At 36.3% G+C, this 72089-nt stretch overlaps 5 protein-coding genes across 14 annotated transcripts in view; all 5 read left to right on the top strand.

Annotated features, from left to right (window-relative positions):
• LOC114361431 (uncharacterized) overlaps window positions 1-1079 on the top strand; it is a 1535-nt gene extending 456 nt beyond the window's left edge. Inside the window, exons 1-2 of one of the 2 annotated variants that reach the window (XM_028316437.1) lie at window positions 1-803; window positions 835-1079. The exon at window positions 1-803 is cut by the window's left edge and continues 456 nt beyond it. In XM_028316437.1, coding sequence (XP_028172238.1) covers window positions 1-803; window positions 835-902 — 871 coding nt within the window. In that variant the 3' untranslated portion in view covers window positions 903-1079. Of the gene's footprint in view, window positions 804-830 lie in introns of both variants that reach the window. The other variant, XM_028316439.1, reaches the window with a different exon arrangement.
• Window positions 1080-1169: 90 nt separating this feature from the next.
• On the top strand, window positions 1170-2168 carry LOC114361435 (tRNA methyltransferase 7-32). The gene has a single exon (XM_028316453.1). It carries the CDS (start codon window positions 1297-1299, stop codon window positions 2158-2160), a length of 864 nt encoding a protein of 287 aa, XP_028172254.1. The 5' UTR covers window positions 1170-1296; the 3' UTR covers window positions 2161-2168.
• Window positions 2169-9071: 6903 nt separating this feature from the next.
• On the top strand, window positions 9072-15019 carry LOC114361432 (uncharacterized). Of its 3 annotated transcripts, none has more exons than XM_028316440.1 (15): window positions 9072-9209; window positions 10569-10713; window positions 11528-11818; window positions 11989-12111; window positions 12193-12341; window positions 12567-12599; window positions 12682-12769; window positions 12848-13000; window positions 13235-13385; window positions 13460-13676; window positions 13760-13819; window positions 13979-14105; window positions 14197-14336; window positions 14419-14531; window positions 14748-15019. In XM_028316440.1, exons 1-15 carry the CDS (start codon window positions 9162-9164, stop codon window positions 14854-14856), a joined length of 1947 nt encoding a protein of 648 aa, XP_028172241.1. In that variant the 5' UTR covers window positions 9072-9161; the 3' UTR covers window positions 14857-15019. The 3 variants fall into 3 exon arrangements, with proteins under 3 accessions (XP_028172241.1, XP_028172242.1, XP_028172243.1); XM_028316442.1 differs by lacking the exon at window positions 9072-9209 and adding an exon at window positions 9230-9351; XM_028316441.1 differs by lacking the exon at window positions 13760-13819 and having other exon boundaries at window positions 14748-15001.
• A 9851-nt stretch (window positions 15020-24870) lies between these two features.
• LOC114361429 (transcription factor hamlet-like) lies at window positions 24871-38810 on the top strand. The gene is made up of 5 exons (XM_028316435.1): window positions 24871-25072; window positions 31865-31976; window positions 36799-36955; window positions 38466-38636; window positions 38715-38810. The coding sequence occupies exons 1-5, from the start codon at window positions 24871-24873 to the stop codon at window positions 38808-38810; spliced, it is 738 nt and encodes a 245-aa protein (XP_028172236.1).
• Window positions 31868-40974, top strand: LOC114361434 (MDS1 and EVI1 complex locus protein EVI1-A-like). Of its 7 annotated transcripts, XM_028316446.1 has the most exons (4): window positions 31868-31976; window positions 36799-36955; window positions 38493-38636; window positions 38967-40974. In XM_028316446.1, the coding sequence occupies exon 4, from the start codon at window positions 39006-39008 to the stop codon at window positions 40686-40688; it is 1683 nt and encodes a 560-aa protein (XP_028172247.1). In that variant the 5' UTR covers window positions 31868-31976; window positions 36799-36955; window positions 38493-38636; window positions 38967-39005; the 3' UTR covers window positions 40689-40974. The 7 variants fall into 7 exon arrangements, with proteins under 7 accessions (XP_028172247.1, XP_028172250.1, XP_028172251.1 ...); XM_028316449.1 differs by lacking the exons at window positions 31868-31976; window positions 36799-36955 and adding an exon at window positions 37032-37139 and having other exon boundaries at window positions 38466-38636; XM_028316450.1 differs by lacking the exons at window positions 31868-31976; window positions 36799-36955 and adding an exon at window positions 37032-37139.
• Window positions 40975-72089: the final 31115 nt, after the last annotated feature.

The raw sequence follows: 72089 nt of genomic DNA on the forward strand, positions 1-72089 counted from the left end.
TCACCAAGATGTTCCACAGACACAGCAAAAGGTCATTGCACCTGCAACTAGTATCTCTGACTTGCCTCCGTCCAACCCTACTCCAATTGCTCGTAATCTGTATAATGAATCAGACAGTGCGCCCTACGTAGTCCATGTTCAGAAGATCGAAACTAGCCCAAATGAAGGTCCGTCAATGCACGCACTCTCATTTGGGAAATTCCTGAAACAGAATTCCTTTCAATGTATAGTTAATGGTAGTGTAAAGCAAATTGGCCGGAACAAAATTTCGATTTCATTCTCGAACTTCAACCATGCGAACCTGTTTTTAACTCACAATAGTTTAGTGACCAAAAACTACAAAGCCTTCATTCCCTCCTTTAATGTTACAAGGATGGGCCTTGTGAGAAGTATACCAGCGGATTGGTCACCGGAGGAAATAATTGAAAACATTACAGTACCAGATGATTGTGGTAAAATTATAAAAGTTAGGCGGCTGAATTACAAAGTCTTTGTGGATGGTGCTCCTATTTGGAAACCATCTCAATCCATTGTATTAACTTTTGATGGACAAGTATTACCTAAGCGCATATTTATGTGTTATAATGCCTTACCTGTAGAGCTTTACATTTTTCCCACTATCCAGTGTTATAATTGTTGCCGTTTTGGACACACAAAAGTTCAATGTCGTTCCAAAGCAAGATGCTTCAAGTGTAGCCAAGGTCATGCTGGCGACACATGCCAAACTGACGAAATTAAAGCATCATGCTGTTTGTGTTCTGGGTTCCACTATGCCACAAGTAAATCCTGCCCTGAATTTCTAAGACAGAAAAACATAAAAACTTCTATGGCTAATAACTCCATGTCATATGCAGAAGCCTCAAAAATTCATCCACCAGTATCCAAGTCTTATGCAGACATAGTTACAGCAAAATCGAATTCCCAAATAGTACAGGATAAGTCTCCTAATCTTGTTTCATCCTACAAAAAAACGGTATACAAAACTCCTCGTTCCACTCCCACATTAGGCAAAAGCTATGACCGTGAAGCACATGAGGCTATCATTAGGGAAAACTTAATTCCTTCCCCATCTAATGGTTGTGCTANATGATCCACAGCCTAAATCTTTAGACATACTCTCTAATCTGTGGCCTAAATCCCACCTTTGATCCCTCTATGTTTGATCCCACCATCCATTCATGCATCCCTGAGTAAAGATTCGTAAAAAAATCATCAACATCAAGCAATAGCTAGAAACAACCACTTTATTGGATTGCTGAACCAGCCTAAAGATTTTGCAGAGCTTAGGAATACAAAATGGGTAAAACTTCTAAAGACAAACGTGATATCTACTACAGGTTAGCTAAAGAAGAAGGGTGGCGCGCCAGAAGCGCATTTAAATTATTGCAAATTAATGAAGAGTACAATATATTCGACGGAGTCTTACGAGCAGTAGACCTTTGTGCAGCTCCTGGAAGTTGGAGTCAGGTGCTAACGAAAAAACTGCGACAAAACGCTGAAAATGACGAGGACGTTAAAATAGTGGCAGTAGACTTGCAGGCAATGGCTGCTTTACCCGGAGTGATTCAAATCCAAGGCGATATCACGAAGCTTTCTACAGCTAATGAAATAATCAAAGAGTTCAAAGGACTGAAATCTGATTTGGTGGTCTGTGATGGGGCACCTGATGTGACAGGATTACATGATATTGATGAATATGTTCAGTCCCAACTTTTACTTGCTGCATTGAACATTACTACACATGTATTAAAACCAGGCGGTGTGTTTGTAGCCAAAATATTTAGAGGAAAAGATGTAACTTTGCTGTATTCTCAATTAAAACAGTTTTTCAAATTTGTTACTGTTTCCAAACCTCGGAGTTCCAGGAATTCAAGCATTGAAGCTTTTGTTATATGTCAAAGCTATGAACCACCTGAGGGTTATGTGCCCACTATGGTAAATCCCTTACTTGATCATAAATATTGTGATTTTAATCAGTTCACAGGACCAAACAGATTTATTGTTCCGTTCAATGCTTGTGGAGACTTGAGCGCTTATGACTCTGATACATCATACCCATTATTACTTGAAGGCCAAAGTTCTTATGAATACAAAGAACCCGTACAAGGACCTATTAACCCACCTTATAAAGAAGTATTGGATAAAATTAAAGGACCTTAAAAATTTTATTTCAGGTAGTTTTAATTAAAAAGAAACTTCTAAAATCTCTGTATATTGTTACATTAATCTACAATGTTATCATCATTTTGTAGAATTAAATAGGGCATTAAACATCTGAATTTGAAATACATAAAAAATATGTATTGTTCAATATTTTGTTTCAAAGCTTTGAATGTATTTAATCAATTATTATATTTAAATGTAATAAAAAATATGTTGGATTCATGTTAGTGTTATTTTTACTCAAATATCCATTAAATCTGTTGGGATATTGATCACAAAATTCATTGGGGAATTTTGACATTTTGTGATAGGCTTTCTATTGGTGACCCCAATTCGTGCCCCAAATGGCCCCAATGCCCCAAGGCCCGGTTTTCACCAAGGTGGAGTGGAGAAGACGTCGGGCCGTTATTTTTTTTTATAGAAGTTGACAGCGGCGCCGCACAGTGGTCTGAAAATGAAGCTCCCATACCATAGAATTAGAAACTTAATGTCAGAAATTAATCAATAAAAATATGTATTATGTTTAGTATACCTCCCTTTGTGTTACTAATATAGTATGAAGGGTATATGTAGCTCCATGTGTGAGAAAAAAAATATTTTCATTTTTTTTGTATGGAAAAAAACACTTAAAGTGGATTTTTTTTAAACTGAATAGAACTGAAGGGCTGGTACTCACATGAGCTATTGCACCATACACGGCGATCAAGATGACATACAATTCTTGTGCCTTTGGGTGCCGCTTTGCATATACCAAGCTTTGGAAATTTTGAATTTTCGGTAGGTGATCTTTCAAGTCTTTGATGTTATTTTATGAAGTTATTAACCGCTTTCAATACGAGAATAGTATGTAAATTAATACTCATATAACTAGGAATATCCTTGGGGATATTTTTAAATAATTTTTATTTTGAAAATATAAAAAAAAAATGTTTAATCATTGAATGAAGTAACCAACCAGTTGGTAACTGACATTGTTATTAGTTACTAACCTGCTAATGACGTTTTAATGAAAATAATAGAAATCAATATTGATTAAATAAACAACTTAAAAAATCGAACTGCCTAATAGGCCAGTAGAATTTTAAAATCGGAAATAATTCCTACAAAAGATTTTATTGTTTCAATGGCTTCATTTGTTACCCATTAAGACTATCCTAAATTTTTGACTTCGACGGAGTTGTGCTAAAGTGGTGGGGGCCCCCGAAAGGGGCGTTTTTTCGGTTTTACGGTTATATCGCGTAAAAGACTTGCCCTATCGAAAACTGGTTTTCATGACGGTTGAAGAGCATTTAATTTTAATCCTGCATTGAATAAGACCAAATTCATATGTTTTGGAAAAACCGTTCTCGTGCTTATCTCCGAAAAAGTAGGTACAAAATGTAGGTACGTATAATTAATCCACGTCCAATGGCTCGATACCCGCAGGATTCCAAGTTTTGAAAAGGACCGCCTCAACCAGTGTAACCCTGTCAAGGCTTACGAGCTGGATGCGCCTATATCTTGTTCGTCCCCAGCCATTCGATACGTTGTATAATCGATGCCTGGTATGGTCACACAGAGTCGTTCAGGAGAGTGCAAGAAAGAGGTGCAGTAACCGCAGTTAAGGAACGGCTGGGACGAACAAGGATAGGTGCATCCATCTCTTAAGCCTTGGCAGGGTTAAACTGGTTGAGTCGGCCCTTTACAAGGCTTGTGACGAGCCATTGGACGTAGAGAGGGTCAATAATTATACGTAGGGTAAGGTGGGGCACAATGTTACACGGGGTACAATGTTACAATGCATATTTCTCCGTCCCTTTTTATAGTTGTAAGATGTTCAGCGGCTCAGTTCAGCAGCTCTTATGAGCTTGACAAACGTGTATACCAACATCATACAACTAATAGAAAGCTGAACATCTTACAACTATAAAAAGGGACGGAGAAATATGCATTGTAACATTGTACCCCGTGTAACATTGTGCCCCACCTTACCCTACGTATAATTATTGACCCTCTCTACGTCCAATGGCTCGTCACAAGCCTTGTAAAGGGCCGACTCAACCAGTTTAACCCTGTCAAGGCTTAAGAGATGGATGCACCTATCCTTGTTTGTCCCAGCCGTTCCTTAACTGCGGTTACTGCACCTCTTTCTTGCACTCTCCTGAACGACTCTGTGTGACCATACCAGGCATCGATTATACAACGTATCGAATGGCTGGGGACGAACAAGATATAGGCGCATCCAGCTCGTAAGCCTTGACAGGGTTACACTGGTTAAGGCGGTCCTTTTCAAAACTTGGAATCCTGCGGGTATCGAGCCATTGGACGTGGATTAATTATACGTACCTACATTTTGTACCTACTTTTTCGGAGATAAGCACGAGAACGGTTTTTCCAAAACATATGAATTTGGTCTTATTCAATGCAGGATTAAAATTAAATGCTCTTCAACCGTCATGAAAACCAGTTTTCGATAGGGCAAGTCTTTTACGCGATATAACCGTAAAACCGAAAAAACGCCCCTTTCGGGGGCCCCCACCACTTTAGCACAACTCCGTCGAAGTCAAAAATTTAGGATAGTCTTAATGGGTAACAAATGAAGCCATTGAAACAATAAAATCTTTTGTAGGAATTATTTCCGATTTTAAAATTCTACTGGCCTATTAGGCAGTTCGATTTTTTAAGTTGTTTATTTAATCAATATTGATTTCTATTATTTTCATTAAAACGTCATTAGCAGGTTAGTAACTAATAACAATGTCAGTTACCAACTGGTTGGTTACTTCATTCAATGATTAAACATTTTTTTTTTATATTTTCAAAATAAAAATTATTTAAAAATATCCCCAAGGATATTCCTAGTTATATGAGTATTAATTTACATACTATTCTCGTATTGAAAGCGGTTAATAACTTCATAAAATAACATCAAAGACTTGAAAGATCACCTACCGAAAATTCAAAATTTCCAAAGCTTGGTATATGCAAAGCGGCACCCAAAGGCACAAGAATTGTATGTCATCTTGATCGCCGTGTATGGTGCAATAGCTCATGTGAGTACCAGCCCTTCAGTTCTATTCAGTTTAAAAAAAATCCACTTTAAGTGTTTTTTTCCATACAAAAAAAATGAAAATATTTTTTTTCTCACACATGGAGCTACATATACCCTTCATACTATATTAGTAACACAAAGGGAGGTATACTAAACATAATACATATTTTTATTGATTAATTTCTGACATTAAGTTTCTATGGTATGGGAGCTTCATTTTCAGACCACCGTGCGCCGGCTTGACACGGAGCGAACGAAGCGGAGAAGTGGAAATAATGAAATCCGATTGGTTATTCAATCATGAGTTTTGAGATTATGACCAATTATAGTTATTTTTAAAGTATTCTTGTTCGATGCGTCCGCGTCACCACTACCACTACCTCGCGGTGTCAGTGTGGACGGACGTGGAAACCCTTTAGGCAGGATTCCCATTGACCAGCGCGAGTTGGCGCGCAGCGCAGCGTCCGTTCAACCCACAATGTGGTGGAAGTGGAATGCGCGCGCGTATCCGCTGGAATACGCTCGGAGCCAACCGGCTTCCGGTTCCGAGGCATGCTCGCGCATCCGTCCGGATTAAAATGTCAGTTAATCAGTTCTAAGCAATTACGACTCGAACTGTTAATAAAATATGGTTAAAGATATTTATTTCTCAAAAAGATTACAATTAGTCCAGTCAATAAAGCATTATAGATGGAAAACTGTAGAACACAATTTCTGAGTCGGGACTTTATTTAGCCTAGTTAGGTGGTGAACATAGCAAAAGTCCCCGCCCTTAACCCTTGAGCCGGCGGGGAGAGGGGGGTTTAAAGGTGCCACTTTTCGGTTTTTCGCTTAATCCTCGGAAACTATGCGTCCTAGTGACATGACTACTTTGAACCAAAAAAAGCATATTCAATTTGCTACAGGTGAGATAAACAAGTTTTTCTATAAATTGTATAGTTTTCGCGGCATCTGCTCTAGAAGGTCTGTAATATTGGAAATTTTATTTTTGTCTTACATGTTTCCATCAGGAGAAAATCGACTAAATCAACATTGAGCAATCATTCTAGACATGCGGGAGCATGTTAAGCCTAGTTCCAGGGAGGGGACTGCACCGTGCGTATATTTAGACGAACCACTTTGAGCCACTTTTGACTCCTCATCACTCAAAAACTACTGTGCATTAACACTTCAAATTTGGCTCATGTGTTGAGACTTAATAGTGTTTGCTCAATGTTGATTTAGTCGATTTTCTCCTGAAAGGAACATGTAAGACAACAATAAAATTTCCAATTTTACAGACCTTCTAGAGCAGATGCCGCAAAAACTATACAAGATATAGAAAAACTTGACGGTCTCACCTGTAGTAAATTGAATAAGCTTTTTTTGGTTCATAGTAGTCATGTCACTAGGACGCATAGTTTCCGAGGATTAAGCGAAAAACCGAAAAGTGGTACCTTTAAACCCCCCTCTCCCCGCCGGCTCAAGGGTTAAGGGCGGGGACTTTTGCTATGTTCACCACCTAACTAGGCTAAATAAAGTCCCGACTCAGAATACGGAACAAACCAGAAACCGTCAACGGGCGTAAATGTGTATTCATATAAATTACTCCAAATCGCACTAATTTGACTTTAGAGCAATTAGTCAATGGCCGGCGCGCGCATTGTTTACATATCCGTCAGATTGACACTTTATAATTAAATTATGCCGTCTTGTGCCGTTCCAACATGTAAGAATGCTACTGGAATTACGAAGAAAGTGCATAGGATCATGTTTTATCCGTAAGTAGCACATTTCCAATTCATTTTAATTTAATAATAATTTTCAAAAAAAATCACGGTTGTATTTTGTAAGTGTTGCCACAGGTCAACGGAATATTTTACCCTACTTTTTTATACTGAATTACATTTGTCTATAAAAAATTCACGCGTTAATGGCAATGCCAGATTTTGTATGGAAAGTGGCGTCTTTTTTTTTTCGCGCGGCCATTTTTGATTTTTTTTTTTTGATGATTTTCATACTAGATTTGCTTTTTGTGCGCAAGTTTTGTAAGAAATTGCAACAAAATATTGCGCTATTTTTTTATTGCGCTGATTCTGCTCCATACTGATGTCTGGAGCCTTTAATGGATGGTATTGTTTGTTTACACATACAATCTCGCTAGTTTGTTGCAATTTCTTACAAAACTTAAGAGCGAGAGCAAAAACGGAAATGGATAGTTAACACTGTGGCCGTGTGTACTTATTTCACTTACTTATTTTTTACTTGTTTAACATCTCTTTAAAAAATTACATAATTTTACCCCAAAAATCGGGGTGTCACACGGCGCTAGTAACACTAAAGGGGGTAGAGGGGCGCGGGAGGGGAAGTATTTTGGACACAAGTTGCCGCGTAGAAATGTTATCGAACACTCCTTCTGAGCCCCGATTACGGTAACTTTTAACGTCAACAATCCAGACACGCTTCTCGATTCTGCGATACGATTGGTCGTTCAACAGCGTACGTCAGCTGTTTTGACCAATCGTATCGCACAATCGAGAAGCGTGTCTGGATTGTTGACGTTAAAAGTTACCGTAATCGGGGCTCTGGTTTGTTCTGTATTCTGAGAGTCCCGAGGTCAGAAATTGTGTTCCACGGATTTCTCTCTACCAGAGCCCCGATTATGGTAATTTTTAACGTCAACAATCCAGACACGCTTCTCGATTCTGCGATACGATTGGTCGTCCAACAGCGTACGTCAGCTGTTTTGACCAATCGTATTGCAGAATCAGAAACGCGTCTGGATTGTAGACGTTAAAAGTTACCGTAATCGGGGCTCAGGCCTGTTCATCTCCGCGAGTTTACATCGAAAACAAAACACGCACGATGGCCCACCTACAGGATACTATTCGACAAGGCCTCACATACGAGCGAACATTGACTCACGCACGCGTATTCTTGTGTATGATGGAAGAAAATAAAGAAAATGGTGTACTAAATACTGTGTAGTATTTAACTGCCTAAATAATAATAAAAACACAGAATGTACTTTTTTATGTTGCCTCAAGACACTGAGAGGTAAATAAGTAGTTAATATTATTAATGATAATTCATGCTAAATCATGTATTTCCTCCGCCATTTTCCGCAGTTTGGCACCTCACGTCACATCATTTTACCGAAGTCAGCCCTATAGCTTCGGCCACAGATATGGATATCTGTGGCTTCGGCGCAGTGCCGATCACTGACGTTTGTCAACAAAATGGTGCTTGACTCTTGAGACAGGCTAAATTACACCATATTGTTAATGACATTGAGCATACATTTTTTTAAATACCTTCACGAAGTAAAACTTCTGTACGTAGTACTTATTATTATTCTGTGTCTCTACACCGTCGTTAAGGCATTCATTGACTGGACTAAATGCAATCACTTACAGAGAAACATTAATTGTCTTAATAATAATAAACAATACAAAAACGATTTAGCGTAGCAGTTCTATTAAAAGTGATTTTTTATTTTTATAAAGTAGGTAACTAGGGGCAAATAAAATACAAGCCATCCAGTAAGTCACTGCGCGGCACATGTTTTGTACGGGATAGGACACATTTAACATTTGAGCGAGTGGCTTATAGGCTGTTTTCATAATATATAATTAGACAAATTTGATATTTTATAATGATTTTATGATAAATGATAGGTGGTTTTAAAAAGTTTAAGTTAAAAATACTATTTTCTTTACGGCCGTGTAAACTAAGTGCGCTCCGACGCGCTCCGCCGCGCGCCAGTCAATGGGCATCGTCGTACCTTACAGGCTGTTCTGTACCTACCCTACCATAATAAACTCTTTTGATGATTGAAATAGGACAACTGGCAATGTAGAGACGATATTTTTTATTTTTCTGTTGTTTCATTAGGCAGTCAAAATTTGATGGTTCTGGTATTAGGTTGATTTTATAAAATTCCTGTTTTTATTGTGAATTAAAATTCTTAAGTGTACCTACATCAACAATGGGGAAGTATAAAATGCCTACTGTGCAACAATTTCTACAAAAAAAAGTAAGTACCTACCTGTGGGTTCAATATTACAGACGCACTTGTTCCTGGATCACCTACTACCTACTACCCTATTCCCTGGGCCACACACATCGCGTCGCGATTGATGTGAATCTTCGAATCTTCGGGTTACCGCGATAAGTAGGTAAGTATGGCCTAGCGAGGGGGTAGTTAGTATCTCTACCTATCTACGTTTGCGCTTAAATCAAACTACTATGATTAGCCTCATGTATACTCAATATCTAATTAATTCCACTCCCACGAAACAGTGAATTTTTTTTCTGTGTGTGCCGTTTGGTGTAGTGGTTCAGAACGGACTACTATGCCGAGAGGTCCCGGGTTCGATTCCCGGCAGGGCAGAAATTGAAATGATGAATTTTAATTTCTGTGACGGGTCTGGGTGTGACTATGTATATGCACCGCCGTCTTAAACTAAGCTGGGGCCCTTGGGCATACCAGAATTAGAGGCCCTTTTGGAAAGTAAAAAACGCTAATCATAGATAGATAGAATATTCTTTATTGCACACAAAACAAAGATTACAGAATTTAATGAAACAAAATGCAATGGTACAACACAGGCGGTCTTATCGCTAAGAGCGATCTCTTCCAGACAACCTTTGGGGAGAGGAAAGTGTACATAGAAATGGGTACGGACAAAACAGTGCAAATAAGGAAAAATAAAGAGAGAGAAAAAAAAACAACATAATAGATGTATATGTTACGGTCAAAGTGATAAATGTGAAAATTATGAATAATCGCCGGTTATTATGAATAATTACCGCATGATTTGGTAAATGTGATTAAATATGGGGTCATTTATGTGTGTATAAAACTAAATGGGCGGCTTGGGGGGGGCCCAAGGGCCCCCCCCCGCCGCACCTTAACCTATTTTTTACTTTAAATCAAAACATTATGTTATAGGCATCATGGAAAAGTAATATTATGCAAGAAACATTCCAAACTCATTATGCCAAATTATATTAATATTATGATATCAAAACGTTCAAAAGTTTGGCTGTACACGAGCATGTACACAAGATGTTGTTCTCTTTTATGAAATTTGTTAGTACTAAAGTTGAATTATCAAATAATCACTGTTAAATGTGATTAATTTATCACTTTTACCGCGATTGTCGGTAATTATTCATAATAACCGGTTATTATTAATAATTTTCAATTTATCACATTAACCGTAACATATATAATATTTATGTATTTGAAAAAAAAAGTATATAAGTAGTATACCCGTTAAGCTAGCACCCATAACACAAGCATTAAGTTGCTTACTTTGGGGCTAGCTGGCGCTGTGTGAAATTGTCCAAAGATTTATTTATTCTTCGGTTTTTTATTTGCTGTTTTCAGACCATTTATGGGCCCAAGAAAGATCCAGTGTGGATTTATCTGGAAAAGGAAATGATAGAAAATTTAGCAAAAAAACCGTATAACGAGAAAGTTGGAAAATGGCTGAAATATTTAAGAGATTTAAAATACTATTTTTACTGTGAAGGTAATTGTAGTGCATTTTTTAATTCGTAAAGCGCATTTAAATCTCGTTAGCTTATTGGGATTTTATTTAGATACATTTTTGGTTTCCAATTGGTATTGGTATCAAATATCAATCAATCAACATTCAGAAGGCACGATGCCACGATAGCCGAACAGTGATGAGTCTGACTGGCCGATTCTTCATCCAAGAAACGACGCGGGTTCGAACCCCGCCGCCGCGCTGTAATGTGATGTATGATGCTCACTCATAATACAAGCATAATAAAATTTAGAGTAGTACGAGGGGTAACGGGACTATTACTTACTAATTAAATTATTTATGCAACGTGAAAGTTTAAAAATAATTATTATACTAAGTAATTAATTTGCAAATTGCTATAAGATTGTTTTTTTGTATTTAATTCTTCGCTGCTACTAGTAGGTACAATATCATCAGCATGCAAAATAAACGTCTCAGTTGTACTTTGTTGCAAATCATTTATGTAATTTAAAAACAAAATGCATCCCAAGACAGTATGAGATCGTTTCGGAGCAGGCAGGGTGGGTTAGCTACCTATAATATATTGTACGCGTGGCGACTCAGAGATCGCAGGTTCAATCCCCTACCACCCCCTACTACGATTCAAGCATAGATAATAATAATAATATGTGTGCGTGCATGAACACAGTATGCTAATAGATTATAAGTAGGTACAGTTCTTAGGTCTGGGTGTTTTCATTCAGTAGAAGTACTTGCTTAGCCCACAATTATTTATCGACTAACGATAGGTTACCATGATGATGCCTTACTTACCTACCTACTTGCATATTTTTAGCAAAAAGGAAAGAAAGAAGATTGAATACAGAAGTAGGCCCGGCTTGGTATTGTGAGTTGTCAAGTGAACAAAGAGAAGTATTGAACCATTTAAAAGAAAACATACATCAAGATCTTTTAGAAGATTTGCCGATACGTATTCGACAGTCTCTGTCGGATCTTGGACTTACACTGAAAATACCTAAACCTTTGCTGATGCAGGCTATGAATGACTGCGTTCATGATCCCGGCGTTTTCATATGGAATCTGTACTCTGCCTACTATAAAAAACCACCTAGTGAGTTAAGACCAAGTAAGTAACTACGTCGATACTGAGATCTTAACCCATAATCGGATAATAAGCCAGTTTTATGGATTTCTAAATAAGTTTTGCGTCCCAAAGAAGTGTAGGTATGTGCACTTTACCTACATATGTAGTTAGGTGACAATAAAGCAGAAAAATAGTCTCCCTTTCTATTACAGAATACGATATAAATGCAATGATCCTCATGTCGTGTCTAGTATTTATAGATCTAGAAGAATGCATTGAGAGATTAGAGAAGTTAACGTATGTGAAAAAAATTCCACCACAAGAGGTGCCGAAGAGTAAGTTAATACTAGGTACCAACAAATACTTGGTTACTTATTATGTAGGTAGTAGGTATTAAAAAAACTGCGTTTTTACAGAAAAAAAGAAGTATTACCAACCTGATATACGATACGGGGAATATCAACAACAAATGTACGTCCCTCTCTACAGTACTCATAGTTCGGGTCAACAGAGGAAACCCAAATCTCAACCTCTTGGGTACAAGTTTCGGCTCAGGAGCGAAGAGGTAATGTACCGTGTTCATACTGAAACCTCCTTCTCCAGGTTCACTCACACCAAAATGGTGTCAAGTTGGGATCAGAGCATTGAGGAGGTAGGTATCTCCACTGTAAATAGGTAGAGATGATTTTTTGTAAGTATTTATCGTGCGAAAACTGATTTCTGGACAGCTTTATCTCGGACACTATTCAAATGTTTATTTTAAAATGAATAATATGTCACTTTTTTATAGAGCTATGAAAGACTGTGCAAGGATCATACTTTCGTAAGTTTATATTTTTATTTTGTTATTAAAAATATTGAGTAGGTATTGTAGAGAGCATGATAGTGATTGGTTACCATTGCAGTTAGACAAACGCAAAGAAAGAAATAAGAAAGAAAAGCAAAGTGAACGAATCTGCAACTACAAATTTTGGGAGCCACCGAGCACGCTGCGTAAGGATAAAATAAAATGCACAAAATCAATTTATTTATTTATTGATTGAAATTTAACTATGGTAAATATCTGTGCAGGCAATACGGACCCGAAGATGGTAGCTTACGTGAACAAATTGAAGATGCTGAAGAAGAAAGCGAAGCCGAAACATAAATCCCCTTACAAGAACGTTCAATACCTCGTTACCGGAGTGTCTTTCACCGGAGGATCTCCGCATTACCTTTTGTCAAGTAATTAAAAGTGTCTTCATTCTTCCTTTTGTTTATTTTGACAAAGCAATACTTATTAAGTACTTAGTATGCTGTCTCTACTAACTCTATCTACACTAAGGAGACGAGTCTAAAGTTACTGACACAACCAACCAAATCTTTATTCGTTTTATAAATCGGAAAAGTTGAATGTACTTAATTCATATCTCTAATGTATGCTGCTATTAACCCTTAATATTTATTTTTATTTTAAAGATGTTGCACTACTTCCAACTGGATACATCCCGATAAATGGTGGAACTGTCGCCTATGGAGGCGAATTCATTACAGTCTTGCAGGGCTTTTGGAAATTCCCACGCGAAGTTAAAGAAAAATGTGACGACGCTTGTGACTGTATTACCAAATGGTCAGTATTTTACAATTTTGGTGGAACCTTTTAAAAAAATAACGAATTAATCGACAATATTTTGACTTTTGCAGGGAGGATACTGTTATGGATTACCTGAAGGAATCAAAATGTAAATGCGGTCATCTCTACGATTTTTACCACGAGGGAAAAGCGACTGAAAAGTATTTCTATCCGCCTACGAAGCATGGCAAATTTTGGGTGGATAAAGCGAAGATATACCAAATGAATCCGATACCGGATTTTATTAGAGACACTGTTAGAGAAGCTATGCAGTCTGTAGAGCCTACGGTAATCTACATTTTCCTTTTTTGAAGATGTATAACTAAGAATCTCAGAACTAGGAAACTCATATTATTCTTATAATTTTCTAGCCAGAGCCGTCAATGCCAACGATATCTGCGTCGGGACTGAAGGAAAAAGAACTTTTAGCGGTATGATCAAAATTATTGTAAATTTACTTACTTAATACTTCCTTGTTACTTTATTTCCGCACTTAGTAAAAATTGGCTAGGTCTACATACACATAACTATCTCTTGGACTTTACTTACTATAATATAGGTACTTAACTCTCATCCTGTTGGTCATACAGGCTCTTTTAGCTGATCTCTCTGACACGCCGCTTCTAATACCTCATTTGCCACAAGCCAATCTTCTGAATAACCTTCAAGAATGGGTCAGGAAACGAGTAAAGGGTAAAATAAACCCTAAAGAACACAGTAAGTCGATATTTCAAACCTAACTCAATCAGTAAGTAAGTAGGTATGTAAGAAATAGATCTCTAAATATTTACGTTGTCTTATTTTTCAGAACAACTTATTTTACAATCACAACGCAGATGGCTCGACTTGAAGCACATGGACTTCAGAGCACGTGCTTATAGGATTCCGTTCACTTTGAAACAATTGGAGCACTTCAATTGGTCTCATCGACATTTAGTTCAGAACTTGGTATGATCTTGAATTTTCTGTTTGCCATGATCCATAGTAGGTTCAATTCCGACTTAAAATTAATAACTTTTTACTTTTACAGTTTAAAATATTGTTGGATGACTTTGTGTCGAGAAATAGAATGAACCAACTGCAACAAACGCGACTTTGGTGGTCTACCATGAAGTACGATCCATATCCTAGCAAAGCATTCTTGTAAGTTAAATTCTTTTTAGCTCTAATTTCAATATTGTTGACGTTAATATTATGTAGTCAAAGTCAAACCCAACCATATTCACCATCACCACCCTGCGAGTGCGCACACTTTGCTTAGGTATTACTCAAAATCTCGCCTTCTGTTCATTCATATTTTGGGATCAAGAGGCGCAACAAAAACGACCAGAGAATTTACCTCTAGATTTTCTTTTTCAGAGATATTTATTTCACCTACATGCCAGGAAGAATGAAGGATACGTTCCTGATCAACCCGTATAGTTCGGAACTCACTCCCAAGCATGGGGCTAAGACTTGTCCTTTGTGAATCCAATCTACTTTGTCAAACAATCTACCTAGGAAAATTTAAATACAGAACTAAAAGACATCTACATCATTTTTATTAACATAGATAGGTAAAAGTAAAAATATAGAATCAGTATTTATTTCGCTACAAGTCATTATTGCAAGAAGACGATTAAGTTTATAAATTAAAATTGTAATTTTTGTTGTTCAAAATTGTCATTATGTATATGTAGTGACCGTGGTTATTAGTATTGTAAGAATGTAATTGTTATGAACTGTTAATTTCTGTTAGAGAGTAATTAACTATGTAATAAGAAAATAAATGTTTGAGATTTTAATAATTATTTTTATCCTAACTACTAATATATGCGAAAGTTTGTATGGATGTCTGGATGTTAACATGTACTTTGTTACTCTACGGATTTTGATGAAACTGCAATATTATACTTTATAAACCAACGTATAGGCTAAATAGGTTAATCAAACTCCCTGATAATATCCCTATCCCTACTATGAAAAAAAAATAGAGCGCATAAGGAAACAAAAAAAAATATTTTGAAAAAGTGAAAAATAAAACAATAAAACAATAAAACAGCTTTGCCTAAGGTGTACGTTACTCCAGCTGGAAAGTAGCTCCTAGAGTGATATGAGTAGAACGTATAATTAGTTCCCAACATGGTGTAAATGTGCGCCGAATTAGAGATTAGTGCGTGCTGTCGTTTTGGTACAAAACGAAAAAAACGATTCCTGCTGGAGTAACGTTTTTCTAGCAGGAAAATTCTAAACGAATGATCGGAAAGAGAAAAACTGTGTACGAGCAGATAGCTTATATTTGTTCTATTATGTGAGCTGAAAATGTGATTTGAGCGTCTTCAGGTTTTCGAGATATTGCATTTCCTGCCAGGGTAACGTTTTGCAGAAATGTGCGTTCCCTTCGAGAGGCCACTGTGGAAAACGAAGGTTTCGTATACATAAAGATTTAGCAGAACCTCTAAAACAAATGTAGCCAGAACGATAAATTTGTAGGTGTTGTAAGTTGGACGCTACAACCCGCCGAATGTGGTCCCTCAGATGAACTATGTCAAATACCAAATTACTGAATCTGACCAAATAAGATGATTTTGATGAATGGTAATATTTAGGAGGTAAATCGTAGGGCTACATACGAAAATAAGAGCTCTGGATAGTTACTGCAAATAAAGAAAATCCAATCAGACGATGGGCCCTCAGTTCACCAATGCACAAAATTTACTTTAAAGCTACAAATTGGAACTTGAGACTAAGTTTCTTTGGTAAGGTTTAAATTTTAGCAGAAGTAGCCACAATGCTACCCTGAGAGTACAGGGTTTAAATATTCTACTAGTACAGAATAAAACCTCTAGTAAAGTGAGCCCTCGGGCCACACGCTAAAAATCAATTCCATGAGAAATATCTCGCCCAACGCATTGTTTGATAAAAATAGTTTACAGCATTTTATGTACGAAATTTGCAGTTTAAAATTGTATTCAAATATCATTGCTATATAAAGTATTTAAAGAAATATCTTGCTTCTTAAATTCTCCGTAATAATTTTGTGTATGTTAACCACATTTTAAATTTTTTTAGGATACTCAAAACAAAACTATTTGATTTTGAGAAAAAAATAAGCTTAAAAATTGTTAATATAAACAATGATTAGGAATGAAATGATCAGCCGTAATAACAGGACACGTCAGGACGCTGGCGTGCGTTGTAGTAGGTAATTCTATGATCGAAGATAATATAGAGAATATTATTTAAAAATGAACATAAAGAGAAAGAAATATTGTGCGGCGTTCGGGTGTTTAAATTCGAAAAGAAATCTACCGGATTTATCTTTTTTTCGCTTCCCAAAAATGCTGAAAGGTATGTTGGCCATGTAGGTATTTTTAGGATAGTATAGGAACCTAACCTACCATGACTACTGCTCAGAATGCGTTCGTTCGTTTCAGCCAAATTACGTCCACTGCTGGACAAAGGCCTCTCCCAAGGTNGCGGCTTTATTCCAGGCACCCATCGATATATTAAATATAATTTGGCATAATGAGTTTGGAATGTTTCTTGCATAATATTACTTTTCCATGATGCCTATAACATAATGTTTTGATTTAAAGTGAAAAATAGGTTAAGGTGCGGCGGGGGGGGGCCCTTGGGCCACCCCTAAGCCGCCTATTTAGTTATATACACACATAAATGACCTCATATTAATCACATTTACCAAATCACGCGGTAATTATTCATAATAACCGGCGATTTTTCATAATTTTCACATTTATCACTTTGACCGTAACATATATAGCGCAATGTTTACTAAATTATGTTGCAATCCATTATGCCAGTCCGGGAATACGAGTATAACAAAAAAATATAGTTTTCTCAGCTTAAACATAGATCTGATTAATGTATTTGACATAGGTGTTTTGGAAGAGGCTCTTCTCATTCGAGAAGAGGAAAAAAAATGTTTATTGTGTAATAATCAGGTTACTTANACCAGAAACCCATTTTTATCAGGTTTGTTAACGAGATTTGAAAGTAATAGAAATAGGCCCGTTTTACGGCTTCAGTGATTGGTCTCTTATTTTTTGACAATATAATTTGACCACTAACTTAGCAAAAGTTATTTGAGCTTAATTTACACTGCCTTGGTGTCATTTTAAAACAAGTGAAAATGTTAAAATAATACTTAAATTAAAATAAAGTAGAAACACCGACACGGCTCACAAGACAGCTTACTTAGGTTAATGTGGATATCTCAAAAACTTGACGTGATAAAAATTTGAGACATATATTTTTGTAATAAGGGGGCTGGTAGAAAACATACCCAATATGAATTATCTTTGGGTAAAAGAAAAACTTTTTGTTTGTAAACTAGTGTAATGTCTTAAAATAATTTATACTTTAATAAGATAAACCTTTATCTGCCCTACATCTTTGCAAAAAACGTATCAAAGACAGAGTTCATTGATAAAGTACGCCAATAAAGTCTTTTCATTCGCGATACTTTGACTTAATTAGGAAAACAATATTTATTTAATGAGACATGCTCCATAAGAAGAGCAAAACATTTACCAAAGATAATTAAGAAGGTTTGAGTGTTCATTTCATCAGTTTTTTTATGTAAGTTTTTTCGTACCTATAATGTGTATTGACACAATCATTGGAATCCAGTTCAATACTTCAATTTAAGCTTTGCAAAGCTGTTAGTTAGCATTCGATTTTAGCTTTAATTTCGGTAAATTTTAGTCTACACAGTCTCAAAGTGTTTACCATTCATTTAACTGTACCTACATCCACACTTCATTTTCCCACAAACAACTTACCAAAAAGTCCGTCATTCGCCATACGTTCTTCAAACAACAGGTGCTGTCGTTACGTCGCAAAGATCGGTAAGGCACCGTCACGGTGCGCGCGCGCCGCCACACAGTGGTCCCGATTTAATAAAACATGGACATTGATGCTAGAGGCACGAAAATTTTTTTGATGGTTACTGCTATGATAACTAATAAGGCAAAAAAATATTACAATCCTACGACGTCTATTTCGTAGTAAAAAAAATATATACATATTTTTTGTATGGAAGAAATTACGTTTCTGTCAATTTTTCGAAATTCTTTAACGATGTCAAGATGCCGATCACACATGTTATAAAACAAGTGATTCTGTGTATTTCATGCGAAGATACTTGTCACTTATCTCTGCGTACTTTTGAGTTATCGAGGGTTGAAAAATCGATTTTTTTATATTAAATATTTCCACGAAAAATTGCCAGAATTACAATATGGTGTATAAGGGACACTTTTGATGACACATAACAACGACTCGCACTCGCGCGCGCTCGTATGCATCAACTTTTACTAAAATAAAAAAAATAATAAATTAGCGACTACCTATAATCAAAGAACTGTTCCAAAACGAAAAACAGTGTGAAATAGTAGACAATCTTTTAACTTAAAACTGTGTCTACCTGAAGATAAACGTTAGCGCTAGTTACATCATGTAATTTGTCAAAATGGCAATATCGCAATTTGAGATTCATTCTCACTTCAGAGAGTATTTATGAGCTTCCATCCTATCAAAAGCTTCTGGAAACAAAAAAAACTTGTTATCCTTCAGAGAGAGATGATATTTGTGTGAGTTATCAATGATGGACATATTGTAAATTGGGTAACCTCTCGTATACGCTACTTTTTGACGGCCAGCGGACCTATACATACAACGTTGTATTAAGTATTTCCCTTAATTTTTTATTTTATTTTATTAAAAGCTGATGCATACGAGCGCGCGCGAGTGCGAGTCGTTGTTATGTGTCATCAAAGGTGTCCCTTATACACCATATTGTAATTTTGGCAATTTTTCGTGGAAATATTTAATATAAAAAAAATCGATTTTTCAACCCTCGATAACTCAAAAGTACGCAGAGATAAGTGACAAGTATCTTCGCATGAAATACTCAGAATCACTTGTTTTATAACATGTGTGATCGGCATCTTGACATCGTTTAAGAATTTCGAAAAATTTACAGAAACGTAATTTCTTCCATACAAAAAATATCTATATATTTTTTTTTACTACGAAATAGACGTCGTAGGATTGTAATATTTTTTTGCCTTATTAGTTATCATAGCAGTAACCATCAAAAAAAATTTCGTGCTTCTAGCATCAATGTCCATGTTTTATTAAATCGGGACCACCGTGCGCCATCTGGCTCGTGGGAAAACCTAACGAACGCGCGTCGCGTACGCTACGCGAAATGTAGGGTTCTAATAATTAATTTAGGAAAGACATGTTTAAATGTGACTTTGGGGTCAGTATGATTAAATCAACTGTGTATATCGTAGCACATCAAGATTGTACATTTTTATTGAAAAATCACACTATTAAAACTGCATTACTGAAAATTTTGTGAAAATCCATACTTTCTGGTTTTATAATTGACAAGGCCCAAAATCTCGTAGCGAGGGAATTAAATAATGAATGGATATGGGTATAAAAATTTTTAGTGATAAAATTGAGTTAGTAGTTGCGATATGTCGCATGTACAAAAAAAAACATACACAGTTTTCTGTAGACGCGTCTCTACGTTTTTCTAGAAGTTCTTTTAGTATTTTTATGTGACATTAATACGCAAAAACAATAACGCATTTTTTTGCTACCTATGTTACTGGTTTAACAACATTAGTTACTTTACTAAAACCTAAATTGAAACTATGCATAGTAACACTTCGCTGTAGAATCTAGTACACATTAGTGAGCACTGATTGATTAGGGCCATTCTGTGAATCAACAAACAATCAGCATTTAATTGTCAGTGTGCGTGTTAGCAGAGCTTCAGGCCCGTGGAAGTTTTATTGCTGAAATAGTTATTTTCAGAACCTGCAAAATGTAAAAAAAATCGTGAAGAAGTGACTCTTTATGAAATTTTCAGTAAATAGAAAGTATATGACAATATGAACTACGAAGCCAGTTTATTAATTTCCCATTACATTTTGATTTTGAAACGGTTGAGTGTGTATAGTTCACTTAAAATACGAATAGTAGCATGAATGAAGATCACATCAAGCTACCATGAACTTTAAAAAATGTATATCCTATGAGAATTACCCAAAACTGGCCACATTTGCCATGCGAACTTTACAAATCACAACATCTGTCCAAAGTCAACCCTCAAATGAATCATTAACGTTTTAAACCGCAGCATTCAATCGACACGGTCAGATGCTTTCCAGTTTTCCGACACGTTGCGGGTCAAGTGAGCATGTTAACCCTCGCAGGTGGGGTGGGGGTGACCTGCCCCCATGATAATTTGTAACAAACACTTCAGTACAATACTGACACCATATACCGTTCGGTTGACCTGTGGAGTGCTCCGATTGAGCATCCCGGTGCATCGCGTATCTTCGAGTTACCATTGACATAGAGCCGCGGTTTTGCAGGTACGTTTTAGAATAGGAGTATTGGCACACTTCAGGGCAATCTTATTTTAAAAATCAATGTTGTTTTATTTCTAAATCACCATATTTTCCAATGGTAGTTTTTCCTAAATAACGCCATAAATAACTTATTAGATTTCATTTTAATTTTTAATGCATTACGATTTTTAGTTGTGTTTAATTTTGAATTTAATGTTAAATCGGAAATATTTTAACAGATTTTTAAACATCGTGTAAAATTATTTCAATTACAAAAAAAAATAGGTACTTCGTAGTTTTCCGTAGAATTTTCCGCGTGCGGTCTTGTCAACGCACGGATGACGTCCTGTTCAAAACGTCTAATTTAGAAATGCCCTTAGTTGTCCATAGCAATACATTGATAACTTTGCTAGATTCAACCCCTAGGTGCTAGATTAGCTAGTTTTGTAACATCATGACCATCTGACGTAAACTTGCTCTGAATTCGCAACGAAATCAGATGTCAAACAATAGTTTATCGGTGATATCATTACATCCGCACTATCACGGTCTCGTTAGACAATGGCAAAGGCGGGGTCTCTTCGTGACCAAATTATTCAACGTGTCAAAGGCAAATGCAACGTTTGGGTCGTTTGGTCCTTCCGAGGTTCTGACGTGTGGTCGTAAAGTGCCCGTGCGCATTTCATGTGCGTTCCCTTCGAGAGGCCACTGTGGAAAACGAAGGTTTCGTATACATAAAGATTTAGCAGAACCTCTAAAACAAATGTAGCCAGAACGATAAATTTGTAGGTGTTGTAAGTTGGACGCTACAACCCGCCGAATGTGGTCCCTCAGATGAACTATGTCAAATACCAAATTACTGAATCTGACCAAATAAGATGATTTTGATGAATGGTAATATTTAGGAGGTAAATCGTAGGGCTACATACGAAAATAAGAGCTCTGGATAGTTACTGCAAATAAAGAAAATCCAATCAGACGATGGGCCCTCAGTTCACCAATGCACAAAATTTACTTTAAAGCTACAAATTGGAACTTGAGACTAAGTTTCTTTGGTAAGGTTTAAATTTTAGCAGAAGTAGCCACAATGCTACCCTGAGAGTACAGGGTTTAAATATTCTACTAGTACAGAATAAAACCTCTAGTAAAGTGAGCCCTCGGGCCACACGCTAAAAATCAATTCCATGAGAAATATCTCGCCCAACGCATTGTTTGATAAAAATAGTTTACAGCATTTTATGTACGAAATTTGCAGTTTAAAATTGTATTCAAATATCATTGCTATATAAAGTATTTAAAGAAATATCTTGCTTCTTAAATTCTCCGTAATAATTTTGTGTATGTTAACCACATTTTAAATTTTTTTAGGATACTCAAAACAAAACTATTTGATTTTGAGAAAAAAATAAGCTTAAAAATTGTTAATATAAACAATGATTAGGAATGAAATGATCAGCCGTAATAACAGGACACGTCAGGACGCTGGCGTGCGTTGTAGTAGGTAATTCTATGATCGAAGATAATATAGAGAATATTATTTAAAAATGAACATAAAGAGAAAGAAATATTGTGCGGCGTTCGGGTGTTTAAATTCGAAAAGAAATCTACCGGATTTATCTTTTTTTCGCTTCCCAAAAATGCTGAAAGGTATGTTGGCCATGTAGGTATTTTTAGGATAGTATAGGAACCTAACCTACCATGACTACTGCTCAGAATGCGTTCGTTCGTTTCAGCCAAATTACGTCCACTGCTGGACAAAGGCCTCTCCCAAGGTTTTCCATAATGAATGCGTACTTACCTACATACGTACCTCATTACAAATAAGTAGATTAATTATTTTTTCACTAGACAGCAACCCTAACAGCGTAAGAAGAGTTCAGAGGCACGCGATAGAAAGAGATAAAACTTGTAGGTGAATAAAATTGTAGGTACGTAGTGCTGTGCGAGCTGAATTCCACTGTATCGCGTCGTAGGAAGACTCGCATTTATTTAAATCGTCTTGCGGAGTAATCCTTCTGTACCTGTACTATTACTTATTCTGTGCTATGGTTTAGTTATGGGACGTCTCTATAACTTTCAAACTCGAATGTGAAAAAGACTTTTTATGAAATAAGTACACTGAACTGTCCCACCAAACTCATTGACAGGGAGGCGCCACTATCGATCAACTATATAGTTTCCAACATGGCAAAAATCGGAACCAGCGATCCGGTATTGACGGTGGCGCCCCCCAATGTCAATGTCAGTAACGGTTCTTTGAAGTTGTTGTTGAAAATCAAACGCGCGATGGCAAATATTTTTAAAAGTGTGATTTTATTTCTTTGAACAGTGATCAGTATCTTGCATTGCACACAAGATGCATTTGTTATCAACGTTGTTTATTTTACTGTTGACCATGTAAGTACCTACCAATACTTACGCTTATAGGTATACAGGGTGACTTTGTTATCCGTATAATATTTTTTTTATTATGCTCTATAGAACAATTTAACAATATTTTATCTTGAATTTTTTTATAGGTTGTGTAGGTACACTTTTTTCGTAGCATTTGTACCTAGACTCAATATCTAATGCCGCAATATTTATCTTGTTTTTCCAGTGTTAGTGGCCATGGAGGCAGGGGTCGTAAACCATTGTTAAGTCACGAAGAAATAAGAGATTTATTTCAACGAAACTCAGCTTATTTTGACCAATCGAAAAATCGACCGATTCGTTCTTCAGACAGAATTTTTTCTATCATGTCGCGAGAAATAGAACACAAAATGTCACCATTAGCCTTATATTCGGCATATAAACGGCACCATTCGAAATTACTTTTTACTGATATGGAGAGAGAAGCCTATTCAAATGATGAAATTAATACAATAAGCTGTACATATTCCGATACTGATAATTCATTCACCAAAGAATTAGAAAGTGAATTTAAACAACAACAAGAATTTTCGTTCTATTTAGACACATATGACTTGAAAAAAATTGAGCCATTATATGCATATAAGAGAAGGTCTGATAGTTGTTCATATCAAAAGTATAAAACTTTACCAAAATTTAAATGGAGTTCCATGATCAAAGAAAAAATATGGATGAGAACAAAGTTACCTTGTACGTGGTCATTGAGAAAAAGTAGTATTCGGGACGACAGTTTCAATTTAATCGGAAAGTGTTCACAATGTAATGCTGGAATCAGAATCACAAGTTCCAAAAGAACTGATAAATATATTACATGTAACTGTATAGTTCGTAATTTTCATGAATCCTTCAAACATAATCCGAAAATCAAGTCCAGATTAACAACATACAGAAGACAACAGTTGGCTAAAGAATTACGTTATAAACCAGCGGTTGTGGTAAATAAAGAATTAACATCTAAATTTGTGTCGGGAGATGAGAAAGTCAGTTGCCCTGTTGTACCAAGTATGAGTGCTCTTAGAAAAATTAGATATGAGAATAGAATGGGACAATTACGTGACACAAACCCTATTATGTCTTTGTTATGTATGGCAAAAACCCCAAGCGAAGATAATTTAGCAGACGTGATACGTGAGCTTTGTGTGCACCCAAGCTTTCGTTTATGTTATTGGAGTAATCAGCAAATTGAATATTATAATTGTTATTTTCAGAAATTCCGTAAAATCACTATAACAGTAGATGCAACAGGTTCTTTCTTTAAAAAAATCACCTTACCTGACGGTACAATAGCCACAAAAAGGTTATTTTTATATGTAGGACTAATTACCGCTAATGAAAAACTTAAATCGGTGCCGACATTTCAAATGATCACAGACGCACATGATCAACAATCCATATCAAAGTGTTTGAAAAACTGGTTAAGTTTCATATCATGTCCACCACATGAAATTATAACCGACGATTCTTCGGCAATAATTTTAGCTTGTGTTCATGCTTTTACAGCGTTCAGTTCTACAAAAGATTATTTAAAAAAAATGTTCCGTGTATTGGTAAGCCCCTCTTCAAATAAACCCAATACTTTTATTAGACTGGATACGAGTCATTTTATTAAAACATTGCACAATCTGACATGTTTTAAGAAAGGTATAGATAGCAAAATCAAATATTTCTACATCCGGTGCATCGTACTAATTAAAGAAATGGAGAACTTTGAAGCTACAAAAAAATTAATTCTTGATATAATTGAAGTTAGTCTTAGCGTAACCGATGACGATAATGACAGCGAATACATAGCAGCTAAAAGAAGCATCGAAAGGTTGTTCGAAAAACTGAAGGACCAAGATATGCCTGCAGACGAAGCTGAAAATGACTGTTGCGAATTAGACGAGTTTAATGATGATAGTACAGAGGATTTAGAATTTATTGCCTGGTTTGATAAAGCTGTCGAAAATACAAAATTGAAGAGTCAAGGCCAAAACATACAAACGAACAAAAATTTATTATACTATCCAGCATTTATCCCTACATTTAGAAGATTGTTAGTTAAATTACCGCTGTTGTCAAATTTGCTCTGTGCTATTTATAATTCAGAAAACAAAGCTCCATCTTCTTCGGGTGTTGAAAGCTATTTTAAAACTTTGAAGAACCTTGTTTTTAAATCAAAAGTTCAAAGGTATAGAGTTGACGAATTTTTTAAAGTACATTCAGAATTTTTGAACGGGGAAATAAAATCAGCATTCAGTGACATGAATTTAAACGAAAAAAACAAAGCAACACTTTCACGTGGACCAAAGCATACCAAGACGCGGAAAATTGTTTGCAATCGGACACACCGTAAAATGGTAAAAAAACCAAAGGTGTCTCTGGAATCAAGTCAAATGTTTTCAAGGGATTCTATTTTTGCAGATAACCCATCTTACATTGAAAATTGGAGAGACCAAGGTAGAGAAAGTTCTTCACAAAGTTTCAACAAAATAAAGTTTATTAAAAATGGTAACTTAAGTCAACCTTTAAAGATTGCGGACAAAATTATTAGTGTGATAAATACTTGCGCCTTTGATTCGGCAATGTTTCTTTTATGTGTAGGATATACTGAGAATGAAAATATTCGAAGTTTAATACTGCCTGATGGCCATGAGGATAATATAATTTCAAAGTATATAAAATGCTTGATTGATACCAAAGACGTAAGTACCAATCCTTACATTCTGCGAGCCGAAATAGTTTTACAATATTGTGGAGACGGAGTGACTGAAAATCTTATGTCTTTAAATTTCCAGTGTAATGTTACTAACATATTTGAGAAAATATTTTTTGATTATAATATATATGTTACGGTTAATGTGATAAAATGAAAATTATTAATAATAACCGGTTATTATGAATAATTCCCGGCAGTCGCGGTGAAAGTGATAAATTAATCACATTTAACAGTGATTATTTAATAATTCAACCTTAGTACTAACAAATTTCATAAAAGAGAACAACATCTTGTGNTTACAAATATCACATTTCAAAATTAATTTCTTTTGATTTGAATCAGACAGAGAAACAAAAGTTAGGCAACATTCCACGAACAATTAAAGTTAAAACAACATTTTATAAGATCATTGGTGCAATTGAATTTATTCCAGGAGCTACTCCTAATTGCCTAGGTCACTATAGATCTCACGCATTCATAAATGACCGTGTAATTACTTATGACGATTTAAAATTAAAATTTGTTGACATTACACTCGACCAATCCATTTTTATACATTCATTAAGCTATGCCTCCATTGAAATTTAATTTATTACAATCAATAGTAAAAAAATCTAAAAACACGCTTTTAATTACTGCACTAAATCATCTAGCACTAAAGTGATCGAAAAAACAAATCCAATGAACCCCAACTCGATGCGATTCCGCCGTTTCGTTTAGGAGTTCCTATGGCCACCTTCCATCATCAGACCAGTTCGATGGTACCATAATACTGTAGTTCAGTATTCTGAAAATCTTGTTTTATACTTTTTCATCGTCGTTTTTTGTCGTAGTTGGGTTTTAGTTTTTTTACTTTTTATTTATTACTAGCTGACCCGGCGAACTTCGTACCGCCTTAGCGTAGAGATTTTCTTTATATTTTTTTCCGTAAAAACCTTGTACAGAGTATTAGAAAACTACAAAAAAAAATCAGCCAAATCGGTCAAGCCGTTTTCATGTTATGTCGTGACAACGGAAAACGGGTTTCATTTTTATATATATAGATATATATAGATAGAATTGTACTATTTCGGTGTTATAAGAATACAAGTTCGTCCATTTGACCCTAAGTGAGCTACTTTTTTTTATTATTTTCTTCCGAAATTTGACCTCAAAACTGCTTCAATTTTTTTTTGTCGCGTGTTTTCAACTGTTTTTTTTTATCTGATATTGTAATATTGAAATGTGTCTTTGTTCAAATAAAATAAATTTCAGATCCAGATAATGATTGGATAGCGACTTATTTTTTCATACGAAATTATTTAAAAGCTTAATTTTTCACTGAAATAATTCATAATTTACATACACTTATCAATAAAAAGTCTGCACAAAAAGACTAGATGACAATTTTGAAAAAAATAAGGAAATAGATTGATGATACTATAATCTAAATCAACTAGGTATCTTCTAAATCTAGAATCCACAATATCTTCAAAAATATGCTTTTAGAAACAAATATTCCTAAGACTCTTTAACTAGTTTTTATTTATAGAATACTAGCTTTCCGCCCGCGGCTTCGCCCGCGTGAAATTTTGTCTGTCACAGAAAAACTTTATCGCGCGCGTCCCTGTTTCAAAAACCGGGATAAAAACTATCCTATGTTCTTTCCCGGGACTCAAACTATCTCTATGCCAAATTTCATCAAAATCGGTTGCGAGGTTTAAGCGGGAAAGCGTAACAGACAGACAGACAGACAGAGTTACTTTCGCATTTATAATATTAGTTGGGATACCCCTAAAATTTCCGGAAAACAAAAATAGCACGTTGTATTGTAAATTATATTCGATTTAAATTTTTAACTTTACCTTAGTTTATTTCATGTAAAAATGTTTCAGTCTTGTCATAGCTCCAAGTTTTCAGCAAAGTCGTAAGATTCATTTTGCAAGCATAGTTCATAAGCTTGTTAAATTTATTATACAAGTGTGCAGATCGTACCACATAGTGTTTTGATTCTAGGAGAAACTCATAAAACTCATTTATTTCTGTAAATAGGCTAAAAAAGCACTATTACACGTCCCAGTATTAANGCGTGGAATTTTGTCTGTCATAGAAAAACTTTATCGCGCGGGTCCCTGTTTCAAAAACCGGGATAAAAACTATCCTATGTTCTTTCCCGGGACTCAAACTATCTCTATGCCAAATTTCATCAAAATCGGTTGCGAGGTTTAAGCGGGAAAGCGTAACAGACAGACAGACAGACAGAGTTACTTTCGCATTTATAATATTAGTTGGGATACCCCTAAAATTTCCGGAAAACAAAAGGAGCACGTTGTATTGTAAATTATATTCGATTTAAATTTTTAACTTTACCTTAGGCCCAGTTTTTTGATTCTTAGTTAAAATAACTAATTGTTAAATTTTGCCACTAATGGTTAAATATTAACAAAATGTAAACAAATAATTTAAAAATGTACTAAAAGTCGAGCTAACCATTGTACGAAAAACATTTTTTTCTGAAATTTAACCACTTGTCATTTGACATCTGTCAAATTTGACCGTTGGCTATTTTAACCACGAATCAAAAAACCGGGCCTTAGTTTATTTCATGTAAAAATGTTTCAGTCTTGTCATAGCTCAAAGTTTTCAGCAAAGTCGTAAGATTCATTTTGCAAGCTTAGTTCATAAGCTTGTTAAATTTATTATACAAGTGTGCAGATCGTACCACATAGTGTTTTGATTCTAGGAGAAACTCATAAAACTCATTTATTTCTGTAAATAGGCTAAAAAAGCACTTTTACACGTCCCAGTATTAACCCTACCACTGCTTCAGGACAATAAATGGGCCAGTCCTGAGAAGAAGCAGCGCACACTATTGCCAGCCTCTTTTGCAAAGGTTTACATGCTTTAAAATGTACAAAGTTATAAATATTTATGCGAGAAAGAGCTACGTTATGTTTACGTGTTTTTATAAAAGGTAACGTTCTATGTTCTAATAAATAAATAATTTATAAAATAAATGTGTACTTATTTATTTTTTCCATCACTTTCCGTTAATTTTCTGATGTGTGGTTACCCTAATACGAATATTTTGTTCACGTATAAATGAATCAGTTTTATTTCAAGAAAGTAAATATTTACACACCACACAGATACTTAAGTTTGTACTACGAAATAACTACGTTTTTATATTATTATGTGTAAATTAATACACCTTCCACCTTGTCTCTAAATATGATAACTTTTTTCTGAAACGTGTGGCCCGAGGGCTCACTTTACTAGAGGTTTTATTCTGTACTAGTAGAATATATAAACCCTGTACTCTCAGGGTAGCATTGTGGCTACTTCTGCTAAAATTAAAACCTTTCCAAAGAAACTTAGTCTCAAGTTCCAATTTGTAGCATTAAAGTAAATTTTGTGCACTGGGGAACTGAGGGCCCATCGTCAGATTGAATTTTCTTCATTTGCAGTAACTATCCAGAGCTCTTATTTTCGTATGTTGCCCTACGATTTACCTCCTAAATATTACCATTCATCAAAATCATCTTATTTGGTCAGATTCAGTAATTTGGTATTTGACATAGTTCATCTGAGGGACCACATTCGGCGAGTTGTAGCGTCCAACTTACAACACCTACAAATTTATAATTCTGGCTACATTTGTTTTAGAGGTTCTGCTAAATCTTTATGTATACGAAACCTTCGTTTTCCACAGTGGCCTCTCGAAGGGAACGCACATCTCATTTCAATGTTCAAATGTCAGATTTTATTCGATGTTGAATTGATTTTTGCCATTTAGGTATTGATCTACGAGTAGGTCTTTGTGCAGGCCGACTTCGTATGCCTTCGGATAATTAGAGGGTTGTGTTCTACTAGGGGCAGTGGAGACTAAATAAGTTACCTAAAGATCGAATGAAATCAAATCATTTTAATTCAGTACTAAGGCCTTTTCCAGGCGCTTATACACGTCCCTATAGCTGAGTTCGTTTTATGAAGATACTTTAAATTGGTGTTACCTAATTTATATTGATTCAACACATTGTACCATAATTATTCATTCGTTCATAATTTTCTAATTAAAATAGTCAAAATCGATACGCGAGTTTGAGCTCATTTTGTTAAAAGTAAGTAATTCTTAACCGGTCTACTTTATATTGACAAAATATTTTCCACCAAAAATCAACAGCTCAATCAATGACTGTCCAAAAATACCTGTATCATTTTACATGTGTAGTCAAGAGTTATGACATCTGATGAAGATAAAACTGATTGTTTCCTGATCACAATTGCTAAGTGATCGTGACGCGTACCGGATTTGCGCCGTTAGCCGATGATGCCAGCAACACTCGTGAAATATTTCAAACACCGCCCTAGGCAGAGTGTGAAACAAGCGATGTATTTGAATAGCGAATTAAATTGTATTGCTACTTTTCTAGAACCAGTACGCGTATAATGTAGCGCCCATTGCGTTGTCTTGAGAGCTTTGGTGCTAGAGGAAGTCATAGATTTTGAATTGTTTCTGAGGTGGATAGAGATGAAAATGCTAATTCTATTTTACTGGTTCTAAAAATGTTAACCAGCACGTTTTCATAATGCTTAATGAATTTTCTCATGGAGAGAGCAGAATACTGACTGTATAAGCTTTAATTTGTAAAAGCTCATTTGAATGTAGCAATGCAATGTAATTAGAACTAAATAAAAAATGACAAAACTAGGGTTTCTTTTTAGGACTACAGAACCGTAAAAATGCAATGATGAATTTCCCGATAAAATAATCCTGATTTTCAACTGTTTCATGATCTGTTTTATTCAGATCATGAAACAGTTGAAAAGGTATTAAAGGTACTTGTTAAGTTTTTGCTAGTTCTTCACCACCCTATATTTATTGTTCTTTATTCATAGAAGACAATGGCCATAACCAAGTTACCGCCCTAGCTGAATAAATAACAAATTACGCGTGTCTATGCTCCATAGCTTTGAGCATCGCGATGAGTTATGTATCCGAGTGCGCGCGCTTAATTGCAGCCTTCCTATGATTTACATACCGCCTCGCGAATAAAGAAGCCAATGATCAATCCTCGTCTTCGGGAGGAAAGTAGACCTTTATGAACTTACCCTTGGCAAATACAATAAACAAGCTGTGCCTGCGACTCCGTATGCGTAAAAATCGTTTGAATATTTTTTTCCGGCAACTTTTTTCATTGATGTTCTTTTCCTATTGCTTGTAGCGTGATGATGATGTATATTTATAGCCTTGTAGCCTTCTTCGATAAATGAGCTATACATATTTTTTCAAATCGGGCCAGTTTTCTGAGATTAGGATACAAACAAACAAACTCACAAAACAACTCATTATAATATATGAATCCACTGTCAAATTTTTTTGGAGGCCTTTGTCTGACAACCTGTATTTGTCTATTTATCATAATTTTGCAAATACGTCGTACTCGATCCAGAGAAATGTACGCAAAATACTATTGGCATACCGTTCAGGAGTGGGCGGATGGTGCATTTGGAAATCCATGTTGATATCGGAATTCCATTACCTACCAGATATTGAATAAACTTTCCGAACTCGTGATTCCGTGAATCTGAGTCAATATGCAACTATGTATTGAAATATCGCAGTTAAATCAAATATCATACAATATTTAGATGTGTCGAATCAAGAAAGTTTAAACATACTTAACGATGTGAAGAAACGATTTCATTGCAAATAAGACAAGGTTTCGGCACATTATTTATCTTTTAAAACAAATCATGCGATTTGTAGAATTGTAGCTATTTGAATTATTAGCTTTCCAACTATAGAAATTTCTATGATTATAGAAAAAACGACCCTTATTTAAACGCCTTTTGCTTGTAGAGAAAGAATTTAAAAAAGCAAAGATTTTATCATAAAAACCTGACCTTATTGAAATATAAAGCGTATACTGAAACACATGGCTGTATAACCATTATGCCTTTGCCTTTTACTGCATCAAAAAAACTTATTAGATTGTGTCTTGTACTTCCAGAACACCAGAGTTCCAGCAACAAGTACTCCTCCCAGGCAGGCGACGACGAGGAGCGTGAGGACGTCGAGCCCCGGTGCTCATTCTGCGATGCGCCTTTCCCTAATATCGATGTGTAAGTACTTGTATTTACCTTCTTTATTTGCTGGATATTTCTATTATTTACCCGAGCAAATGTGGTTTTTGGCCAAAAGGTAAAAAAAGCCTTTCAAGTGCTGCACCACAATGAAAGTCATGAAAGTAATTTATTTCTTCCAATCAGGGTTTTAAAAAACGTTTTTTGGGTTGTAATTTGGCAAGATTTTTTTAACCACAACGAGGAATCCGAATCTTACTTGATTCTTCCTAAAACTTTTAACGTTATAACGATGAGTGTACACATTATGAAGACATTTATCTCAGTGGGTTTTAAACCCGAATATACCAATTGGGAGTCTAAACAAAAACGCTAATAATAATTAGGCTCAAATTGCCGCAAATATTTAAAAAAGTTCTTCATCCGTAATCCGTATAATATGTTATTATTACTTAAAAATGATCTCATCCTTTTGCACATACCGTCACTGAGAGCCGTGACAAATTACTAACAGTTCTTATGCTCTTACCTCCACCATTCAAGCGTTATCTCGGACCAGACCACTCAAAGATGCAGAAGTCGATCAATTCAAACGTCTTCAAACTATTAACCTCCAGCCATTAATATCATTTGGCCGCCTGGAACGGTCCACGATTTATTCAGTGTAGAGATGTGCTCGTTCGATAGCGCGACGATGATTTGTTACGGGGCGGCGGCATCTCATACATTCTGATGCCTATCCTCTAGCGCGTTACATAAAACATTTTTATGTTAAACATCGACTGCCTGATGCTGTTCGATAGAAATATTTTCAATCAACTTTAATAAACATGTGAATATTTCTATGGCATTGCAAAACATATTTTTTAAAGTACATCCAAAGCTACGTTTGTTTTTTATATTGAATGTAGTTAGTTCCAAAATTAACCCAATATCGATGGGTTTCCAACAGCTGTTTGTAAAAGTTTCGCTGATAAAATCAGAGCATTAAACTAAGAGCCTCATCACGAACGGCTGTATAGTGAATTTATTATCAATGTGACAAGCGGTGGAAGGCCGTAATGGCGTGTGTCATCATATTCTATTGAAGCGGCGTCGTTCTCATCAATAATGCACGCGTTCGAGATTATCGACATGCACCGTTCAAAGTATCCTCGCTTATCGCGCCATCACTATTGTTTTAAACGTTCCAACATTTTATAGGACACTCGGAGATCGATCGGTAATTACCTGTGCTTTTTGTTACAAACATAAACAAAAGCTGTCAATTGTATTCGTCTACTCAAGCTTATAGATCATTAACTCAAAAATTCAACAGTTTTTTTTTCATTTTAAATGAGTTTAGTTTCAAATGCCAATAAATGCTTCATGAAGGTTACTTTAAATTCTTTGTTGTCTTTACTACCGCATAACATGATACGAGACCTTCACGGTGATTTCAAAACGTTTTCCATTGAGCACATACATCATCTGCTGATCTATCGATATCTCATAATACTGTCACGCGTGTCCCTAATACCCATTGGTGCGTAATGCATCACACAAATAGTCACCACACTTCTGAAAATAAGCGGACAAGGTTGCACAAGCTTCAGTTTTTATTCAAGGTAAAACATTGAGTTTGTTAAAAGAACCTAAAATTACATTTTGCCAACAAAAATCGGAATAGAACTGAAATTATATTTTAATTGCTAAGACTATTTTGCGTTTTTCTGACTGTTTAAATAGAAGTTCTAGACAAAAAACCTATGGCTGAAAATGACTTTACATGGACATTATTTACTTATTTGTTAACCGTGACATAAAAAATCTATAATCTTGTAAAACTTCATTTCATTTGACGTAATCTGAAAATTTTGTTAGGGTATTTGATTTTGTACAGTGCATAAAAAATTTTTTTTTTAAACTACTTGTTTCAGTCCACTATTTATCCGAATCTTGGTTACCCTACTCGCAGGTTGTGAAACCAATTGTAATCTCCTCGGATCTCTTTCTTCCACCGCTTTCGTCACTGCAGCCGAATGGTCAGGTCACACCTTATACGATTATCGGCATCTGATAGCAATTGTAATGAAAATGTGAGCAATCTCTATTAGAATTGGGTTTATAGATTGCTATGGCACGTGGATTGATTTGGAGAACGTTGTTACAAGAGTTTACAGAGTATTTGTGAACTCTGTGTGAGTTCATGTGTAAAAGTTATTTTGTTATGGGGCTTTTTTAAAGCTCACACGATGTCTCGTGGAAGGCGGTCTATTTTTCTTATAATTTTGATTTGAATCAATAGTAGATACTCATGGAACTTTTCTACGTCTATTTGTTGTCATACATTTATTTATCTACAATCTAAACTCTTAAAATATTTATGTATATCTACCGATATGCAAAATCTGCAATACATTTTGCTCAACTCAATTTCTATTGTTCCAATTCTTATCAAAGCAATTATGACGGAACGGGCAGATAATTATCAGTATTCATTTAAATATTCAAACGAAAACAAAACACAACGCACTATCAATATCATTCGCCATCTATAAATTGGACAGCAAAAACAAAACTGAAAAAGAAACGAGAGATCGCTGATAAGGCGGCAAGGTAACCAGCGCCGGTAAAATGGTCCAGTCCGTTGTCAAAGATACGCTGCCACTTTCAATTGTGCACCTGAAGGCTTACGCAACATGCTATTAGAGGGTACACAATCGATCCATGTTACAAACGTTTACTTAGATGTTGTTATGCAGCTGCGGTAATAATAAAAAATATACGACCGGTTGCTGAAGATCGCCAGCGCAGATATCGCCTCTTGCAAAGTAGCCCTCGGGCTACGCATTGCGTGCCTCTATAAGATAGCTACATCTAATAGAATCCATCTAATTACATCTCGATACTATTAAACCTTTTTATTCTTTACCAATCAATGCTACAGTCAGACAAATTTTATTACCACACCAATTTACTCGTATATCTCCACAAATTCCACGATTTTATTCATACGCCATCTGTGAAAATTTACATCGACCAAATTACTTGGCTCACTTAACATACTGGTAACTGACCGTTTCTAGACTAACAAGCGTAGACCTAGTACCTGTACTAAACGAAACACTCGATCTAACGATGTACGAAATCTCTCCTCTCTCCGCGTAGGACTGGTACGACTACGCAATGGAGTAGACAGCATGTAAGCGACGGAACCATTACTGACGGTAGATTTTATTCCTGAGATTAATTAAAAGATACGGCGTCGGGCCTGCCGTCCGCAAGAGTGAAAACGCGTCATCTCATCTACTTGACGTCGCAGGAGCTTTCGAGTATCTCAGAACACATCTCCACTCACGCAGCACCATTTTGCTCCCAACACCGTACCGAATCAGCGATGTAATCAGCTCTAACACCAATTAACGTGTGGCAACGCACAACAGGTGCCACATTAGAAAACCGCCGCAGGCGTCGAGGGTTGCGTGTGGTAGACCAGTTATGCCAAGGAGAGTCACCGAGACCGTTTTTGCAAATGATATACGTTTTCCATCAAAATGTTCGAGTAACTTACTATGACAGTGCTAACAGGATTTTCTTGACCCTCAATTTGAATTTGTAACTCCATACAGCCACAGACGTGACCTACATTGAGGCATAGAGATGATGAATTTGATTAAAGTCCTGGCTATTCCGCGTACATTGCAAATTTTGCTCATAAAACGTGTACATGCTGAATTTATTGCAAAAATGAATACATACATTTGCGGTGGAACCGAAACATGTTTGAATTATGTATGGGGCGAGCGGTCGTAACTTATTCCTGCGTAGGCGATCCTGATGCATATAGATGTTATGACTTTGTCTTTCCTGCTAGACGCCGAGTTGTTTTACTTGCTCGAGTTAGTTAGCGCTTCTCACTTTCTAATAGAGACGTTGATTGAAGTGATACGTACCTTCGATTGAAAACGTAAATTAACGTCGGCCGAAGATATAGCAATTAAAGATATCTTTATAATAATCTAAGTTAAATTTATGTAACTTTAATAACACCTATTGTAGCTATTAAGAATTGTGAGCTATTTATCAATAACTGTAACGTATTTCGACATAGCGGATCATAATAATTGTGCAGGTTGTTAAGCTTTTGGGAGTATGATTGATTAATGGTAGTTTAAAAAGTCAATTGTGAAATTCGGTGCATAGTCGAGTTTATTTAAAGGGCAGGTAAATTTGACATGTGACCTGCAACTGCATGTAATAAGTATGTCTGTAGTGATTTTGTGGTTTTAATGAGATTGATATTTTTGTATTTAATATTACGGTATCTACACAGGAACTGGTACCTTTAGTGCGGGTACTAGTTTTGCTAAACGTTATTTAAGTGGCTAAGGTGTATATTAGGCTATTAAAATTTCATCATGTGAAGGATATCGTTCTCAGGCAGAGACAAGTTGTTTGAAGGTTCTTACGTAGATATATTGGTAAATCTATGTACTTACCAGTATTATTTTTACACGAGAAACGGCTTATCTAAACTTATTACTTTAAATGCTGTAGTCGTTATAGCTAATAAGAATAGCGAACTAAATAAAACTATGGACATAATTAATCTGTTAAATTAATAACACAGTGTACGAGTAGGTACCTTTACGGCATTGAATTTATGTTTTAACTACACAACTGAACTGAACTGAAATGAAACGATAAACCAGTAGCTTGTTAACTACTCATTTAAGTTATGTGCCTACTATTTATAGTCCAGAATTTCGGATTTCTAATCTGATTGTTCTGGTCATCGGGTTCTGAACATAGGATTCTGAACTATCCGTTAAAAAAATAATATTTTTGTAATTTCAATAACATCTTTTGGTCCTTCCAGGCTCGACCGCCACCTGATCCAAGCGCACGCGCAGCCAGCCGGCGCGTTCCACTGCGAGCTGTGTAACCGAGCATACAGCTCGCGAGCGCTGCTGCTTCGGCACCGCGCGCTCGCGCACACTGACATCAGGAAATACCCATGCGAGAACTGCCCTAAGGTGTGCACTCTTTGTAGACGACTAGAGTATTTGAACCATAGCCTATAAAATTTAAAGACCATAATAAGATGCGTTTCACTGCGAGCTGTGTAACCGAGCATACAGCTCGCGAGCGCTGCTGCTTCGGCACCGCGCGCTCGCGCACACCGACATCAGGAAATACCCGTGCGAGAATTGTCCTAAGGTGTGCACTCTTTGTAGATGACTAGAGAATTTCAACCATAGGTTAGAGAACATAAGACCGATATTAAGTTAAAACAAAAGTAGACGTAAATAATAGTAGTCAAAAACGATGTATTTCACTGCGAGCTGTGTAACCGAGCATACAGCTCGCGAGCGCTGTTGCTTAGGCATCGCGCGCTCGCGCACACCGACATCAGGAAATACCCATGCGAGAACTGCCCTAAGGTGTGCACTCTTTGTAGATGACTAGAGAATTTCAACCATCCCAACTAATATTATAAATGCGAAAGTAACTCTGTCTGTCTGTCTGTCTGTCTGTCTGTCTGTCTGTCTGTCTGTCTGTCTGTTACGCTTTCCCGCTTAAACCTCGCAACCGATTTTGATGAAATTTGGCATAGAGATAGTTTGAGTCCCGGGAAAGAACATAGGATAGTTTTTATCCCGGTTTTTGAAACAGGGACGCGCGCGATAAAGTTTTTCTGTGACAGACAAAATTCCACGCGGGCGAAGCCGCGGGCGGAAAGCTAGTAGCCTATAAAATTTAAAGACCATAATAAGATGCGTTTCACTGCGAGCTGTGCAACCGAGCATACAGCTCGCGAGCGCTGCTGCTTCGGCACCGCGCGCTCGCGCACACCGACATCAGGAAATACCCATGCGAGAACTGCCCTAAGGTGTGCACTCTTTGTAGATGACTAGAGAATTTCAACCATAGGTTAGAGAACATAAGACCGATATTAAGTTATAAATGCAGAAAACAAAAGTAGTCGTAAATAATAGTAAAAAACAAAAACAATGCGTTCCACTGTGAGCTGCTTCGCACCGCGCGCTCGCGCACACAGATATCGGGAAATACCCGTGCGAGAACTGCCCTAAGGTGTGCATTTTTTGTATGGTTGCGCAGTTGAATAGAGAATTTAAAACCATAGATTTAAAGAGCATATACCCATACCGTCATAGTCTTGTAGAGTATTTCAAATTACGTGCTCGCGCGCACTAGGAAAAATCCCCTAAAATTAGTGCAGGCTTCACAGCAAAGTGCAAAATTAGAGGACCATGATTAGTCTCAAGGATAAGGAATTTTAAGTAACCATTAACGCAGAAGACAACATTAGATTTAAATACAAAGTTAAGGTAGATATCGAAAGAAACTGAAGGATGTACAAATGCAGGGAACTCAAAAACAAATATTTTATTCACATAAATGTTATATTCAAAAATGTCCTTTCTTCTCATTTTACACTCTTCAGTTTTTTGAATAGTAGTATTCCTTTAGTGACGTTGTAACATAGCGTTTCACGTTGTCCGAAACCTGATGTTATTTCAGGTATTTACCGATCCTTCCAACCTCCAGCGCCACATTCGCGCGCAGCACGTCGGCGCCCGCAGCCACGCGTGTCCCGAGTGCGGGAAGACCTTCGCCACCTCCTCCGGCCTGAAGCAGCACACGCATATCCACTCCAGCGTCAAGCCTTTCCAGTGCAAGGTCTGCTTCAAGGTCAGTATCTTTAGCTACTTTTTGTTGAGCATCAGCTGCTTATTGCGGATTCTAATTATCTTTCTGCTAATCTGTCAGAGCCTTTTAGATAGTTACTCGGGAAGTGATGGTGATTTACCCGGTGAAATAAAGCTATGCTTTATGAAGAATTATTTTGAAATCATATTCATCTAGTTTTGCTTTAGCAGTTAATCTAAATGCAATGATATTAACTTTGTAAGTTATTACTCGTAACAAATTTTTACAAATTCATCAAGTAAAAATTGTTGTCCTGGTTATTTTTTTTTACAATTCTGTTGTTTTAACCATTGTTTTTTTTATCATTTTCAGTCGTACACCCAGTTTTCAAACCTGTGCCGGCACAAGCGGATGCACGTCGCCTGCCGAGCTCTGGTCGAGTGCGGCAAATGCGGACAATCCTTTACGTCCTACGCTTCGCTGACTAAACACAAGCGGTTCTGCGAAACTGCTGCAGCAGCATCAGTAAATCTGCGAGGACAAATGCCTCAAGGACTTCCCCAGATACCGCCGCTGCCAAACGTGGCAATGAATAATCACAACAACGCTAACCCGTTCCCCTTGTACAGGGGACCGCAGCTACCGCTCCCTTACAACACATTCGCACACTACCCAGCTCTATTCTCGGCTGCTGCTGCCGCTTGTCAGCCAGATCTATTCAACCCTCTTTTATTCAATGTCCAAGGCGCACGCTTGGCCATGGAACACGATATTGCTCTCTCAAACGCTAATATGGCATCCAAACAACAAGAAGGACGTATGTCCGTAAAAAGTATCGACAGCTCAAATTCTCTTGATGAAACCAAGAAAAGCAAGGACATGGAGTTTGATACCACAAGGATTAATGAAAACTCGGACAGGATTACACCAAAACCACGACCAGCATATACTAAACAATCTCCCGATTCAACTGATGATTTATCACAACACCGGCCATCACCTGTGATGTCCGTACCAACCCCGATTGTACCATTCAATTTCACAAGGGATGAAATGAAGCGAAAATCACCTTTCAATTTCTCACTGAAACTTAACAACAATGCTGTTCAGAGGAACAAATCAGTATCTCCATCTCTTCCTAAAGATCTATCCAAGAACATTCACAATGATGATAAGAACTCTGAATATTCAGATGTAGAAGAAGATACCAAGAAGGATCAAGGTGATCAGCCTTTGGACTTGTCAGTATCACGCAAAAGTGACAAAGAATCTGAAGCTGATAATGATGATCGTTCCTTTCGCAACTCTTCGGTTAAATCATATTCGCCACCAGAGAGCCCGATCGAGCGTAGCAAGACTCCAGAAAATGACACCACAGACGTAGACGTTGAAGGCGTAGAGCCGAAGCGTGAAGATTCTCCGTTAGTGTCACCCCCTCTTGCATTCCCAATGCCCGTCCATCCACAGCACAACAACATAATCGATGCCATGTATCGGCCACGATTTCCGTCCTTTCACTCGTCAGAGATTCTGAACTCATCCCACTCGCCGTACGTTCCGAGCCCGTTCAATTTTTTATCCCCACTTCTTGGCACCGATGGGCCGGACCGGCAAACGAACGCTTACGCCAAATTCCGTGAGCTCAGCACCGGATCTGGGAAGCTACGAGACCGCTACGCCTGCAAATTCTGCGGGAAGGTGTTCCCCCGAAGTGCGAACTTGACCCGGCACCTCAGGACCCATACCGGCGAGCAGCCTTACAAATGTAAGTATTGCGAGCGCTCCTTCTCCATTTCGTCCAATTTACAGCGACACGTACGGAACATCCATAATAAGGAGAGGCCTTTTCGATGTCCATTGTGCGATAGGTGTTTCGGGCAGCAGACGAACCTCGACCGGCATCTGAAGAAGCACGAGGCGGAGGGCGGGGATTCCCCGAGTTCGGCGGATACCGAGCGCGAGGATGCGTACTTCGATGATATCCGTTCGTTCATGGGGAAGGTGACTTGTTCGCCCGGAGCGGGGACTCCCCCGGCGACGTCTCCTCACGGGCCGGCGCACGGCCACCGGCCGCCGCTGGCGATCTCCACATAGCCCCCGATGTACCCGCTGCCCCCACCGCCGCTCTGGCCTCAGCCGTTCGAATAGCGTCGATTTGGTGCTGACTCGCTGCTTTTGGAACTTTGAATGTGAGAAAATTATCTGAAGCAAATTGCCTCGTCCCCATCCCTATTTCGTTGGGAGACGAACGCACCTAAATTATATTTATTTATTCAGTTTCAAAGTTGCAAAAGCCGAGTCTAATTTAGCGGGTTTACGAGTACGTATAGTAACTCTCTATCGTTGAAACTGAGAGCAATATTGTAAGTAGTATTATGCTGTTCACGAAAATGTACTGCAAAGTTTCGCAAAACTTTAAAACTGTATAGAATTCGCAACACTTTAGATAAAATGTTATTCATTCACCTAATATTGGTAGCAAAAACGCGCATATTTCTAACATGACAAAAACTAATTAGTTAAGGGTAATTTTGTTAAATATGAAATATGTTATGTTTAGTTCCTAGCTTAAATATAAGATTTAAAATGTAGACGTTTTGAGAGTGTAAATATTATAAATTGTATTGTAGCTAAGTTTGTTAAATTGTAAAATATAGTTGTTGTAAGTCGATTCACTGTTTAAAGCTAAATTTTAAAAATAATTAAAATTCATTATTTTATTTATTCGATGAGTGCTTAAATTCGCGGGAGCGTTCGTAACTCGTTTAGTCAAAAAACTCACCAAAGTTTTCTTTAAAAAAGATAATGAAATGAAATTCGGTATGTTGGTATAAAAAACTTATATTTTTGTAGCAAAAAAATTGTACGTCTATTTAATTTATCTGAAGGTTTTTTCTCCAAAAGCAATTCCTTAATAAAATTTTTGTTATAATATTGTTATTTACACTGTAGATTCAAGAAAAGTTGACACGAAAAGCATATCACGTCTTAGAGAAAAGCTCAAAGATTTAGATATTATAATTAAATCTATATTAAGATAAACAGTACCTATTACAATAACTGTAGTGTAAGTTTCGCAATTCCTATAAATTCCTTGAATAATAAAAATGTGTAACATAAACTTTCACACGGTTTCCTAAAATCAAAATATTGCACATTTTTCATTAGAAAAGGAGTTAATATCTTGCATTCTTGAACATTTTAAAGTTATTTGGCAACATCATTGTAAAATAGGATTTTTAATATACTGTATATTGTGACTTTTCCTTCACTATTGTAAAGTAAAGAAGCAAAATATTCTGCGTTAGATATTTGTACTATCATATCACTTTTGAGACGTTAGTTAATTTTAAGGATTTTAGCGTCACACGAATTAAAGCCGATGGTCAACACTTTCAATATTCATGTTATTCTATTAAGAGATATGGGTATTGTAATGCATTGGAAAATAAAAAATGTACAATCTGAACGCTTCTTTTATTTTATCATACTTAGTCATTAAGGCTTTCTGGCTAACGTATTGACAACGGACGGATAACGGACAGTTGCATAATATAAAAACAAAATAAAAAAATAGGCCTACTAATATTATTTTTTCTGTTACAGTCAATGTTAGGACCTACAAATGTTAGGTTAAAATAAAAGACGACCGTATTTTTTTATAATTTTAATTTGGTGACTTAGGTACACTTCTATCAAGAAATAAATTTTGAATAATTAATAATAAAATTTTAAGGTGGGAACACAAGTATAATAGTAGAACACCGAGAAAGTAATGCGGTGAAACCAGTTTGCAATCTTCACTGCACGTCAGCCTAATTGACAGATTCGAAGTAACCTTCTTGTCAGCTTAGTCATCGAATACTAACCTGATGGTCTATTTCTATCGTCATACTAGTACCAGTGAGTGTTGTTCTAACTAAAGTGTCCTTAGCTGTCCTAGCTGTGTGACTTATTTGACTATAAAAAAGTTTTAATCCAGTGAATATCTTTTTACATTGAAAAACCTGTTGTAATTTTCACTCGGTGGACCGACGATCTGGAAAATGCACCTGGGTGCGGGCAGCGCAAGACCGGACTGCAGAAATTCTTGGTGACTTTGTCCAGCAGTGGAACATCTTTTGGCTGAAACGACGAAGACGCTTGATAAAACAGGTAAGTCTTGTACATTTGGAAATGTTTCTTTCTTGATGATCATCTCTTGATGTATATTTGGCTCCCTCCGCTATTTATACACCTTTACCAGAGCCACTACGCCGGTCCGGTAAAACTGCCGGTAGGGCTAGTAGGTGCAGAATTTATATAAAACTATTCACATTATCCCGAGTCCGGCATTTTTACCGAGCGTTTTGTCACAACTATTAAAATAGCGAAGCTTTGTATATAGTTCTGACGTGAGGACGAGTGCATCTTCGCACCGCACAGTATACATACAGTGTGGCCATATCTACACCAAAAGTTTCTAAGTGTGGCCGTATCGTTACGAAAACAGTTTGTAGTCTTTCTAGATAGTCGGCAAATGCCTTTTGACGAGGGCCGGGCAAACTTACTGCCCCGCATTAGGTTTAATCGGCGAGCGTTACTTACACTGACAGCGACATGCGCTCGCGCACCGCTGACTGTCATTGCAATTAACTTAATACTTTGTGATGTGTAACTTCGTGGCATATCGTTTTCTAAACCTGGACTGTACCTATTAGGTAATTTCTCGAAGGGTTTTAGGGAAAAAAAGAAATATAAAGTGTGAGTAGTTGTGTAAAATTAACGGGCTAGTTTGCTAGTTTGCTGTAGCTTTGAATGAAAAATGTTTGAAAATTATGTAACACACTGTTTCTCAAATATCTACGGTATAAAATACTAAGAAAATAATGCATTTATGTATGTCTCACTATTACCATCAAGTCAAAAATAGGCATATTTCATAATGTCAACCTGCACACTTTTAATTGGAGTTATGAGAAACTAGATCATTTTTTGTCGCGGCTGTCATAATGTCAACTGAGATTTACCTAAAAACTAGAATCCTGCAGTGTTGATTGACATGAGAATCATCAAGTTAAAGATTTATTACCAAACCACTTTTGGCTTTGAAGTCACTTATACTCACAAAAATATAATTGTGGCTTGATCTGATAAGCATCTACAAGCAATAATTATAGCTTGCTACTTTGTTTGTATTGCAAAACCTTTAATTGAGAATGTTACTAGGTATGCAAAATCACTTGAAACCTATGTTCCAGTTAGGCTTTTACATTTACAAATACATTAGTTTTTATTTCATTCAAAAATACCCAGTAGTTATGATTTTATAGGCATTCAAAGTTCGCTTAAATATTGAGTTCCGCCGACGGTCACGTGACCCCGCGTGACGTACATTCACAGTGTCCGCTCACTAGAAAACGGATATAAACATACTTAAATACATTTTTTTTGTAAATACAAACTTATTATACATATTAACACCCAGACCCATCACAGAAATTAAAATTGAACCAAACCCAAACTTGTTGCGATTGTGTCGTTTTATTGTGAATTACCTTCCAGCTCCATCATTAGACCCTGATTACTATGTAGAATGAAAGTACTCATCAATACAAAACGAACGAGCCCAAACTCGATGGATTTAAGTCGTTTTATTATAGAGTTCCTATGGCCACCTTCCAGCTCCATCATCAGATCAGCTCCATGTCATCATAATATTGTATGGTCATCCAAATCACATGTGTTTGCGAAATTTCAGCTTAATCGGTTGCCTGGAAGTGGTTCTTAATTCAGCTTGCAAGATTCCACCCATACAAATATGAGCCAGTCACTGTAATATGACGTCACGCGCATAAAATGGCGGGCCGGCTGCCGCCCGCACTTTTAAAATTCAATATCTTGGAAACTAATTGACGTATCGAAATAATTCTTTCACGTGTATTTTTTATTTTTAACAGAGAATACAGAAAGCTAAAAAACAAAATTCGTGAACATTCTTCATTAAAAAGTAAGTACAAGAATTTGATATGATTTATAGATTTTCTTGATTTTTAGTCAACCATTTTTGGTTTCTTAGTAGTGTAAATAAATTGATTCATCAGTGATCAGGGGTCTTACAGCCAAATAGTGTTAAATTGGCCGCGATATCGTCAGTAATACACGCATCACTTATGGTGTAATATTTTTTCTAATAATCACCGTCCCTATCTAAGTTCTGAGCTACTCTATCTACTGCTATAGATGAGGGATAAACGAAGCTTAAATAAAATATAAAAATCTTGGTTTCATAATAGCACCTTCACTCATACGCATGATGCCATAGTGTGTATTTATATGCCGTGTTTTTGCATATTACACTACGGATAAAGAGTAGCGTTTCCCGACAATGCTATTTTACCATGTCTCACAGCTGATGTCCTAATAGTCACTCTCCTATCATCATAAATCTTAAAGTCCTTACCAGTCACTAAATTTTAATTGACGGCAGTCCGTGATCGATATCCAACGTCACACGCTGTCACAATTTGGATCAATGAGGCGGGGGTCACAAAAGATTGACCTTTAAAAGATTTAATCGAGTAGGCCGATATTATATAAGAATCAGCCGTTATCAGTGAAAGCAAGGACGCAACAAGGACAGCAGATAACGTAATTATAGCTTATTATAGCGACCGCTCGCCTGCGCCGGATTTGATGCCACAGTGTACTTTGAAGCAGTACTTATAGTCTCACCACTTTATGGTCTCTCTTTTTTTTATCCACAACGAGGAAGCTCTTGGCTTGTATCTCACCTGATGGTTGGTGATGATCAGGCCGAAGGTGGAAGCGAGCTTCACCCGGAATCCTCAACCACGGAGGAACTGGCTATCTTACCTCTAACTGCCGGAACACAACAATGCTGTTATCATTGTTGTTATGGCGACAGACTTAGGTAAGATGGTGGTAGCTAGCCAGGCGGACTTAGAACAAGCCCTTCGTTCGTTCGTTCGTTTCAGCCGAAAGACGTCCACTGCTGGACAAAGGCCTCCCCCAAGGATTTCCACAAAGACCGGAACAAGCCCTACCACCAACCAAACCGAGCAGAAAAATCTGCCCCCACCGGGAATCGAACCCGGGACCTCTGCGTCTGAAGCAGGTGGTGTTACCACTAGACCACAGAAGCGGTTAATCGGTTTATTTAGCTTGAGTAGACTGTATCGTAGGCTATTTATATTACCACTGATAACATCAAAAAGCTGAATAAACAACACATTTATTGTTTTTATACGTTGGACATAGGTAAGTAGGTACAATAAATAATTCAATTGAAGAATATGCAATGAAAATTTTCCTAAAGATCATCAACTGACTTCTCAGCTCATAAGAATGGTTTAAATTCACTCTTCAAGTTTTGCTGACTTGTCTCTTAAAGCTGTAACTGTTGCTGATTCATTATCATATAATATTTATTGTGTACTTAATAGATAAATATAATATTACTCATCTTACTACACTGTGGAAATGGATCGTATCCTATAATAGCAGGCGATTGAACTGGCTACGACACGCCTCATTGTCTAGAATAAAGAAGTAGTAAATTGGCTTGGATTTACACTAAAGAGGAATGTACAGTCATCTGCATAATTGCTGCGTTAATCTAATTAATGTTGCCATTTAATTTATTGCTCATTGGTTACGCCACTGGAAGTCGTATTATTTGTTTATTCAACGTAACCGCGGTAATTACTATGTGGCAAATAAAATTGGCGTTTAAGCTTTTAAATTAACTGCGACTTTTATATATTTAATTTTGTTAAAATTTAAATTATACCATAGTGTATGATCTCAGTTCATGTGATCAACATAATATGTAAAACCTATTAATTTTTATAAACGTAAATCTGCTGTTATAAACTCTCTAGAGGGAGGGTTTTACTCGTATGTCTTCAATAAAAACCATGAAAATCCTTTCATTATTTTCATGTGCCATCATGGAATACATAAGTACAGAGACAGTGGCGTTATTTAGATCTTCAACAATTTCTTATTTTGATAGCCCGAGTGATATCACGTAAGTACGAGTGACATAGTAGGTACCTCTACCTACTCCATTCCCGTTGAAAACTAAATAGTGCATAACGGTGAATGAATGCAAAATAGAGCACAAGCCAGTGAATAGTCCTGCACATCTGAGGCGCGAACGTTCTCAATAAGGCTTGCGAGCGCCGCGACATTCGCGCGTTGTCGGGTGTTGGTCTACCCACATTGTTTAGGTTAGGCTTACATGAAACGCTACAGGACTGAAAATGGAATATTTATATGTGAGTTGGTTAAAGGCAGAACGTAGAGGGTTGAAAAGGTTTCATATAATTACTTTTGAGGTTGTTTCCCTCTTGAGACACATTATTTTGTAATGTACAAAAAGTAGCGAATGGAATCTAGAGGAGGGCTTTTGGTTATAGTCTTTCTTCGCTTAGTTCGCAGTTAGCATTTTGTCTGTTTTTCCTAATTTTCTATAGCCCTTTAACTATTAGTACCCAGTTGAATACCATATTTTTAACTTTTCTGAGATGACAAGGTTTTAAAGTGGTTACTACCAGGCCTCCCCCAAAAATGTCTGCAACAAATAGTCTGGGACTGGTGCTTCCCGCGACCTTCACTAGATCGTCGGTCCATCGAATGAGAGTCTTGCTCTTTCGTGGTCGCCACTGGAGAATTTTTCTGACCCAACGGCCATCAGTTCTACGAGCGATGTGTCTTGAATCCCGATGTTAATTAGGTTTTAGACTACTAAATATATTTTATCTATAGACCCCATATCTCCATGTAGACCCACGGTGGTGGCTGACATCCCAAGCATTGTGCGTCCCTGGCGCCGCGTTGTCAGCAACAGCGGAGGCGAAATGCGTCTTATTAGGGAGCTTTAGAAATGTCATACATACGCTTCCTTCGGTAATGTGTGGATGGTGATTTAATGTATGGGACCCCTTTGTTACCAGGAACATGGGAAGCCTATGAACCTAAGTCATAAATAGTGCTGGAGATGATTGTGTGCTAGTTTTAGATTAAATTGGGCTTAATAGTTACAAATACAGCGATAGTTTTCGATTAAAAGCCAAATTGTAGGGATAAAGACTGTGATATTTTAGTTGTAAAACGACGTTTTAGTTGTTCTATTTTTGTTTGACATTATAAAATTGTATACTACCTAGTCATATTTTCGGTTGACTGTACTTTGCTTGCAGCTGGTTTTAAAAATAGTACGAATTGATTGATTGTTATTTAATTGAAATTCACAAAACTAAATTGAATCTTTCGTAGTGGATTTTCAAGATCATAAAAATGACTTTAATGTAAACAAGTATCACATACATAAGCAGGGTGTCCACATTCTGGAAAGTCAGGGAAAGTCAGGGAAAAGTCAGGGAAGCTCATAGCAGTCAGGGAAAGTCAGTGAAATAGAGGGGTCACCTGGAAAGTCAGGGAAACATTGAGATTTTGTCTACCAAAACACTGTTTGTCTCCCGAAATTTCCCAGTGATTGTAAAATGAGGGATTTAATTAATTTATGCTCTAGAAAGACCTTTGATCTTGACTATCGAAGCATTTTTTTCTTCAGGTTTGGAGTGATCTACATTAATTATGACTTTGTTATTAGTCATAATTATATTACTCCTTTTTAGTTTTTTATCTAATGAAGTGGATTGATCTAAATTATGACATAATTTTGTTCATAATTAGATTACTTTCATATAGTTCTTTTTTCAGGATTAGAGTGATCTATGTTATGATTATTTTTGTCATAACTAAATTACTCCTTTTTGTTTTAATAGTTGTATTTTTTTTGTTTCAGTAAAATGATATAATAATATTTTCTATTGTCGATGTGAAAGTGCAACTTATAACTTATGTTTATTTATAATTTTTTTATAATTATTTATTGATTTGATTATTGAGTGCAGACTAGTGAGCAGTTCACTGTGAGTGCTATTAATACAGGGTGGAAACGATAAGTGATCTCATTCGATTATTTCTAAACTACACAAGATATCGAAAAACTGCTTACTGATCTTGAAAGTGCTTCACGAGCTCTTTCAAACGATATCAGTAATAGGTTACAGAATTAACTGGATCTATCCGAAAAGTCAACGTGTCCCAAAATTCAAGGATAAGCCGGCGCCGCAGGATGGACATAGTCATGACTACTTTAGGAAAAATAAGGAAAAAAATACTTAAAACATAACAACCGTTTATCCGTACAGTATTTTGTACTATGTGTATTTGCCTTACACTTCAAACATAAGAGTTTTTTGTTAGAAGTTGGTTTACTGTCAGAAAAGGGTGGTTGTGTGACAGCAGTAACAGGCTTTGGTGATTTACCCTTGTAAGTGTACTCTGGATTCATACACGGCTGTTTAGATGGTTCATTGAAGGTACTAGTTTGCTGACGTCTTACTTCAATTTTACGACATTTATCCTTGAGGTCAGCAACAGTGTCGAAGTCGTGTAAAGCTAACAATTCAGCATAGATAGGCCTAATATTATGTAACAAGATCTCAATCTTATCTTGTTCAGAAAATGGCCGTTTCAAACGCGAAAACATTCCATTCATGATAGCAAAATAAATGTGGGTAGGTTCATCCTGACCTTGTGTACGAGAACGAATTTCTCCTATTAACCTATAGTCATAATCTGCAGGTGCAAACTCCTCAACCAATAATTCACTTAGTTCCTTCCACGACGAGACCTGATCTTTGACACCTCTATACCATAAAAGTGTTTGATCATGGAAAAAACAAAACGCCGACTTAAATAAAACACTATCAGAAACACCAAAAGCCGTCGCGCGTTCATTAACTAATTCCAAAAAGGAATGCACACTGGAATCAACTGAAAACTTTATGTTCCAATTTAAAATATTAACCTTCGATGACTGGTCCACAACAACAGTTTCCCTACAATCGTCTGACTGTAAATTGGAACTAGATTCCCCATCTGACTTGTTTGTGACGAAGCCTTCTAAAACTGAAAGGCACATGTTCAACTTCTGTTTTAAACTAGCATGAATAGCTGCGTCAACAGATTCCTTACACGCTGCTAGCCTATCCAGTCGGTGAAGCAAGTGGCAATACAAAGCCTTCGAACGAGTCAGCTGATACCGCTCCTTAGTCTTCTTGAAATTATCTAAATGTGATTGTAATTCCTTTAACTTGCCAGAAATATTGGGCAATTCCACACTAGGTTTAAGTTCTTCATCAATAATTTCCTTACAACTGAATTTAAAACCAGTTCTCAACCGATTGAGCTGAAATTTGGTATACTTATGTAAGTACGATGAAAATGCAATATTATGGTACCATTGAGCTGAAACTGGAGGTGGCCACAGGAACTTCTAAACGAAACGGCGGAATTGCATCTAGGTTGGCTTCGTTCGATTTGTCTTTTAGAGCACTTTAGTGCTAGATGATGTCCAGGGTCCTGATGATGAAGTCAATTATAATTTTCAAACGAAGTCAAGCTTGTTTGTTTTCAAAACGATGAGTCAAAGTGGAGTGAAAGTAAAATTCGTTCAAAATGTTAAGGAAATAAAATATTTTGATTAACTTTTGTGTAAAAACTGCAAGGATTCTGGGGGTTTTAAGAGTTGGGGTGAACAGCAGCACTACTTAAGTTGCCGATATAAACAGAAAACCAGGAATAATTGAAAAATTGTGGTCGTGGTAATGTAAAATATCATAAGGGGTGTCAATTTTCGTTGAATTTCATAATTTATTGTGTAAGTTAAAAAATAATTGAGATAGATTTTTTTCCTTATTTTTCCTAAAGTAGTCATGACTATGTCCATCCTGTGGCGTCGGCTTATCCTTGAATTTTGGGACACGTTGTATACATAGTTGGTCAGGGAATTTTGAAAAAATTGTCAGGGAAAGTCAGGGAAAAGTCAGGGAATTTTTTCGAACATTTGCAGTGGACACCCTGATAAGTATAATATTAAACGAATATTAATAAGTGAAAAACATTTCTTAAACCGTAGTCCAATAAAAGCAAATCTTAATTCAATACTCGAGGCGAAAACATCAGTAATCATTGACAAGAATCTCCATTAGTAGATATTCAATTTAAAATAATAGATTTTACTGAAAAATATGTAAAAAAGGTCGAGATAAAATGACGCCCTCGGGTATCACGACGGCAGAATAAGCTCAACACAGTGGTATCTTATGCCATTGTAATAGGTTCGCTTTTGCTACATAAATGTGAAGCTTGATGTGCTGGCGTTTGTACATTCGTAATAATTCTTGCGATTCGAATGAGGATCCACATTGGCCATTACACACATCGACTGGAACCTGCGGCAATTAAATGTAATCTGGCCATCGAATCGGTTGTGTTGCAGGCATGTGGTAAAATCTGTCGTTTTGAGGTATGGCGGATTTTTTAACTCATTGTTTTGTTACTGAACCAAGATATTGATGAAAGTTAGAGTTCACCATTGAAGCCATTAGACAGAATAATAATAATAAAGTTAGAGTTCATAATTTATTGAGTAGAATTGGGAAGATTCAAAATATTTGAATGAAGCCAAAACCATTCAAGTTAGATAATTTTAAAGGCGTATTTTTTTAGCGAATTCCGTAGCTCTGTTTTATCAAAAAATACTATAAATTTTTTTGAGGAATAACCATCACTATGATTAATTTAAAATCGATGATCGTCTACTTCTGTCAAGCTAAATAGTGTAATTTGTGCGATGTTGTCAGCATTGAGCTTTTTGTTTGATTCTAAAAGGACTTTACTAAATTTTCTTAAAAACACAATGTCCGCAACACAATATTTTTTCCTTTAACCACTGGTCATTAGCGGTGCAATAAATCTCTCCGTCCGTCCATCGTCGTAAAGAACTTCATTAACTTTTCTCTGACGTAGGTTTTTCAATCGCATGACAATCAGAACTTAAAACATTTTAAGCTCAATTACTATGTGATAAAATGTCATGACGTTGATTCAGTTCCCATTACGAACCAAACATCTGCCATTGTCAAGAAAGCCCTATTTTTAAACCTTATTGCGACAGCAGAAGATCTCAATTGTAAAATTCGGTTTTGATTGAGACGAAAATGTCAGTTACAGAACATTATTTGACTGTGCAATTATTCAATGTCCATTACGGTATGATTTAAAGTCATTTTTTCTCGGAAACAACTGTGGGGTAGGTAGTTTTAATGACACAAAAATCAACATTGGAATCAAGTCATGATCGCATTTCTGTACTTGTATCAATCGGTGAGAGCCAGAGAGCATCAGGTTTTTGTCTTTTGTGCTTATTTATGTTTTTCTGAGTATTAACTTACATTGTTTGTATAATTTTTCTTCCATCTCTTACTTTCGCTTTCAGCACAGTCAAGTTATTTTAGTTCTACTATATAAAAACTATTATATTTGAGCTACCTCTTGAGAGATCTTTAACAGAGACCTGAATTTTAATTGTCTCGCACAGACTCGCACCTAGGCATACATCTTAAGATCCAGATGTTATGTATAGATACGCTCTGCTATCTGCAATCTAGGTGAAAGGAATTCATCATTATCATTTATTATCATCAGTCATTCAGTCGCTACTGCAGGCGCTATCAAAAGAATACAAACTATGACATAAAGGCGCTACCAATAGATCAATACCAGTCGTAGTTATACTCAATTAAAAGATAAGAGCTAATAAAAACAATTAAAAACCTGTATAAACAAACATCCAACCACGCCTAATAAAAAGCGGGTAGCCTCTATCAGTCTGTAATCCAGATAATGTCTAATACCTAATCGCTTAAAAACTAGTAATAAGATCAGTTGTAAGAGAACCTAGTATCAATAAGTTGTTTTTAGAATCGACGACATAAATACAAAAGAAGTCCGTTAAAATTAAAGGGTATTCGCAGTCAAAATAATAATTTAGCAAATTGTGTGTTTATTTCAAATTTCCATCATCGTTTATTTAGACAGTCAAATTATTGATTAACTCGAAGTTCATTAGGTTGGATTGCACTATCTAACTTTAACTTTGACAAACGCCAAAAATCTGTCAAACTCCATACAAAAAACACCGGTTATCGTTATAGTTACGGTCTAAGTTAGGTGGTGCAACTGAGCCTTAATGTTCTATGGATAACTTCGTCTAATGCAAATTAATATGGCAAATAAATTAAGTTACTAACTTGCAGAATTGTCAATTTGATCGGTTACAGTTACAGCAAAATCGCATCGATGCAGTAAAATCGTGGACACTAAAACTATCGATTGCGGCTAGGTTCTAATCGGCTTATAATCGATTGGTCGTACAAAAGCCACCGCCCACTGCAGTTATGATAAATCAGAAATGATTTTATGAGCTACATCCGTTTTAATTAGTGACCAGTCTTTATTGTGTGACGTATCTGACATGGCGGATGTAAAATCAGGGCGTAACAGCAAAAACTCCTAAGTATATTACGCGTGTTTCTGAAATCTTTACGAGACAAGCCAAGGTCGAGACTAGAATAATCATTTGATTCAAGGCAATTAAATCTGAAGATCAATATTGTAATTATTTGCAATGAATAGCTTGTCAACACCGTTATACAGGGTTATATAACGGTGTTGTACCTAATAATATTTATAAAATAATATTTGTATGAAAATTCAAATAATTAAAATGATGATATCAATTTTCTGACTACACCATACCATTTATATGCATATGTTAACATGGGCTAGTGTCGGCTCATATACCCATTTACCTAACAGCCTGTATAAATGATAATGGCTTTTTTAATGAATTGTAAGTTACGACATTTTAAAATTGACAATTAACAAAAGACACCTAACCAAAATACTTTCGTAGTAAACAGAAAAATATATTAGTAAAATGGCACTTGCCAAATAGGTATTAATTTTAGATTTCCCTTGCAATGGTTTTAGCTAAAAGATTAAACTATAAAATTGTTGTTACTACTTAATTAACTAGTGAGAACGAAATAGCTCGCTTTACTTCAGTCACTTAAAAAGTAACAAATTAAAATAAAAGTCGTATCTGAATGGTGTAAGTAGTTGAACGCGTTAAAAAAGTATGTAAACAAATGCGTTTGAGGATGTCAGTTTCTAAATATGGAAGTCCTGGATTCCAGGCATTAGTACATTAGACTCAAAAGGCGGTGTATTTTCTCAGCAATCACAACTATGCCTTATCTTGGACGATCTTCGCGTTTTCTTTGCGAAAGTCTTGTAGATGCATCTGCTTTACCCAGTTAACGTATTTGATGTAACTTCTACAAATTGATAAATTATTTGGCTCTTATAAATTTCAATTTGATATGCTTTTGATGTTACTTAATATTACTAAAACATATCAGTTATTTGTACATGTAGAGTGTAGGTAGAGCACCCGGCAAGCGAAATATGGTAATGAGTCCTTCCTTCCTGGACCTAGACTAGTTTTCAACCATGTAAATTTCAAAATTTGCTGTTGAGTTTCTAAATAAAAAATAGACAAAGTCAGTAGATGTGACAGCTATCTATAATCCCGAAATTGCTACGCTCCGGCGTTTTTTCATGTAGTTACTACATTCCATGAAGCGATTTCGTAATTTAAAAATGACACGACTGTTATTGGCTAGCCCCTAATTTAATAAAAGGTAATATTTCCCGTAAAAAAGTGCCTAGGGAAGTTGTACCGTTATAAAAAATGTATAAAATTACTAGAGCACAATCAAATGTGTCCCCTGGCAGTCTTCTAAACATATTGATTTTACCACGTGTAACTAGATACGTTACGTAGTTACGCGAAAAGCGGGAACTTTGTGGGCTGCGCGTGCGCCGTACAGAGAACAGACATCTAATTGTGCTATCTTTGTCTTTGTAGTGATGTTCCGTAGAACCCTATTGTTTGAGTTGGAATTAAAACTGTAATTTGGAAAACTCTTACCCCTTTATAAATAAAAGTTACACCCTAGTTGAACTCTGGCTTAAATTGTCTTTTAGTATGGAATTGACATTGTAATCCAAGGTTCATCCTAGGTGTAATTTTATTATTAGGGGGTATGAATAAAAATGTAGCTTATTCGGAGGATAATTAAGACCAATTTCTAATACCTACTTAATACTTAATAAATCTAGAAGTATCTAGCTTCAATGTTTGAATAGAAATTTTGTTCTTCACTCTTCGATCCGTAAAAGTTCGCACTTTCGGCCTAATCATTATTTTCCATGCGAGATGTAGGTATGCTTTCCCGAGAGACGCATGCTTTCAAGAGCTTTCCTGTTGAGGTTTCAAAATACATTCTAGACGTATGAAAGTAATTACTTATGAATGGATAAGTCGTAAAACCCTGATTCGTCAATGTACACAACTGGGAAAAAGTTATTTCCATAGGAAACTCCACCATAACTTATGTCCGTTAAGACGCTATCGGAAATACCAAGTTCTCTTTAGTACAAACTAATTAAGCACAAATTCCCCAGTACAAAACACATCCGCATACGTGTCTTCCCACTACGACCTTGGGAGTATCCTTCACAATATCCTTAAGTCTAAAAATGAAACGGCATTGAGACGCGACCAAAGTCCGAGCAAAGAAAGCCGGAAAGTACCAATTACGTACAAGGAAGAAGTATGTTTTAACTTAGTAAAGTTATTTTTGTTCAGTACAGTGAATGGAGCATTCTTTATAGATTCCGATTCGATAATTGCATACCTACATCTCTGTTTTTACAGGCAGTTAGTCATAAAATGGTAAAAAATATAGAACTACGAGTATGTTCTCAAATCCCCACTTCCTCAGTGGGGAAATAACTTTTATTGCTTTTGTTTCTATATAAGTAGCTATACTTAGTTATCGAGCTGAATTATACTAAGCTGACTCTCAAAATGCTGTAATATAAATAAAAGACGCCTTATTTATTTAATTGCAAAGGTAAATACTTAATTAAAGCAGAATAGAAACATCTAAACTAAACCAGCTTAACAATCCCGAACTAATTAACGAAAGTGTACCGTTTCGAATCTCGACCAGTAGAGAGGCGGAAGCGTTGGCTTATAACATCGATATTGCGTTGATAGTGTATCGACATCGATCGGCGCACGCACATCACTGGCTGGGCGCGGCAGTGTCGCAACCCCAGCACGCGAGCTCGTGTGCTTGGTGCGGCCTGTTCCGTTGCTGTCGTAGTATTCGACCTAGACAAAAAATATCTATTTTTATTCGAAGGTGACAGTCACATATTGACTCGGGGGTTACCGATATCGTCATGACGTCATGCGTCAATGGTCAGTAGTGTGGACAAAAAAGATGGATTTCAGAATTTATAAAGAAAGATCCAAAAAAGATTGTTGTAAGAAGTGGATAGGGAAATCCCATCGGCATAGGTACGCGCAGATGTCATCTAGTTAGGTTAGTCAACAGTAGAGTCACAGAATAAGTACTAGGATGTAGTATTTAGTTGTTCCACGTATTATTTAGTACAGTAGTTATAGGTGTACCAGAATCTCATGGCAAATAGGGAAAATAAACTTTGTTGAGAGCAATACTGGGGAAATTGGAATAAACGATCTTGATACTGTTAATTTTTTTACTTTTATTACTTTAATATTAATGAACATGAAGTACGAATATACATTTTAGGTAGGTATGTGTATGAAGAATGTTGTTAGACATCAGATTTTTAACATAGGTAAATGTCTTGGAAATGAAATAAATCGTATATTACTTTAAGTAACTAATTTTATTATGCATCATACTAGAACTAGAAAACGATTCTAAGAAGTCCACTTGCATTTCTTGTTCTTCAATAGACAGATGATCAAGATAAAGAGGTACTGTAAATAAATTGCTCTTCCAGCATTTCAATGGAGAAGTTCCTGATGTTAAAACACTATATTTCTCTGAATGGGATTAAAATATATACCAAAACTAAAAAGACGGTAAAGTTTTTATTTAAATCGATCAAGAAATGTCTGAGAAATAAATTATTTAAATTACCTACATATTTTCGCGTGGAACTGAAACATAGGCGGTGCCGTTCTTTTTGTATATGGCCAGGTCTGGGATATTTTAAAAAAGGTTACAAAATTTTACTAAGAAAGAATCTTGAGTGACCCTAGCTGAAAAATTAAAAACTGCTAGATTTAAAAAAATTAACCTGTCAACAGCACTGGCTGGATCAGGGGTGATTTACTGTTTGTACTCCGAATGACTGTCGTGAATACACCGATCAAAATGGCGTGAATAGTTATGCGCAACTTTAGGGCCCTGTAACTAATTTATTTGTAGAGATATTTTCATGATTATTTTATTATTAGTTTTACTTATATTTATTTCAAGTTTATTTAAAAGTAAAAATTGGAAACTTCTTCATTATTCAATCTTGCTTTGATGAAATCTTTTTCAATTTTCTTTACATGGTCATAACATCTGCACCAATTTCTGAGACATACCTGAAAACCCCGATAAAGCAGCTATTAAGTAAGAATAATATAAAAACGCAGGACCGTTCATTGTGGAAAACCTTGGGGGAGGCCTTTGTCCAGCAGTGAACGTCATTTGGCTGAAAAGAAAGAAAGAATATAAAAAAAACACAACCCTCCTTCTGACGCAGTTGGGTAATAAACTAAATGTATCAAAACATTTCAGTCCCACTTACTGTCAACTCGACGACGCGCTTTAGAATCAAAGATTGACTTTGAATTATGCCTTATTTTATAATTCACATTGAAAACAATATGCTTTGCTTGAACTTTTTCGACTTTTTCAGAAAAATAACAAATAGTCAAGAAGAGATTACAAAAATTTTGCAGCGGCTGACAGATTTCATAATTTTCTTTGACAGGTGACAGTTAAACCATAGACAATTGCCATATGAAAAACACACTTTTCCAATATTTTTGTTTGCCATGAGATTCTGGTACACCTATAGTACATACGAGTATTTTATTATAAACATGAAAACTTTATGTGTACAACTACTTTCAATGGTTTTCAAAAATTTCAAACTTTATTCAATTAAATATTATGTTGGTACCCACTTTCACCAAATACCTACCTCTACAATCTCCTCGTTTATATTGATCACTCTGCAGTCACTTCTGGTAAAGTAAAGAAAAAAATAAATTATTAAAGCTTAGGCATGGAACATGTTGTCAGCAACGCGAGTGCACCCAACTGACCTAATCTGGGGCCGCATGACGTGTCGCCGCTCGCGATCTTATTTGTAGCCGCGGGTCACTATTGTGCGCTTCTGGTGCATGCGCCCTCACACTAGCGACACCATCAGTTACGGCGAGACTATAAAACATTTGCCAAGTTCGCGATGCCGCGATGATGCGTATCTATACTAATATTATAAATTCGAAAGTAACTCTGTCTGTCTGTCTCTTTCACGCCTAAACCACTGAAGCGATTTTGATGAAATTTGGCATAGATATAGTTTGAGTCCCGAGAAAAGACATAGGATAGTTTTTATCCCGGTTTTTGAAACAGGGACGCACGCGATAATGTTTTCCTGTGACAGACAAAATTCCACGCGGGCGAAGCCGCGGGCGGAAAGCTAGTACTATGGTTAAAGTGATAAGACTTGAAACAGTTATGGAATAGTACTTGAGGTAGAGCCATACCGTAACATCCTGTGGGTCATCCACTTTAAGTGGGCGGAACATGTAGCTCATAGAACTTACAGCTTTGGGGACAGAAAAGTTTCTCGTATGGCGTGCACAAACTGGAAGTCGTAGTACGAGTATCTTAATTGACAGGTCTTCTCTTCCATTGACCGAAGATCTGGTGAAGACCAAGGGATGTGCTCGGATGCTTACTTACTTCTATAAACTCCAGAAGTACACCGACTTTAATAAATATCTTCCGATTTTTTGCAAATTCGGAAAGTAGCTTATGCCACACGACTAAGCCTTCTAGCAAGTGTTACCGCTGTCACACTTTATATTAACTGTCAGTTGAACTGTCTTTTACAACTAAATCGCATGGTCACCCTACCTAGATCAAACTTTTCCTGGAAGGACAAGAATACAGCCCGAGGATGTGTGCCCTAGTGTTTGTCTTGCGTCGGCCGTTTTTGCATATAACCTACACGTCATTTAGCCTTTGCCCTGTGCTATCGCAGGTAAACATAGTGTGCTCGAGAAGTTAAATAGTTTTATAGGATACTAGCTTTTGCCCGCGACTTCGGCTGCGTATTTGGTCTGTTGAAGAAAGACTTCAACGCGCGCGTTTACCTCTAAATAATTCGATAAAACTTATCATGATAAAATAATTATAATGTTATATCTGTATCTATCAGAACAATTAGGCTGGGTTGCACTATCTTACTTTAACTTTGACGAACGTCAAAAATCTTTCAAACTCCATACAAAAAACACAAGTTATCGTTAAGGTCAAAGTTAGGTGGTGCAACTCAGCAAAAGGTATGTTGGAGATGATTATGATGAACTTTGGAAAAGTTATTATATTTCGCTAGTTCAATCTTTTACTACCTATCATGTACGTTACAATGTACATTACATTTGGACTGATTGCTTGTGGATGATTATGATTAATTTTGGAAAAGTTATTACATATTATAAAGTTTTTAAGCTCATTAGTAGAATAGATCTTTAGTATGCCTAAATATTGATTGTTACATAATGCGACAAGTACTACAGATAAGAATAAAATAAAATATTACTCGCCTGATTAATTAAACAAGTGTTGGCACTTTAATGACCACAAAAAGTCGACTCGTGTAAAACATTATCGCTTACTTAGCAACAGTCCGAAAAAATCGCGAATTTATGTCTTAGCAACAATTAGTAATTATAAATTCGCAATTACGTCGCCTCGACCTCGGTATCCTTTCCGAAGGTGACGAACGATCCGTTTCAGGACATCGTTAAGTGGAGCACTAAAGTTATTTTAGCGTATTTCACCAGCGCATTGATATAAAAAAGCTTCACGGCCTTTTGTTCTTCCGCCATTTCAACGATACAGTTTTTATGCAAATCGGTGAATGTGCTTGTATTTTTGATCGATGACTGTTCAGAATTGTACGTAAAGTTGAACTGCGGCATCTTATGTTCTTTATTATTTTATTTTACTTTTCTAGGATAACTTATTGCTAAATATAGCTTAATTTAAACACGTTGCTAAAAATAAAAAGGCCAAATACAAGTTTCCACTTATAGACAAATTAATATGACACAACTTGTTCGCTTACATAAGTATAAGGTCTTAAAAATACTATTTATAAAACACTCAACTTTTTCCTCACTTTGATAACATAGTCGAAGAAAAGATCAAAATCGTAGGTAGGTACTTTTTGTAGTAAAAATGTGCTGACTCTACGATTGATTTTAAACTGGAGACTTAACTCTTTTGTTTTTCGAATTTACAAGACGGAGAAAACTTTTTTCATCACGTATTTTTATACGGATAATTTACAGTATAATTTTATATGCATATTTAAATCCAAAACATCTGAAAAAGAGCTTTTATTTTGTCCACTCTTACAGTTAATGGTTTATTACGTCACAAAATTTTTAGATCTTTACGCAAAGCATGCTGTAGACATTTTTATATATAATAATATGTTAATTAAGTTAAAGCGAAGTTACAAAATCAACGTTGTTTTGATTAGAATTTTAATGAATACCGAGCTATCTGTAACGGATACGCATTTTTGGTGTTCCTTATAAAAATGAGAAAACGAGTGACACCTACATTTTAAGGTACCGTATTGAAAATGTGCTACGTTTTTCCGACTACATAGTCTATTACAAAATATTAATTTATTTTAGATTCATTTTCTAACGTATTTAACATCATTTCCTTACTAATGATTTAGATGAAGATTTTTTAGATTTAAAATTAACCAATATCAAAACACTTAATACTGAAATCTTTTTTAACCAATTTCAGAAAAGGAGAAGGACCTTTGACTGTGTTACTTATTTTTTATTGGCATAAAAATATGGTGTTTGGTTAGATCTGAAAATAATGTGTAGACTCTGAATTAAACTAACAGTCACTTTTAAAATCATACTCATGATGAGTCATATAAGTAAATGGTCTGTTATCGCCGATATAAATCTACGGAATCCACTTTATTAGGCTGTTCGTTACCGACAATATTTTTTGCGAATCACACGTCCCACAAAAACGCGCGCACGCATCGAAATTGCGCTAAACGCAAAGCATCAATTAGTGCAACTTTTTAATTGCTATGGAATTAAAACCTATATTCGTGGTTAATCAGTCGTCTCTTCTCTATAAGGCGTGATCATGTCACAGCTGTGAGATACCAGCCAGTTATCTTACTCAGCGACCAAGCAAAAATGGTTTGATAGCAAAACAAATGTAAAGATAAATTTTGGCTTCGACGACACAGACATAAATTTTTTCTCATAAAAATCATTTGTCACTATAATTAATAGTCTGGTGATGCCGCTGCAAGCAATGTCTGTTGATACACAACATGCAAATTATTTTCATTGAAATTGAAATGAAATTGTAACAAAATTAACCTTTTTCAAATTTTAAGTTTAAGTTTCTTTCTAAAACTTGTATTGGGATGATGATTTTAAATGTAGATTAGTGTGATGATATAGTTAAGCTGGGCTTTTTTCCACACTTAGCTTAAATGGGTTAGGTATTGTGTGACTTGTGCGTGTGTAACGATCGCAATACTTCCAATACTTTGTTCCAATGTTACTGCACAATTTTGTAATTGATCTGTCGTTTCTCCCTTACCTGTGTACGCGCAATTAGAGGTATGAAAAACTAACTCTATAAAGTGTATGGTGGTGCAGTTTTTGCTGAGATTCTCCGGTGTGAGGTTCTGCGTACAGGATTTCATCAATACGGACGTTGGGCGCATGCTCGTGGTTATATGAATGTAGATGAACATCACCTCATCATTAGGTCAACTAAAAGTAATTTCATAATAAGAAGACAGATAGACTCTGAAATACCACCAAAAACTTACAATAACTTACTTAAATAAACTACGAAAAGTTTAACAATTAAGTAGTATTAATTCTGTGACGATACACTAGACGGCCCTGTAATTGAAACTATTAAATTCATTCATTTTTATTTATATAGATTTGTGAATCCTATTAACCCCATAATAATCAAGCGGAAGCGGGGATAAAAACCCGCGTTCCTCGGATCACGAGTCGGCCAGTCCAACACCTTCATCGTTCGGCTGTCGTCGCTTTATTTATTTCTTGATTTCGTCATTATTCACGACTGTAATGGATATGAATAAATTACCAGCTCTACTAGCTAATATCGACGGAATATTTCAACTCGACTCATCTAAAGGTATCTTTGTAAATCAATATTGACAGCAAAATTGTTGGATGTGACGGGTCGATACGAAGATCTTAGTAAATATCTTACCTTTTTCATACATAAGTGGTCCTAAATATTCATTGCTATCGTCCAATAAAGTGCGGAGACTCGAAATCTAGTCAGTCATGTAAAATCTAGCGCATTCCGAACTCCGCGCCATCCATTTTATTATACCTACTTATTGGCGTTGATAGAATTATTCGAGTTTGAAGTAGAGATGTGCGTAAAGGTAGCCTACAGGATACAGGATGTTAGGTAAATGGGTATATGAGCCGACACTAGCCCATGTTAACATGGGCATATAAATGGTATGGTGAAGTCAGAAAATTGATATCTTCATTTTAATTATTTTAATTTTCATACAAATCGGATTTTATAAAATTTATTTTGTATGAAAATTAAAAAAAAATAAAATGATGATATCAAATTTGTTACGTTATATATATAGATGTTAACATGGGCTAGTGTCGGCTCATATACCCATTTACCTAACACCCTGTATAATTAGAAGTACACCATGTAAAAGGTTCTTCTTTGTATTAGATACGAAGAACGCTCTTACGATTTAAAATGCAGGCGAAACGAAGCAAATCACAAATTATCTCGCGCGTCCGCTTTTTTCTTTATATTTTTTTCATTGTCATACCTTTCCCATCTTTTCCCATGAATCACTTGGTGAAAATTGTATGAAATTCGTTCAGTAGTTTTTGAGTTTATCGCGAACAGTCAGACAGTAAAACATTGTTCATTCAACTCATGAAAGAGTATGTGCGTTATTAAAATTTCTTAGCGAATAGAGTCGCTTCTCAAACTAAATTTTAAAGTAGCTCAGTTGGAAGAGCAGTCGCCCGGCAAGCGGAAGGTCGTGGGTTTGAGTCCCGCCTTAGGCAGTTCGATTTTTTCAAGTTATTTATTAAAATCTAGTATGTGCAATTGTGCATTGTTGTGATATTGTCACAATAATCGAATAAAAGCGCGTTTCTTAGTTACATCTTTTTTCTTTTAAAGTGTAGATACGAATAAGCTACACTAGTAGCCCACCTAGTAGGCTAATCTTACACACATCACTAGCCAAGTCTAAGCGACATATTTCAGCATGTCGGTCGGATGCGCAGGCGCGCGCAAAATGTGGAAGATGTCACAACTCCCAGCGCGGTACAGACAAGGACCGATGTAATCGATACAAGGATCTATGTAATCGATTCTAATTAGGTAAATTGATTTTCGGAATGCGTTACCGAGATTTTTACGAGTGCTTGTTAAATGGTGATTGATGGGTGGTGGCGACTTTGTCGTAATTCGTAATTTGTAACCAAATGGGCGGAGGTGAGTTACATTCTTGACGTGTTTGAAGATACAGAAGTCGAAGGTAATATTTGGGAAAGTTAAGGAAGTTTTTGCGGTACTTTTAATCTTAATTCGTAAATACTTTTTAACTTTTTTGTTTTTTTTTTGGGATTTGAACCAAAGCGGGCTGTCGTGTGAACAACCCGTTTTGGGCCCAATTGCGTCTTGAAACTTGCTTATGGGAATACTTGTCTCCACGGATTCCATGAAAAAACTGTATTATACTGAATGTACTAAATAATCAATGTTCTACGTATTTGTAAAGTTATATCAATTTTCCACTCGACATTAGCAGAACATAACTTTCATTGCAAAAAAATATTTAAGGCGGGGTTGCACCATCTTAGTTAACATTAATAAATGTCAAAAATCTGTCACACTCCATACAAAAAGCATTGGTTATGGTTATCGTTATACTAGTTACGATTAAAGTTAGGTGGTGAAACTCGGCCTAACATTGTAAACAATCTTTTTACACATTATCTAAGAGTAAGATAATAATATTACGGTAGACTATCCTACTTAGATTATGTTTAGGGACTAGGCGTTTTCAACTTCATTCACAATAATCCTGTGGCATTATTTCTACAAAAGGAACGTAGTCACAGTCACTGACTAATGTCAGTTTTAATATAAGTCACTATTATTTATTGGTGTTATTTTTAATTTATATACCTGCTCTCACTGATCTTTGTGAGTCAAGCAAGTTTCATTCACTTAGGTCGACAATAAATAATGTTAGGTATGACTAACAGTTATTGAAATATCACGCCGTCTGAAGGTATGAATCAGTTCAACATTGATACTATACATGATTTAAAATTATTAATAAATTGTTACGTTAAATAAGCATCAGTCGTCTATAGGAACATAAGGTGTGGAAGTGTATCTTTTAATAGCAGTGCTTTCTACTGATACCTGAAAACTAAATTTTTCAGGCATATTACTAGTTTGCTACAGAGACATAAAAAGGTGTTTTAAGGACTAAAAAACGTTGAGGACATAAAACAACTTAAGTTTATTCTGTGATGTTTAAAATTCTTGGCTTATTATCTTTCCACTATCAGTTTTTTGTGGATTGCGATAAATAGTATCTACGTAGTTACTACATACCTGCTGATCGAAATTGCACTTCACCATTTATGTAAACACAGACAAATAATTTCTAAAGGATTGCAACGATCCGTCAGCTTCACCAACTTAGGAGAAAAGTAAACATCCAAAGACAACGCTAACAAAATAATAAATTCAGCTCTATCTCGCTAAGTGGTCTATTCAATTGAAACATTGCGAAAATCCTTGGTTGCGATACAAATTGTATTGGTCAGAGATAGGTAAACTCCACCATCCAGAAGTTCGCGTCTTGTGGCTCTTATGTAATTTGAATAAAGTTCAAAATTAGTAAGTTTATAGAGAATTGTGTGTAAGAAAGGGGGAAATTCAAAGCGTCTAATTCGGACTAGTTCAGCTGGTTTGGTTACAAAGCAGCCAGATTCTAAAAAGGCCAGTACAGCGGTCGGTACGACATATCGCGTATGTCTGAATGCTTTGCGTGTGCTCATTGTTGCCCAGTACTGTGGCGCAAGCGCCGATCTGGCCAACAAAAGGTGCATCCAATTAGATGTTGGCCATATGTGAATGGACACAGAATTCCTGGGCTAAGATAGGAATTACAATGCAATGGTAATTTCCTGTAAGCATTCAGGCTTTGACGTCAGAGGGCGTGGATCAGATGCTTTTCTGCATGTTTAATTACACTAAAGAATTTCATAAGTTCTAAGACTGCGAGATTATTTTGAACAGATTTTCCTATTTGTTTTTGATTATGCAAAAAAAGTATAATATCCTTCTTTTACTTGGCTTGGCAATAAAGCTTTCCTGTACCTACCTCAAAACTTGCGGAAGACATGGTGTGTGTCGTGTGGGATCTACGGCTTTTACACGATCAGACCGTACCTTGTATCTATTATAGACAAGTAGTTGTTCCACAAATACTTATACCTAGATTACAAAGATAGGGACAAAATCAACATTTATCATTTCTCAACGAATGTAAACTTGATTTTGCAGTAAAAGTATTATTTTATGCAAAACTTTAGCTTATTTAATTGATTATAGACGGTCCAATTTGTCTTTATGCAACCTTATTTTTCCTAGGCATTCCAACTTATGGTCACGGTACACACTATGCAGAACACTGCTCTAGAACACACATGTAAAGCCTCACCGTCTAAGCATGAATCACGTCGATTTCAAATTGTAATTCGGTACGGAATATTCAAATCGCTGTAATTGCGTCCCCGGTCGATTAGCTGCGCGCGCGCGTGTAGGATGACGCTTTCACTGCTAACGAACCCTTGCACAAGATGAATGCGTCCCGAGTTGACACTGACGTGTGCTATCGGCAGATTTCTGTTGAAATGTGAAGATTTATTGAAGTCATTAATTGATTTTATGTAACAAGGTGGCATCGTTGGCTGCAACATTTTTAATTTACCTTAAAAAAAGAATAATATTTGTAATAATTCTGTCCAAATTACTCTTATAATAGTCCCTTTAACTTCTCGTGACAAAAAATATACTTTTGTGAAGTGTAGTTGTGGGTTTACCACAATAGTCCAGCAGCGACTAATTTCGAACCCGCGTTCCTCGGATCTCGAGTCAGAAAGCCATCTCTTCTGGATACTTTGACATATTTCTGTCGTTATTATCAGGAATGAAGGCTACAACAACAATAACTAATGTTACTTAATGTTGATGAGCCTCACCTTTTTATTTTTTTATAAATAAATAAACTAGCGCTACAATAATCTTTGTAGATCAAATAAAACCGAAGTTGTAGTTCTTTAGATCCAATAACTGGTTTGGAATGCCTTAGCTTCGCAAAAGATATAGAACTAGAAAGATGGAACGCTGTTACAAAGTTGCACAATGGTGCAATGAGGTGAAAAGTGGCCATATTTGCCGATAATGAGAAGGAATATTGTGTTGGAAATAAACCAACTTTATGACAGAATAGGAAGGGAGAGAGACTTGTATAAGTTAACCAACCAAGTTTTAATAAAACAGGAGTCAGGACTCAGGAGCCATATAAGGTCCCAGCAGTCTGCTTCAGCGAAACGTCAGGCCGTGCAACTCATAATACATATAAAAATGACGCGTTGAAACCCGTGTTTCTCTATTTTAATTGAAATGCAACGCGAAAGTTTAAAATCTTACAAATAAGGACAAAATTGTACCAGGAGTTTCAGAAATATAATAATCAAAACCATTGACAATGTTTAAAATTTATATGACTTATAGGGTGTGTAAGACTTGGTAGCAAAATCCTGCAGACAGCGGGTGCTATATCACATGCTGCGACCGCCACAAAGCCAGGTGCGCGCTATCGGTGCGCGTGCGGCGATATTTCACGGGAGTGCTGCTATCACCTGTCAAATCGAACAAGTGTTCCGCCCGACGCGGACCTATTTAAATATCAACGTTCAGACGCAAATACGGCTGTTATACAGCGAAAGGTGATTTAACGGCACCGTTTGAAAAAATATGAATTGTTCTAATTCACGTTTACAGCACTATACAGGTAAAGGTGACACAGTGTCATCTCTTTAAATACAGAGTTTACCAAAAGTAGTGATGAGGTGATGCTCTACCTCTGGGCTTCGGCTTGACACTATTTTTTAGGACACCCTGTATAATGGCTGCGATCTTTTTCTTCTTGTCGTGTCGACAACAAAACAAACCTATACAGTGTCAGCCCAAAACTCCGCTACAAGAGTGGCGTTGTCAGTATAGTGGTATAGCATTCATTAAATCTTGCTGCGTGTAGTAGGTAGTTTGGGCTCAGGGCACGATATCATGTGCTTCATCGACTGGAGAACAAAACCAAAACACAAAATGGGTGCGATTTTTAAAACATATTGTTGTACATAAAATAATATGAAGCTTTTAACGCATAGGTAGAATGCATCGAGAGAATATAGTTCACTCTTTTGGATCCGTCAGATCCATTACGGATCGACTCAGAAGAAATCAATGTCGTACCAGATTGATTTGTAGACTCAACGTTACTCAACCAACAAGCTTCCGAGTGAACTGTAATTCATTGTCTATTTTCTCGTAGACAAACGTAATTCATAACGAGACGTCTCTATTTAACATACATTTACATCCACTTTGACGTATAAAATACATTCGGATGTATCGAAGCATGTCAACTGTGTCATCTGTTGAGCTTTCAAAACGTTGAGGGTAGGACGTAAGAAATATTTATAACGCTTTGTATGCAAAGCGAGTTAATGCGTTCTAGTACGATGGGATGTGTCACTTTAACAATCGTAGAGCAAGATTTGAATTTCAACTTTAGATCATAATTGGGATGATGATCCTATTTTTTGTTAGAGATTATGGAGTATGGGAGTGTCCGAGTCTTCTTCAAATTTGAATTGAATTGGCAGGCTTATGTTTGATTTGATGGCATTAACTGAGCATGTCAAGAAAATCGAGAGCATAAAGCCTCCTGATATATATCCTGATACGAAAGTGAGACTCAAAGGTCCTAGGTCCTATTCCGAGGTAAGACACATGTGTTTCAATTCAATTAGACTTTATCAGTTTGTTCGTTCCTACATTGATTAGAAGTATTGCATAAATACGTTTCATATTTTGGACGGCACATAGACTTTGGTTTGGGTCATACCAAACGCCTATTATGGGGGCTAGATGTTCATTCTGTGTAACCAAAGGAATGTCCATAGTTTATAAGTTTACTAGCCTGATTTTTGCTGCATACCCATAAGTCATCAATATTACGTTACTCAATGTTAAGTCGTTCGGAGGATGTAAGCCAAACATATTCAATTATAAGTTATACTAGTCATTGACAATCCAAACAATCTCAAGTTTGCCTATTTCGCCAACCCATTGATGATGCTATTGTTATGTAACGCAAGGATGTTAGTGGTGTGAAAGGTGACGGTATGGAGATTAGATCACGATCGATTCGCCACGCGTCGACTGTCACTTATGTCAAGGTCGCATTTCACATGTCAAATTCTGATCGCTTTGTTCGCGGCATGTCAAACAAATTGCTTTTGCCGTCAACAATTATAGAGAAGTCACGTTCAATAAATCATATTTGTAATAGGAAACGGTTGACGTTACAAGTTGTTGTTTTTGTCGGGGATAATTATGATACAGGCTGTAAGGGGTTGACTAGGAAAAAAATAAATCACGCTTCTAAATTGAAAACCAGTGGACCAGTTCCTGAATTTTTTTGAGGAATCATATCACTATGTTATCAGATCCAAATTTTGTAAAATCGTAAGTTACGTACTTATTACTTATAATGTTGTTTCTTCGTTTTCTTTTTAATCAAATGATGTCTTTTATTGGACAAATGCCTCTCCCAAGGACTTCTAAAATAACCAGTCCTGCACTGCTTGCATTCAGGTTCTTCCCGAAATGGTTTCCATAATGTCGTTCAGTATGTAAATAACCCTCCTTCTGGCGCAGTCGGTTAAAAATGCAATCGTTCTAATTTTTCTGGGAAAAAGGACTAAACATTTTCCAGGCGGTTATATTCAGCTATTTACTGTTTTGCCCAGTGTTACGTAACTACACCCTATATACTTTTAACATCGAAGGAAATAAGCAGCTGCTTATGTAATTCATCTGGCTGCAATTAATAAAATGTGACACATAGCTGACATATCGAGACGGTTATGGCTGAATATAATTATTTTCACGAGCGTTTATGGGCTTGCATGTGTGCGTGATACATCACGTGGGAACATTTTAAAGTTTGTCGTTTTAGGTTTCTAAACATTCAATAATATAGTTATAAATATAGCATCGGTTAAATCGATTAATTTTCGAAACTTTATTAGTGATTAAGTGATTTAAGTATTTTAGCAATTCTCTCCTTGACATAATCTTTTTAATTTTGATTTAGGTTACTTCCAGATTAGCGACTTTATTATAATATCATTCAACTACTTGTCTTAAGGGGTGGTCCGTGCCAACATTTAACTGTACGGTTTTCAAAACAGACAATTATTATGACACACCTTTTATAGTAGCTTAATGGAAAAAGTGACGATAGCCGAACAGTGAAGGTGTCGGACTAGCCGACTCGTGATCCGAGGAATGTGGGTCCCGCTCGACTATTGTGATGAACCCACTCGTAACATAAGCATATTTAACTTACTACGAGGGGTCAACGTTTATTTTATTTTATTTGATTTACCAGAAATTGTTACATTGATGCTTACACAGTATACATACAGCCATAGTGGTAATAACTAAATGCACAATTAATTTAAGGTAAACACCGCATGCAATATATTAGTAACATCAATTATTTTACTGATTGAAACTAGGCCGGTAGACAATTATAAATTAAAAAGAAAAAAGAGTTACAGAAATGGTTCGATACGGGCACAGAAAACCTAAATGTAGGCAAAATTGAAAAAAATGCTAGAACACTACTCACCGACAATGGTTTCTTCCAAGTGCTTTCGGAACTTTATGAGACTTGTGGCGTGATATCAGTGTTACTTCCGTGAGAATTCAGAAGTCTGCTCAAACGGGGAACAAAGGAACTTGAGCCTAATACTGTGGAGCGAAAATAAGGTGGAATTTGGGTTCGGGGGGCTCTACCAGGAGCTCTAAAATTAAATTTATTTAGCAGCTGGGGGCAATCTATTTTATTATTGAATAATTTGTACAAGAAAGTAAGGTCCAATATAGTTCGACGTTTTTCCAAGGAGGTTTAATGGTCATGTATGCGTCATTAAACAAAGAAAATATCTCACTAGAGTCATCCTCATTTCTAAAATTCTAAACACTTATGTATAAACCGCGGAAGTTTATCAGTAAAGCTCTGGTTCCTTATTTTTGCCTGGAGCGCTTACAATTTGAATACAGTCTAAGACTGAGTAAGGCAGCTACCCTCATTGTGAGCATCGCGAGCTGCGCGCACGCACGTCGCGGGCTCCAACGTCTTAATGGAGCTAAACCTTCTGCGTGTTGGAATAGTCAGGACTATGCCTGTTCTGGATACAGGGTGTTGTTTATGGGATCTAGTTAACAATGCGATTTTTGTTTAACCTTCTAAAGCTTAGGAAATTTTTAAATGCGTAATTCATTTACTTAATAACTTAGCGAAAAATATAATTCTCTTAGTAGGAAAGGAACATTGTGTTATGATCTTCTTGGATCATTCGATTTCTATGTGTCTATGGAAAATTTTCTTACCCATGTCATTTTCATTGAATATTTGAATAGGTAGATAGATGCCTAGATGCTAGACTCAAAGGGTAAATAATTATTTCTTGTTACCCTTTTCGTAATCCTCAACCAACAAATGTAACGCAGTATTTATTTAGTAGTGTTTATAGGATACTAAATAAATTCCGCGTTGCAAATGTCTGAACAACAGATCGGCCAGTAATTGGCTCGCGCTTGCGCATCTGTCGCGTGCCATAGCCAAATGCGGAGAGCTTCAACAATACCTTAAACAACTACGTTTCTAACCTTAGTGTTAATGTTATGTTGTTGCTTGTTACTGGCTAAATAAATATTCCATGTTATTTACAAAGCACCAGATTTCGGATTCGACTTTATAACTGGTACCAAAAAGTCACTAAAACTCCCAACTCCTTTGCCCTAACTTGAGTAAATTACCTATTTATAGTATACTCCGTTTCTATATTTCTCTATAAGTAATATTATGAGTCCGAAAGTGATGATAGACGAATGGACTTTCTTAGTTCTTCAGAGAAAAACTACTGGGAGGATTTTGACGAAACCGCTCAATATACATTTTATTAGAACCACGCATAGTCTTTTGAATCTCACACGAGTGATAACGTAGACAAAAGCATCCTTAAAATAGAATGCGTCCACATTATACTACTTCCTTGAATTTACGTATTCCCATTTAGACTCATAGATACTTAATCGAAGATGTTCTATAGTGTGCGTTGGCTCTACCATTCTATCTACAGCAATTTTCCACAACCTTCTGTAACAATCACTCAACTCTTAATAATTTAACAACGTGATAATTTTATCCTTAGACATAAACAGATGAGTCGGAGCGGTATAAAATCACCGCGTGGGACGCTGGGTGTCCCGCGGCGAGCATGCTCGGCTCCTCACTGCTCCTGGATTCGGTGTTATAATTCTCAAACTTTGGGTTTCATTGGATGGAAACCTAAATTAAAACGTCCTCACACTAGTAGGCGTCATGTTTTTCTGCTTTCGCTTTAGTTTTAAGATATTAAACTTGCGCATAGTTGTGCTTAAACTTAATAATGTAATTGATATTGATGACTGTGTGGGTTGGGGAAGTGAAACGAGAACAGGTGTCCCACTGTAAAGGTGCAGAACTTCTATTCTAATTGCTTACGAGTTGGATTAAAGCTATAAATATTTTAATTTATAATGTTCAATGTGCCATATGTCTGTCTCGAAGCGCTGGTAGGGCCCAAAAGATAAGGAGACATGTAAAGTGCCCCATAAGGGCTACCTTTTTTTATTTACTATATTTTGACGTTCATAAGTGCCACCAGTGGTCTAAATTGAATAAAATATTTTTGATTTTCGTTTTTTTCAACGAATGTCCGAGTTAGAAAAATAATTTGCAGCTCCGTTACATAAGTCTCTAGAGGACATCGTCAGGTTGTAGTTAGGCTTCTACCTCTTGAGAGTGAGAGTCCCACATAAAAGCATTTCTTGACGGAACAAAGGGTTACTATGACAGTTACATCAGTATTTTTTTATCCTCATACAAGCTAGTACAAATTAATTAGGAATT

Source organism: Ostrinia furnacalis, unplaced genomic scaffold, assembly GCF_004193835.3.
Source record: "Ostrinia furnacalis isolate ACB-3 unplaced genomic scaffold, ASM419383v2 OfSCF5700, whole genome shotgun sequence".
Lineage (NCBI taxonomy): Eukaryota > Metazoa > Arthropoda > Insecta > Lepidoptera > Crambidae > Ostrinia > Ostrinia furnacalis.

What these genes read in the sequence shown, in the direction of transcription:
- LOC114361435 (XM_028316453.1), top strand. Translation starts at nt 1,297, where the DNA reads ATGGGTAAAACTTCTAAAGACAAACGTGATATCTACTACAGGTTAGCT.
- LOC114361432 (XM_028316440.1), top strand. Translation starts at nt 9,162, where the DNA reads ATGGGGAAGTATAAAATGCCTACTGTGCAACAATTTCTACAAAAAAAA. An exon ending in AACAATTTCTACAAAAAAAA is followed by an intron (nt 9,210 to 10,568) that starts GTAAGTACCTAC and finishes TGCTGTTTTCAG; the next exon opens with ACCATTTATGGGCCCAAGAA. An exon ending in TGTGACTGTATTACCAAATG is followed by an intron (nt 13,386 to 13,459) that starts GTCAGTATTTTA and finishes TGACTTTTGCAG; the next exon opens with GGAGGATACTGTTATGGATT.
- LOC114361429 (XM_028316435.1), top strand. Translation starts at nt 24,871, where the DNA reads ATGGAGAACTTTGAAGCTACAAAAAAATTAATTCTTGATATAATTGAA. An exon ending in CATGCGAGAACTGCCCTAAG is followed by an intron (nt 36,956 to 38,465) that starts GTGTGCACTCTT and finishes ATGTTATTTCAG; the next exon opens with GTATTTACCGATCCTTCCAA. An exon ending in AGTGCAAGGTCTGCTTCAAG is followed by an intron (nt 38,637 to 38,714) that starts GTCAGTATCTTT and finishes CTAATCTGTCAG; the next exon opens with AGCCTTTTAGATAGTTACTC.
- LOC114361434 (XM_028316446.1), top strand. Translation starts at nt 39,006, where the DNA reads ATGCACGTCGCCTGCCGAGCTCTGGTCGAGTGCGGCAAATGCGGACAA.